The sequence below is a fragment of the Adiantum capillus-veneris genome, chromosome 20 (genome assembly GCF_014529385.1).
Source record: "Adiantum capillus-veneris isolate H3 chromosome 20, ASM1452938v2, whole genome shotgun sequence".
NCBI classification, from domain to species: domain Eukaryota; kingdom Viridiplantae; phylum Streptophyta; class Polypodiopsida; order Polypodiales; family Pteridaceae; genus Adiantum; species Adiantum capillus-veneris.
Genome location: NC_140950.1, coordinates 67,187,985 through 67,260,073, shown reverse-complemented (window position 1 = coordinate 67,260,073; position 72,089 = coordinate 67,187,985). Strand labels below are relative to the sequence as shown.

The window sequence follows — 72,089 nt, the reverse complement described above, 5'->3', positions numbered from 1 at the left end:
TGAGCAGGCTTGTCGTGGGATGTAGGAGATGGACATGCTCATGCATTGATTGTGTTGTCTATGAAACACACTAATACTCCTCACATTCTTCAGCAAAATCTACAAAACAGGCTTGGGATACTCTGGCTAGTCTTTATGCAAGTCGCACAATGAGGCTGAAATTGCATTGCTACGTAAAGAGCTAGAGTCAAAGATTATGCATGAGGAAGATGAAATGGACACTTTCCTTTGCTGGTGTCAAGGATATAAATGAGCAACTTATTTCTGCAGGCGACGTCATTTCTGACAATTCCCTTGTGCAAACTGTTATTGATGCTTTGCCAGATTCTTACCAGACTTTTGCAGTACTTGGAGAGTTATGACCCAAGGAAATCCTGAAGTTGTCAACTTTGATGCATTATGCACGTTGTTCTTGCAAGAATCACTTTCCAAAAAAACAAGGCCAAAAAAACAGGGCTAAACAACATGTATTGAACAAGCCTTTATTGTTGCTCAAAGAAAAAGTGGTAACAGTAACGCAACCACTTTTCATAGTTCTTCTGTGAGTGGAAAGGCACATGTTCTAAATGCTTCTATTGGCAACACTTCATTTGGAAATTCTAGTGAAAAGGGAAAAAAGAAGATGCATTGCCATTATTGTAAAGCTAATGATCACTTGATCAAGCAGTGTCCTAAGTTGAAGGCAAAAGAGGCTAAGAAGAAAGAGGCTGGTTCCACTACAAATGCAGCCATTGTTGAGTCTTCGGTGAAAGGATATTATGATGCTGATGTTCATGCAAAATGGGCTTTTAGTGTAGAACGCACTTATGATCCTTCTGTCCATGATGCATGTATGTGAGTTGCTATAGATGCTCATGTGCGGTACTTTGATAGTGGTGCTACAAAGCACTAATTACCTCTCATCGTGACTTTTTACCTCTCTCGACGACATCCCTCATGGGAATTCAGTCACTTGTGGCAACAATGCCTCTTATCCGGTTAAGGGAGTTGGAAAGATTGTGCTTAGTGTTGCAAATGGAAGTTCTTTTACACTTGTTGATGCATTATATATACCTAGGATCAAGAAGAATCTTTTGTCTGTATCTGCACTTACTAGACTTGGACTTATAGTCAAATTTGTGGATGACAGATGTACTAATACATGATCTCAGTTTTGGTGATGTGTCATTAAAGCTAATATCTAATTCTCCCAAATGATTTTCTCATGTTAAACTGATCGTTTAATATGGGAAAGTACCAAGGGAGTAAAAGCTAGAATATTGGTAAGGCTGCTATATCGGTCTCTAAAGGGATCCAAAGGAGGGAAAATAGGGATTCAAAGGGGGACAGTCTACAAAAGAGCAATGTGCTTCAATGGGGCTTAAAACACCTAGGGTTCAACTCCATTAAGACTTCCATAGGCTAAAGCTCCTAAATTTAATTCAATTGTCGAATGGCCAAAGTAGGAGAAAATTGGATGGTCATGGGAAGACTAAAAAGTCATCCCACATCCCTAGAAAGGAGGGGGCGAGCCCTAATGGTAGGAGATGAGAGAGAAACACACAAACACACTCCCAAGCTCTCCCCAAAGGGAAGAATGGACACATGGCAGGCTCCTAGGCCAGTTGCCCCCAATTTCCCCTCAAATCCTATTGGATGGTATAGAGGTGGACCAATGAGAATTAGGCTAGAGTAAAATTAATCTAATCAATTTGAAAATGCTTGATAAAAACATCAATAGAAATTAAGCTCCCTAGAAGACTATTGGACAGTCTACCAAGGGGTCCAATGAGGGTGTGTTTTCAAGCATAATTTGGTGCACGAAGCTTCCATCTTCATTGCACCAACGAGTTTTGTCAAGGAACACAAGTAAGTCTCCTTTGATGGGAGAAGCTATAATACAATTCCTTTATGGAGGGAGGACCGTCTCCATGTAAATCCGGTCCTGAACTGTTGTCAATTGTTCTATTTCTCTCTCTTTTTAAGTATTGTTAGCTAGGTGTAAATTGCTATGTTGCTTTCTCAAATTAAGTATTCTCTCTATGCTCATTAGGAACTTGTTCTTAATGAAATTCTCACTATGTTATCAATTTCCGCTATGCACAAGTTACTAGTGCATTAAATGTTACATTAGTATCAAAGCTGTTGGTTTCTCATTTCTTGCTCAAGAAGAGATGTCCTCAAGCTTGCTACAAATGGTTGGTGTTATTAATTGCAAAAGAGTAACTAGAATAGGGATTTTTCATCCTTGAAGCACGCCTGCTTTATGCAGTTAACGGGGATATCGTTGAGAGCTATGGCCTTAATAATGGAGTCCTACGGGGCTTGCCTATGGCTTAACCATTATTGAGCTATTAGAAGCTTGACAGGAACCGGTGCTGTCTTGGCTCTATTGAACCCTCTCTTCTATTCCTTGCAATTAATAATATTTGAGCCACATGTATAGATGCTTGAGTGCTTATCTTTGAAGGTAAAAAGGAGTAGCAACTAGGGCTTGAAGTGAAGTGCCAAAGTACAAGTAAAAATTTACACCTAAAATTTTCTAGTATGGCTGACAAGGGAAAAGAGATTTAAATGAATGTTGATAGCTTTGATTTTGCTAATGAAAGAGCAACTAATGATGCCCCTATGCTTGTCAACTATCTTGTTTCTAGGCTTCAACAAGCCTTGGGCAACCCATCCCTCCAAGGTGAAGTACCATAGCAATTGCGCACCCATGGTATTCTCCAAAATCCCCACCAAGAAGAGAGAGTACCTAGGAAAGCTTCTAGTGAGACTTCCAAAAGAGGATTCTCTCCGAGAAGGGAAAAGAGGAGGATACATACGAAGGGCTAAAAAACTTACTACTTGATGAGGCATCTCCCTCCCAACGGAGAACCCAAGTTTCTACGATAGAGCCCCCACCGAAAGAACGAGAAAGAAGCGAGTCTCCTGCCACCTCGACGGAGATGGCTCCACGAAGACAGCGGGCAAAACGCTCTCCAACACCCCCTAAACGGAGAAGACCATTGCATACTTCTCTACACCATAATTCAAAGAGGAAGAGAGAAAACAAGAGAAGAAAAAGGCGAGAAAGAGATCACCCTCTTCTCCATCTTCTTCATCCTCTTCCTCTTTTGAAGAAAGTGATGGTGCAGACGAGGAGGAACAAGGGAAGACAAAGGCGAGAAAGAGGTCACCCTCTTCTCCATCCTCCTCGTACTCTTCCTCTTCTGACGAAAGTGATGGTGTAGCTCTCGAACCACCCAAAAGAAGAGGCCATAGGAAATCCTATGCCGCCTGGAAGAGGTCTTCCAAGCTCAAAAAGTTTAAAGAGGGAGGAAAGAATATCTCTTTCCTTACCTACGATGGCACCTTTGGTGGTACGGACAAAGTCTTGGCCTTTATCTAACAATTTGATGTGGTGTTTTGTAAGACAGGGGTGACTAGAGACTGAGAGTCCACCACCCAACCACCCTTTATATAGGCATCCCCTTGGCCCTTTGCCCTAGTTGGACTCCCCGTTCCACACCGCCTAGCCCGGCCCTGCCTTATCTAGTCCAGCCCTTCTGGTGTCGTGACATTACTCCCCCCTTAAGAAGAGTTTTTGTCCTCGAAAACAAAAGTGGGAAACTTCTTCTTAAGAACACTAATGTTTTCCCAAGTGGCACCTTCTTCAAGTCGGTCTTTCCACTTGATTAAGGCTTGTTGTCATACGTGATAACATGTACGCAACTCATGATAATCAAGAACACGTTCAGGTTCATGCGGTAAGGTAGGAGGTTCAATGTAATCAACCAAAACCTGTTGGTCAATGACATTGTCGTCCCCATGTAACCGCTTTCGTAGACGGCTTACATGGAACACCGGATGAATGCGAGAATGTGAAGGTAGTAATAGTTTGTAGGCACGATCAGCTACTCGCTTGAGTATTTTGAAAGGCCCACAATATCGGGGAGATAATTTAGGTGTCGGTCCAGTTTTCAGAATTTTTGAATGTTCTGGCACACGTAAAAATACTTCCTCCCCTTCTTCGAAGGTAACTTGCCGACGTTTCTCATCAACATATTTCTTATACCGATCTTGTGCTTGCCATACATCTTGACGAGCAAGTTTCAGCATATCCATGTCATCTTGGAGAAAATCCTTAACTTGTTGGAGTTTTTCGATTGCCAACCCCACCGTAACTTGTGACCTAGGTTGAAACCCGTACATTAGCATGAAAGGACTAAAACCTCTTGTGACATGCTTAGCACTGTTGTAGGCAAACTCGAGAATAGGTAAGTATTCTTCCCACTCTGACTGTTTTTTGTTGACGTATGCTCTTAGCATATCCTCTAGCACATGGTTAACCCGTTCCGTTTGACCATCCGTTTTTGGATGATCAGCTGTACTAAGGTTTAGTTGTGTACCCAATCGTTTAAATACAGCTCTCCAAAAGTGGCTGTTAAACTTGGGATCACGGTCATTAACAATGTTACTTGACAAACCATACAATTTGTATAGATTGTCCACAAATAACTTGGCTAGTCCTGGTGTCTTAAACGTTGATTTGGTCGAAATAAACTTACATAGTTTAGTCAAACTGTCTACGACCACCCATACTGAGTCATGACCTTGTATAGTGGTTGGTAAACCTTCAATAAAATCGATAGAGATACTTTCGCATTTTCCATTGGGAATCTCCAAAGGATGTAAGAGTCCTCCTGATTTCAAGCGCTCTGCCTTGTTAACTTGACATTTTTGGCAGTGAAAAACATAAGCTTGAACAAAGCCATGTATACCTGGCCAGTAAAACTGTTGTCGTACGAGAGCATAAGTTTTTCTAATCCCCAGGTGCCCTGCACTTGGACTGTCATGACATTCATAAAGAATTTGTCATCGAATTTCGTGTCCGTCAGTACACAAACTCTCCCCTTGTGGAGTAGGTACCCATTGTCGATGGTAAAATGCTTCCATCGCTGTAGTTCATCACTTGATAAAGGAGAAGTAGGTGTGGATGTTAACTGTACACTATCGTCATTATGGTGAGAAGGATTCCTCTTTTGAACATGGCTCCACACTTTGGAATATGATTCATCATGCTCATATTTGCCCTTGAGAGAATCTAAAAATTCACTACGAACACTACAAGAGGCTATTCATATTAGCGACGCTCACACAGCGACGCTCAAAAAAAAAATCCCGGCGTCGCTATGAGCGTCGCAAATTTACAAGTAAATTTGCGACGCTTTGTAAATTTGCGACGCTCATAGCGACGCCAGCTGGGCTAAAAAAATAACAGAGAGCGCCCAAAAACTCAGATCTCAGATCTGAGTTTTTCGACGCCCTCAAGCAAGGAGCAGGTAACGCTCTCCCTCTCTCTTTCTCTCTCTCTTTCTTCTCCACACACACACACACATACACACACACGAGGAGAGGAAGGAGAGCCAGGTATGCTCCTTCCCTCTCCTCACTCTCATGTTCCCTTCCCCTCTTTCTCTCTCCCTCTCTCTCTCTCTCACACACACACACACACATAGTGTTTTTGAGAGAGAGAGAGAGAGAGAGAGAGAGAAAGAGAAAGAGTACAAACATAAACAAAAACGCACACACATACATAAACAAAGAATGCACACACACATAGAGAGAGGAAAAGAGAGAGAGAGCATGCATAAACAAAAAACGCACACATTGAGAGAGGAAAAGAGAGAGAGAGAACATGCATAAACAAAAAACGAACACATTGAGAGAGGAAAAGAGAGAGAAAACATGCATAAACAAAAAAACGCACACACATTGAGAGAGAAAGAGAGAGAAACTAATTTAACGTCGTAGAAAACTAATTAAAATTAAAAGACCTAAAGATCTAGCCGACGAGGAGTTGAACTCAAGACCTATTATTCAAGAGGGAAATGGCATAACCAATCTATCATACTTGGCATGGGTGATAGAAAGGTTATACCATTTATCTCTTTTTATTGGCACACACATCCACACACGCGCACACACACAAGAATAAGAGAGTTATAATGTCGTAGGAAACTATCCTAAAAGACATTAAAGATTAGGTTAGATGTAGACTTACTTTAAATTAGATTTAGGTTTATTTAAGTTAAATTAGATTAGATTTAGGTTTATTTTTAATTAGATTTACATTTATTTACGCTAGATTTAGATTTACGTTATATTAGATTAGATTTAGGTCTCCATAGACTGCGATGCCTGCATGAAGCGGGTGAAGAAAGCCCTCAATGGAATATAGGGTATTGCTGCCTTCACTCATGGTGGGCTCCGTCGATCCAAAAGGACTGGTGAAATGTCTTCAGAAGATAGGGAAGAAGGTGGATCTTCAGGGCGGCAAGAGTCACTACATCCCCGACAATGACCATCTAGACAACCTCTAGTCATTCAACAACAACTTCAAAGTTAGTAACAAGAGCAAGAACGGTCCAAAGGGCCAATTGCTGTCGTCGGATGTGGATGGAGATGAGGCAGCGTCACCGCCGGAAGTTAACTCTCGCATCTTTAGTGATGAGAATGCCAACTCTTGCCGAGTTATGGGAAAAATTATGTGTTAAATCAATTTTAAGGTTCTTATAATCCCTGTTAGTTTAGTTCTTTGTTTTTAATATAACATAATTTACGTTAGATTTAGATTTATGTTATATTAGATTAGACTTAGGTTTATTTAGGTTTACCCACACACACACACACACACACACACACACACACACACAAGAAGAAGAGAGTTTTAACGTCGTAGGAAACTATCCCAAAAGACGTTAAAGATTAGGTTAGATATAGACTTACGTTAAATTAGATTTAAGTTTATTTTTAGTTAGATTTACGTTTATTTAGATTTACGCTTATTTACGTTAGATCGAGTCCACGCAATAATTACTTACGGTTTAGGGTTTAGAGTTAGACGAACAGTGAAAATATCTACTGTGAAAAGATGTTAAGATGCTGTGAAGTGCTACAACTAGAGAAGAGGCAAAGGGGTTTTGTCCACTACATGCAGTATCATGTAGACGTGGGTCTGTAGATTTCTTGTACCCACAAATATAGGTATTGACCAATAAAGACGAGATTATAACCCGGTGGTTCTGATCTCCGTGCACCTCTAGACCGAGGTGTGCGGGGATTGGACATGACTAGAGGATGTGAGGTAGAGAGAGAGAGAGAGAGAGAGATAAGACGAAGAATGCCAATAGAATATTAAATTTGTTGTCCAGGTTATAAGATTTTTATCCTCATTATGAGTAGTGACGAGGATGTGGGACCGTCCAACCGAAACACCTATCTCTCAACTAGGGTCTTATGTCCTTGTAATCAATGCAAGCATGATGTGCGACGGACAAGACGTGTTTCTTTGCAGCACGTTCGCGAATTTGGCGAGTTCGATCCATCTATTATAGATCGAGTTGTTGCCAATTATAACTCGTCGGACTCTGACGCTGGCCAACAAGCAGCAATCTTGCAACCCAATAGACGTGTTCGCAGGCGCTTTGGTCAAGCAGCATATGTGAGGCCACAAGATGTAGCCTCTGACAGCTCGGGGGATGATCATGCAGAGCACATTCCCAACGAGGCAATGTTTGAGCCCGAGATTGATGAAATGATCGAGACGATCATGGATTCAGAAAGGCTTATCTATGATGATATGAAAAGTGAAGCCGATACGCCATTGTATAATGGAGCACGTATGTCTAGATTGAAAGCACTCCTGGTTCTTCTCAACATGCAGGCAAAGTTTGGATGGAGTGACACTAGCGTCACAGCGCTTTTCAGGTGATCTATTACAATTAGTTTACTTTAATAAAACTCTAAATGTATAATGATCTGATAAATTTTTACACGACTATATCGTATTTTTATGTTGTGTAGATTGCTTAAAGAGCACATACTACCAGCTGACAATGTGATGCCAGATTCCCGAGATGAAGCAAGAAAGATTTTGTGAAACTTGGGGATGGATTACAATTCTATCCACGCTTGTCCTAATGACTGCATTCTTTTCAGAGGGGAATACATAGACATGGAGAAGTGTCCGAAATGTGATTCCGAAAGATATCGAGTAGATCTCCACGGGACAAAAATTCCACAAAAGGTTTTGCGACATTTTCCTCTGCTTCCTCGCATCAAGCATTTCTTCGAATGTAAGTCCATGGCCGCCCTAGCATAATGGCATGAGGAGAATAAATCTTCGGATGGTGTGCTACGAATTCCTGCAGATTGCGCAGCCTGGAAACATATAGATGGAACATGGTCGGATTTTGCCAGGGAAGCTCGAAATTTGCGCTTAGGCATGGCTATGGATGGCGTAAATCCATTTGGTCAAAGATCAACATCTTACAGTGTATGGCCCGTTGTCATCGTCAACTACAACATTCCCCCGTGGTTGACTACGAAGAAGGGGCACCTATGGCTAAGCTTGATTGTGCCAGGGCGATATAAAGTGGAGAATATGGATGTGTATCTTCGTCCACTATTGGAAGAGCTACAACAATTGTGGATTGGCATAGAGGTGGTGGATATGAGCCGATACACAGGACGACGGAATGCTTTGATCAGAGGCATTCTAATGTGGACCATGCATGACTATCCCGGGCTAACAGAATGCTCAGGTGATCTATTGACACTCCTCACTCAGACACTGTAAATCTTGTTTTTTCCCATAGTTGATCTATTATCATGTGTATATATGCAGGGCTTCAAACAAGCGGATACAGAGCATGTGTCACATGTGGACCTAGACTGAATGCACGTAGGGCGCCCTCACTGAAGAAGCAAATCTACGAAGGTCATCAAGCGTATCTTCCAGAGAATCATGTGTTACGTGACGGCTTTTTGGGAAGAGAGCCACCAAGGATGTCTGCACAAGCATGGTTAGAGCAGAAGGAGATGTGCGATGACGGATTGCCTCCAGGGATGAAGAGACTATCTCTATGGTACGAGTTACCATACTGGCCCTGACTCATGATCAATCACTTGCTCAATCCAATGCACATATTCAAGAATGTGGGTAATCTACTATGGGACCATCTGACCGGCAAGAAAGATACTTTGGGAGCGAGAGTTGACCTTAGAAATGTGGATCGTATGGAGCAATATTGGCCGCAAACAGCATCTGATGGATCGATAAAACTCCCTAAAGCACCATGGATTTTCACAGGAGCCCAAGAACGCAAAGTAAAAGAGACCATTCGATCTTTGCAGACCCCCACTGGCGTAATGCACTCGCTCCGAACGTGTTTTACTAAAGAAGGAAAGCTTACCGGTTTGAAGTCACACGATTGGCATAAAATGTGTCAGGTACGTTCATAGTGGACTTTAATATCATTGCATAAAATGTGGATTTTAATATTATTGTTGCACATACTTTACAATTTATTTTACCGGTTGCCATTGAGGGATGTTTGTCTCTCGACATCCGTAACACAATCTACAAACTTGCAAAGCTGGTGCAATGGATCTCACAAAAGGAGATCAACGTAGACTCCATACCATTCGCCAAACTAAATGCTGCGGATCTTGTGTGCATGTTTGAGAAACATTTTCCTACTACCATGCTAACCACTCAGGTGCATCTTCTTGTTCACATAGTTGATGAGGTGGAAATAGCTGGCACAGTTCATTCCAGATGGATGTTCTTCTTAGAACGTTTCATGAAAACGCTTAAGGGATATGTGCGTCAAAAGGCATGTCCGGAGGGTAGCATGGCAGAAGGTTGGTTGGTATCAGAGTCCCTAGTGTACATTGGTGAGTGGCTAGACGGATTTGATAATGCCCGGGACACGCTATGGCGAACCATAGATGATGAGCGCATATCTGGGATTGTCATGTGCAATCTCGGTGTTGAGAAGAAGATGACGGAAGATCTAGAGGCTAAAATCAACCGATTTTGCATGCTTCACAATCCAGTGATGCAAAAGTGGATTTCACAATATGAGGATGCAAAGCAAGAGCGACAAAGGGCACGAATCGAGTGGAGACGGGGAAGACGACCACCGATCCACTATTCGACGGTTCTGGAGAGCCTACCAACATTCATGAGCTTAAGATGGTTGCACAACCAATTGAAAAGCGCACAACAATGCGGTGACGAAGTGACTGAGGAAGAGTGGGAGTACTCTCGGGGTTGCGCGACCAAGGTAAGTTTGCAATGTACAACTAGCTAGTGACTTTATTTCTAAACGTTTGAACGGCCACTCATAATCTTTGTTCGTTGTAGTATAAGTCATACACAGTAGCATGGTGTAAAGGTCGACATTTTAGGGTGGAACGGATCGACAAAAAGCGTTTTACTCAAGATTGTGGAATCATGGCAAAATTTGAACAGTCTAGTCGACGACGTTCCTCTGATGCAGATCCTGTGGTGGCGGAACTCACTTACTTCGGCACGCTACAACAGATTTTGAGGATCGATTACGGAGGATTTTTTGTCGACTTGTTCGACGTGCAATGGTTCAAGATAATCATGGAGGGTCCCAACGCTACTGTGCGTAGAGGAGAGTCTGGTTTTCTTGAGGTGGATTCTACTAAGAAATGGACTGACCTAAGAGACACTTTCGTACTACCCGAGCATTGTGAACAAGTAAGTATGTAAATAGTTAACATCCCCCTTTTACAAGTTATGTGCTTGAAAGCTCTCATGTAAGTTATGTGGCTCTGGCAGGTAATATTTCATCCTACAAAGTCTACATCAAACTGGTGGTACGTCATAGAGGTAGACCCTCGTAGTGCAAGGACGTATGAAGGCTACCATGTGCCAATCACAACGGCATCAATGGAGGAGATCAGAGAAGATGCTCAATCAGAAGCCGATGCGGTGGTGCCAGACGAGCATCAAGATGCTACTACTCTATATGGGGTGCATGCAGAAGAGCTACAAAATGAAACAAAGGATATGTGTTTAAACGGAGAGCTCTATATAGATATAGGAAGTTATGCTGAGTTATGCGAGGATGAGAGAGAGATCTCTTAAAGCCACAAATATTGTATTTGAATAATTTTGCTCCGTGTTGTAAAAGCTCTGGCTCTCTAAGTACCTTCCATGGTGTATAACGCTCTTTTCTACTCGCGCTCACATCTTTTGATTGAAAATTCTGAGTTTTCGACTTGCCTCTTCAATCACTCAATTCATTGCATCATTACGTCATTGTATTTAATGGTCTTTGCGTCATTGTCTACTCTATTCATTCAATATTAAGTTTAAATATTCGTGTGTTTAATGCAGGTATGGATGATGAGGAGTTTCTTTCTTCTTTGTCACCGCAGCAGAGACAGTGGTACATGGAGCGTCATCGCTCTGGCGCACCATCGCGCGTTCCTACTCCATCCGCATCTCCCTCTCTTTCGGAGCATTCGGCGCGCTCCGAAGCTTCGGCGTCGACGAGACGAGCTTCACACTCGTCTAGACACCGGCGCTCTAGTGGTGGCGGTGGCAGTTGTTGTGGGGATTCCGTCGCCGATGCCTCCACACCGCCTCGTGTTCGACGAGGCTCTTTACCCTCCCCTTCTTTGCCCGCCCCCACACCAGCCACAACATCGCCATCTACACCAGGTTTTGCGCAGCTGACTGTTCCTAGCAGCTACACATCTCTACCTACTCCGCCAGGAGCCACCCCACTCGACACTCCTCGCTTCGGGACCCAGACGCCGGTGGAGACACCTGACGTCCGTACCCCCATCGACACGCCGCTAGAGACCCCTGCCGGGACACCCAGGTTCACGCGTCACCGGCCAGAGGGCTTGCCTTACTCCGTCGACTTCAGCGGCGGCATCATCATGGATGATGACGGCAAGAAGGTGATCTCGCGCATGCGTGGTCTTTGCTCTCAGCTGTTTAGACACTACATACTAAACAAATGGAGTGAAGTACCAAGTGATTTAAAAAACAGAGTCATCAGCATACTTCATGATGAGTTTCCCGTTCCAACACGGGATCAGCGCTTCAATGAAGACCTGATGAAGATTCGAATGCGCGAATACTGCAAACACAAGCGTTCCGAAGTGCAAAAAGCAATCAAGCATGGGTGAAACAGGCCAGATTGGCTGCCCAAAGAAGATTGGAAGAATGCGAAGAAAGCAGCGCACAAGAATCCCGACAAGTGGAAGCAACAAAAGGATGCAGCCAGAGCGCGAGTAGAGGCAGGGAGCTCGCACCACTTGGGGAGCGGTGGATGGGCATCATTTGAGGCCGATTTTGTAAGTGTTTTCACATTGCTCTTTATGTTCGATAGTTTAGGGTTTATGAGTTTTTTAATTCTAACATAATGAAATCTTTGTATGTTTTGACAGTGGTCGATGACAGGACATGATCCCACACCGTACGAGCGCGAGTACGAAGGCAGGAAGGGCTTAAACGCCCTGATGGACATTCTCGGTTCTCGCGGCGGCATGGTTAGTATTAGGGTTTACTCTTTTCTATTTTTTGTATTGTTTTATAAATGTCGTTATATGTTTATACTTACTGAAAGCTGTCTTATTGTCTTTTTTTGCAGAATCCGACAGATACGCCGCTTGGACGCGATGAGACGTCTGACTAGACGACGTCAGTTTAGCCATAGCTAGATAGCATTAGTTTAGGGTTTCTCATAGCTTATGTATCATGAGACTGATTTTATACGTCTTTTTGAACCATGTATATTATTACATTTGTCACCGCAGTTGATTTTGCCAATCAATTCTTTATGCCTATGATGTTGTACAATTGTCATTATTACATTTGCCAATCAATTCATTTTGCCTATGATGTGTACAATTGTCAATTTTACGCTTGTCAATTTTGCAAACAATGCGTCTTGTGGGTGACTATTTTGGGTCTATTATCTACCCTTGCACTTTTTTTAAAAAGTGAATCAAGTGCAATATGCTTGATGGGTGGCAGGGCATTCAATGCCCTGTCACCAAAAAAAATTCTCTCGGGCGTCGCTATAACCGTCGCTATTTATGGCTCTGTAGCGTCGCTATGAGCGTCGCTATAGACTTCTGTGTAAACGTCGCTATAACCGTCGCTATGAGCGTCTCTATATAGCGACACTTATAGCGACGCATATAGCGACGCCTATAGCGACGCTCTCGTAGCGACGCTATTAGCGACGGTTTTAGCGACGCCGGGGGTTATAAAAACCCATTGTATTTCCGTCGCTAACAGCGTCACAAGAGCACACAACCTCTTGTAGTGGAAGTTCCGTGAACAAGAGCGAATTGATCTCTGGTATTCTACTTAGAGCGTCTGCCACTACATTGTATCGGCCTTTGCGATACCTTAGCTTGGCGTCATATTCGTAAAGGATCTCGGCCCACCTGGCTTTTCGACCCTTTAAATCTGTTTGTTGTGTAAACCATTTGATGCTTTCATGGTCAAACACAATCTTGAACTGAGCACCATACAGATAATGCCTCCATGTCTTTAAGGCAGACACTATTGCATAGAGTTTGCGTTCATAAGCAGAATAGTTCTGCTGAGCTGCATCAAGCTTCGGTCATCTGTCCTGTACAGGACTGCTCCAATAGCACGATCACTGGCATCCGTTTCCAAAATGAATGGTTTCAAAGATCTACAATAGCCAGTATAGGAGCTGTAGCTAATGCATCCTTGAGCGTATTAAAATTGTGCTGTTGAGCGGGTCCCCACTGAAAAGCTTTTCCTTTGCCTTTAAGTTGATCCATCATAGGAAAAGCAATTTGAGCATAGTTTTTAATGAACCTTCTATAAAAACCTGCAAATCCTAAGAATATCTATAATTCTTCCAGACTTTTAGGAGGAGGCCATTTTCTAATGGTATCCACTTTGGATTGATCCATGTATAGGCCATGAGCTGAAATAAAATGCCCTAAATAATGAATTTCATCTTTTAGAAAATCACATTTAGATTCCTTGGCATATAACTTGTTTGTACGTAACAACTGAAACACCTGCCTGAGATGTTGTAAGTGCTCTTCTTCAAAAGCACTATAGACTAGGATGTCATCGAGGAAAACAATAACAAATTTGCCCAACTATGGCTTCAAGACACTATCCATAAGTGTCATGAATGTTGCGGGCGCATTGGGTTAACCCAAAGGGCATCACCAAAAAATCGTAGTGTCCAAACCATGTTCGGAATGCAGTCTTAGGTATATCGGCAAGCCGAATACGGACTTGGTGATATCCTGACCGCAAGTCGATTTTCGTAAAAATGCGAGCATGAGTTAGCTTATCACATAACTCATCTACTCTTGGCAATGGGTATTTGTTCTTAACCGTAACCGCATTTAAGCCCCGATAGTCTAAGCACATGCGCATACTGCATTCCTTTTTCTTCACTAAAAGGATAGGTAAAGCCCATGGTGAAGAACTAGTTTGCATAAACCCTCTGCTAAGGTAGTTAGCAAGCTGGCGTTCCACCTCAGCAGCCTCTGAGTAACTCATACGGTAAGGTGGTTTACTAACAGGTTTACGGCCTGCAGCCACGTCAATGCTATGTTGTACTGATCGTGTCGGCGGTAATCCTGATGGCAAATCATTAGGAAATACATCTTGGAATTCCTTTAATAATTGTTGTAATTGACTAGTAATGTTTGTTTGTTTAGAATTAGCAATTGGTGGAATAGAGGAGAGAGAAGCATGCGGCGTTGAGGAATGTTCAACAGATTCAATGTTAGAAAAAAAATGAGACAGTGAGTAACACAAGAAAACCTGATCTATTTCATTATAAAAAATGAGCTGCATAAGCTCATCGGTACCAATCAGTGGTGATGAAGGTATATCCTTTTCTCCTAACAACAACACATGTGCACCATGGATTCAAACATTAAGCTGTTGTGCTCATAGCTACGCTTCAGTGATGGTCCTAGGCTATGCAACCACTCCCTACCAAGAACCACATCATCCCTTTCCATGTTCATAACCTGAAAATCCAAACAAGTAGAGTACCCTTGTACTTCCAATGGAACAGCTCAACATTGAGTATCCCATATTTCAGTATCATGTCCATTCATCATTGCTACCTTGTAGCGGTGGGTACTCGGAGTTTGAGGCAGTTTGAGCTTTTTTCACCAATCCATAATTAATGAAATTGTGAGTAGCACCATCATCTACCAAGATACACACCTTGTGCCCTTGCAGATATCCATGCATACGTACTAACTCATGTGGTCCAAAGGTTTGTTGCCACATGGAAGCTGTAAGATAGCATTCATGCACCACCTCAATGTGTGTTACTTCCACTGTGGAGAATTTCGAGGAAGACTCAAGAGGCAATAGTTGCACCGTGTGCACTGCTTTCTCCTTCCCTTGAGCAGTAGATTTCCCCTTGGGACAATCCTTTTTGCCATGACCTCTCCCTAAACATTGAAAACATAACTTCTCTTTCCTGGCTTTATCAAAATCCTCAGGAGAAAGAGGACCCCTTGGGTTTTTTAGATGCATCTGAATTAGCAACTAGAAATTATCTTTTATTGTGACCATACTGAGTGCGTGTATTACCATGTATACTAGCAGGCACGTTACTATTATGTATTTTCTTCTCATCAGGGTCATCATGAATATGTGCTTTCACTATGGCTTCCTCAAGTGTTTTAGGGTCTTGGGTCTTGACATACTTCTTAAGCTCAGGTGTCAGACCTCGTATGAACCCTCGTACTTGTTGAAAGGTATCCAAGCCTTCCAACTTGAGGATAACCTCCCGATAGTGAGAGATATAATCAAGGAGTGATGGGTATTGGTGCATGGAACATGTGTCCCAAGCCGTCCAATTCCGATCCGCCTCGTTTGTAGGCAAAAATTCCTCGCTAAACATTGCTTCAAAGGCTGCCCAACTCTGTGGTATGATGTTCTTCTCCTTGAGAGACATCCACCATTTGTAGTCCTTGCCTTCCAGAGTTAAGCTCGTCTGCAGAGCTCTGAATGCATCCGGAGTACGCCATAAGGCGTGAATTCCATCCCATTTGCTAAGAAAGATGTTCACTGCATCCTTATTGCGGTCTCGGTCTTCGCCCTTAAAGACTGGTGGTTTAAAGTTCTTTAACAAAGTCATCCACCTCTTTGGAAGTGAGAGTATGCAACGCATCATTAATTGGGCCTTGCCCTTGTGTGCCAACGTGCTCATGCATGTGGGTGTCACAAGACTCTTAGACTGCTGATGCATTAATTAAATTACTAATGTGAAAGTTTAGTAACATTTTCATTTAAACTTTAAAATTTTCATCCATGACTGTCATCCGTGTTTGAAGTGCACGAAATTCTTGAATATCGAGCAACTCATAAGTATCTTCTCCTGCCATAGCGTCACGGTTACTCTCCTTGAGAGGATCCGGCCGCGGGCCATCATTGGTAGGATCAGGAGTACTTTGCTCAAAATCGAATGTCATATTGATATCCGAATGCATGGCTACACAGTGCGGTGAAATAAGTACTCAGAAAATATACCTGATATTGGGAGCACTCGCAAAGTAGAGTAGCCGTGCTCACTCCATCAAAATCGATAGTAGTCCACCGTATACGCAAGCTCTTGATAGTTGAATCAACTATGCTTGACGATGCCGACAAAAAATTGTACTGCTTGAAACGTCGTTGACAACTGATATTCTTCCGAAACTTCAACTCTGTCAAACGTTAACTTCTATCGACTTCTGCAATTTCTTTAATTCTGATAGTTTCCCTAGAATTCGGTGGCCCCTTGCCTATGCTTGTGTCAGATCTCCGCCGACAACTATCGAACACCCTAGCTTGTGTATGGGGTGTGTGCCCGGGTGGGAACGCACCCTAGCTTGAGATTTTTTGATGAAATGCCCAAGGCCAAAGGCCTTTGGGTGCCTTGTGTGTGAAAAAAAACCTCTATAGTCAGCTATGGTGACCACGACAGTGCCGCGAGGGCGAGGGAGAGAGAGAACTGCCCGTCAGTTGCGTTCTGGGCGTCGCTCCAGTGACGTAAACCCCTCCCCTCCGCAGCACGCATCCGTCGGGCTAAGCCACACAGCATATGGCGGAGGTCGAGGTCACCTCCCTCCCGGCACAAGCGGCACTTCTCACACAGTGGGACTTCCTCGTCCCCCTTAGCAAGCGGCTCTTCACGCCCTCAAAGAGAGGAGCATGCAAAAAGCTCCACGCCCTCTTGCCCAAAATAGACCATGCTCTGATACCAATGTAAGACAGGGGTGACTAGAGACTGAGAGTCCACCACCCAACCACCCTTTATATAGGCATGCCCTTGGCCCTTTGCCCTAGTTGGACTCCCCGTTCCACACCGCCTAGCCCGGCCCTACCTTATCTAGTCCGGCCTTGCCGGTGTCCTGACATGTTTGGAGATGAGGGCTTCACGGAGTCCTCTAAGCTACATCATGTAGCTGTGCATTTTCAAACGTCTGCCAGGAAATGGTGGTCTAGCCTACAAGAAAACAGTGAAGCTCCACGAACATGGAAAGCTTTAAGAGCTTCCATCATGAAGCAGTTTTTTGCTACCAATGCCAAAGACAAAGTACTCACCGAATGGCGAAGCTTGAAGCTCTCTCCCTATGGATCTATTCACAAATATGTAGACAAAATTGGGATTTACACCTCAAAGCCACTATCTTCAAAAATAGTTGGAGAGCAAAAACAACAATTTTGTGTGGGTTTAAATGAGGATATGGCGGAGTATGTTAACTCCCAAAGGCCACGCACAATATATGCGGTCATAAACCATACTATGGTGGCTTCAAGAATCAATTCTCAACAAGGGGCTAAGAGAAATCTTAAGCCCATGGAAAATAAGGACCGTAATGAGCCTAAGGGGAAGGACAACGTCCAAAAGTCTCCCAAAAGCAACGCCAACAACAACAATGCCAAGGAGAAAAGAGTTTATAAAGGCAAAAATAAACTCTCTCCTGAAGAGCTAGAGCGCTATCAAAAAGATAACCGTTGTTTCAAGTGCAGGAGCAAGGGCATGCCTATTGTGCTTGTCCCCACAAGAATACACGTAATGAGCCTCATAGAGCTTCCTTGGTCGAAATTCAAGAAGACGATGCTCATCACAAAGGATCTCCTCTATGCCATGCTTGGGGAAAGGTAAGAGAACATGATGCTTTCATTCTCTTTGACCCTGGTTCTACTCACAATTATTGGGATTTGGGCCAACTGACCGGACATCCCACTTACTACTAACCCATCTACTAACTTAACCTATATACACTTATTCTTTAATACACAAAAGAATAAGGAGCTGCAACAGGATAGCGTTGATGTGCGCTCCACCCAAAGCAGGTCTCTCTCTCACTGTGCTCTTGCACTTGCACTCGCACACGCTTCCCATGGCACCTCCAACTGGTATCAGAGCAAGTTTTGTGCTTGCCGTTTTCGCGTCCGCGCATGCACACTTTCAAAACTGCAAACAGGTTTTTGATTTTGGCATCGGCAAATTCAGCATTCCGAGAGCGTTTCCATCACGTGTCCTGGAGTTTTACCCCCCTTTCGAAGCTGTTCGTGCAGTCGAAAGCTTCATCCAAGCTACGCTTTAGGAGTTGTATTTTTCAACTCCATTTTTGCTACAGCTACAGGTACAGGTACAGGACACATGTGCAGGTTGTTCGGAGACTATTTTGGGATGGTGTTATTGAGATAGTGTTTATGGGCTGATTAGGAGCACTTTTCAGCATCGACATTGTCTCGGATTTTTCAGGCATCCATCTCCTCGCAGGTTCTTGCATACATACAAAACATCCAGGTTTCTTACAGGTTGTAGTGATTTGCATCAACACATTTTTCAGTGGGAGTACTTGATGCGCATATGCATTGTTTTGGCACTTTTGATAGTGCTTCAGCTCTTTTGAGAGCGGTTTTACTCCCCGCAGGGATTTGTTTATTGCCTGCATATTTTGTTTGGCGTCTGTTTGAGCGCGTATACTACACCTTGCAATATTGTTGATAGTGGATGTACGTTGAGTTGCGAAAAGTGCCATATGTACCTTTTGTGGAGCCGATTTGGCTTGTTTCTGGCAGTGTCGACCGTTTCTGATACTTGGTTCGGAGGCCCTTTCTGAGACTGGGCTGGTTTCTTGTCTACTTAACCTTTTGTGAGGGTCGATAGCGTGAGGTTTTCTTGAGCTGGGGGATTCTCAAATGTTGACATCTTTTCGGTGATACAGGTTGCTGGAGTAGCCCTTTTTCGTGCCTCGCCATAGGACATGTATAGAGAGGGTTATGTGCATTTGATGTCGTGTTGGCAATCTTGGGTCAGCCTTTGACTTTTTATGCACAATTAGTGGTTGATGCGCATGTCTTATGATCTGAGAGCATTACTTTCGATGCATTACTGATCTCTTGTGATAGTTTTGGAATGAGATTCTGTCAGTTTTTATGGGGAAACTCTGTCGAATTTTTCCCAGAATTACCAATGTTTATCACCATATTATCTTTAGCTTGCAGCCATGTCATCTAGTGGTGAAAAGGATAATTACAATATCCAAAAATTTGATGGAACAAATTTTGCTATCTGGAAAGAGCAAATTCAAGATGTTCTTATACAAAAAGGCCAGTTAGATCCTATCATGGAGCACCTAGAGGGCGAGTATACAAATGTTGAGTGGGAGAGACTTGATGCTAAGGCCAGATCTACTCTCCATTTGCATTTGGCCGAATCTGTGTACTTTACTATAGTTGGAGAAAGGACTGCTAGAGATGTATGGGATAAGTTGTGTTCGAGTTATGAGAACAAAAGTGCGACTAATAAGGTTTTCTTTATGAAGAAGCTGTTTTACCTTCGTATGAAGGAAGAGGGCACTATTTCTACTCACATTAATGAGTTCAATATCATTTTCACTCAGTTGACCACTCAAGGTTTGGTCTTCGATGAGGAAATCAAATGTATCTTCTTGCTATGCAGTTTACCCTCATCTTAGGATACGTTCTGTACTGCGATTAGCAACTCAGCACTTGGTACCGATCTAGTGTACAATGACATCCTTGGGAGTCTATTTACCGAGGAGATCCATAGGAAATCTCTCAAAGGCAAGAAGGATGGTGATGGTATGTTGCTAGTGATAGACAAAGGGGTCGCACTGAAAGTCGTGCCAAAAGCAAGGAACGTGGGGGCTCACGCAGTAAGTCTTGGGGTTCTATGTGTAATGTCGAGTGCTATCATTGCCATCAAAAAGGGCATGTGAAGAAGGATTGTAGGAAAAAAGGGCATGTGAAGAAGGATTGTAGGAAATGGTAGCAAAGCAAGAAGGATAAACAATCCGGTGACACTTCTAAGTCTGATGATTCAAATAAGGGCAAAGCAAAGTTAGAGGAGATCAATGTGCTAGAGTATTCAAATGCTCCTATTGTAGACACTCTTCCAGCGGTTATTATGCCACTTACCTCTGACGTATTGATCTTCACAACAGATCTACCTGTCGAGGCTCTTGTTACAGAAGATGCGTAGTATGCACAGAATTGTATAGTAGATTCTGGTGCCAGTTTCCATGTGACACCACATAGAGAGTTGTTCTCTACTTATTCTCACTCTTGTGGCAAAGTGAGACTTGGTGATGCTTATGAACTAGACATTAAGGGTGTCAAAAATGTCAAATGCATCTAAGGAATGGCATGCACTTTACTTTATGTAATGTCATACATGTGCCCAAGTTTAAAAGATTTCTGTTGGTCAGCTTGATGATTTGGGCTACAACACCACATTTGGCAATGGTTCGTGGATAGTACGCAAAGGTAATCTTGTTGTACTCAGAGGTCAGAAGCATGGTACCTTGTATTCCATGCATGTGTCAGATGTTGGTCATGATTACATATCTATAGTCGAGCTACCGTCTACTGAGTTGTGGCATTGTCGGCTAGGTCATATTAGCCAAAAAGGAATGAGAACTCTAACTCATTTTGGCTACTTACCTGTCTTGTCTTATGTTGACTTTCCTGTTTGTGAGCACTATATCTATGGAAAACAGACTAGGTTCGTGCACTTACCATCAGGTCAAAAGCGCGCTGAACCTCTAGATTTAGTACATAGTGATGTTTGTGGTCCTATGTCAACCAAATCTCTAGGGGGGGGCAGCTATTTTGTGACATTCATAGATGACTCTACTCAAAAGGTGTGGGCATATCCTTTGAAACATAAGGATCAAGTTCATCCTGTGTTCCATAAATTTTTGGCACTTGTTAAGAATCAGTCTGGCAAGAAACTCAAAAGGTTGCGGACTAACAACGGTGGAGAGTATGTCTCCAAGGAGTTTGACAATTTCCTGTGCTAAAAGGGGGATTAAAAGGCAGTTTACTGCACCATACACACAAGCTCTGAATGGAGTTGCTGAGTACGATTCAGAAAAGAGTCACAACCATGCTTTCTAGGGCAAATCTCACACAAGGCTTTTGGGCAGAAGCCGTCTTGACCGCAGTGCACATTATAAATCGTTCACCTAGTACACCATTGAATTATGAGATTCTAGAGAGTTACGGTCTAAACATGAGCCCCACTATGACCATGTACGTGTTTTTGGTTGTGAAGCTTATGCTCACATGCCTAAACAACTTTGATAGAGGTTAGAGCCAAAGTCACACAAATGTATTTTCATTGGATATGGTGCAGATGGAGAGATGGGATATCGTCTTTGGCACTCGGAATCTTGTCGAGTCATCCATAGTTCAAATGTGATCTTCAATGAGTCAAAGATGCATAAACAATCTATCAAGGAAATAGAGGTTTGAAGAGTCACTTTTGAGGATGTTGCCTCAGAGACAGTGAAATCAACTGAGCGGGCTAGTGATGTACCTTCCACTAGCAATGCTCCAGAGGGAGTGGATAGTAATGGTCAAGGAGCAAGACGGTCTACTAGAGTCTCTCGTTCACTTGCGTGTTCCGAGCCAGGTCTTGATTACATCATGTTGACCAATTGTGGTCAGCCAAGCTGCTACCAAGAAGCCATGATGACGGATGATGGGGTGAAGTGGGAGCAGGCTATGGAATCTGAGTATAGCTCGATTTTGGCTAATGACACTTGGGACTTGGTAGAATTGCCAAATGATGCGAAATCTTTACCTTGCAAATGGGTTTACAATAAGAAATTTATCTCAGGTGATCCAAATCCAAAGTACAAGGCTAGACTTGTAGCCAAGGGGTTCAAACAACAAAAGGAGACAATTTTGATGAAATCTTCTTGCCTGTGGTCAAGATGACAACGCTTAGAACCGTACTTGGTCTTGTAGCGATTGAGGACATGGAACTTGTCCAAATGGATGTGAAGACAACATTTCTTCACGGGGATCTCGATGAGGATGCTTACATGTTGCAGCTTGAAGGGTTTGTTCAGGAGAACGCATCTCATGAGGAGCTAGTATGTAAGCTCAAAAAGGCACTTTATGGCTTAAAGCAGGGTTCAAGGCAGTGGTATCATAAATTTGATGCATGTATGAGGTCTCGAGGGTATAAAAGGAGCAAAGAGGATCACTCCTTGTACACAAGAAAGCTAGATGATGGCTCGATGATCATTCTAGTTTTGTATGTTGATGACATGCTTATAGCTGAGAAATCCATTGTGAAAATTGCCAACTTGAAGAAAACACTTAGCAATAATTTTGCAATGAAAGATTTGGGGGATGCTACACACTTTCTTGGCATGTGAATCAAAAGAGATCACAAACGTCGTATTCTTGAGTTATCTCAAGAAACATACATTGAGAAAGTTTTGCAGCGTTTCAATATGCAGGGGGGGAAAGCATTGAGTACCCCAATGCAGGCATTCTTGAAATTCAACAAGGAAGATGCACCTAAATATGATGCTGAGCGAGCTGAAATGGCTAAGGTACCTTATTCTTCGGTAGTGGGCAGTCTCATGTATGCTATGGTAGCCACAAGGCTAGACATTGCTTTTGCAGTGGGAGTGGTGAGCCGATATATGGCAAATCTCGGCCGCAAGCATTGGGAAGCAGTGAAGCACATTCTTATGAACTTCAAAGGTACGGTTCGTAGGTGTTTACGCTTCGGAAACAGTGATGCATCCATCGTGGGTTTTGCGGATGCGGACTATGCGGGTTGTGTCGACAATAAGAGATCGACATCTGGCTATGTCTTCATATTTGCTGGAGCAACAGTCATGTCTTCAAGATTGTACGTCGTCTTCCACTACGGAAGCAGAGTACGTTGCATTGTCGGATGCAAGTAAAGAGGTTGTATGGTTATCTCGCTTGGTCAGAAATCTTGGCATTGATGAGACTCCAGTGATATATTGTGATAGTCAGAGTGCTCTTGCATTGGCAAAGAATCCCGTGTTTCACTCCAAATCAAAACACATTGAAGTCAGGTATCATCTCGTGAGAGATTTCTTGGCCAAAAAGCTCATTGATTTGGTCAACGTACACACTAATGACAACCCAGCAGATGCTTTGACGAAAGGCTTACGGTTTACACATTGCAGTGAGTTGATGGGTATAGGTTGAAGCCACTAGATTGCTTCACGGTTGTACATACCAGGTCACTTGGGCTGTGTTGGCCTTCAAGTGGGAGTTTGTTGGGATTTAGGCCAACTGGCCAGACATCCCACTTACTACTAACCCATCTACTAACTTAATCTATATACACTTTTTCTTTAATACACAAAAGAATAAGGAGTTGCAACAGGACAACGTTGCTGTGCACTCCACCCAAAAGCAGGTCTCTCTCTCTCTCTACTCTTGCACTTGCACTTGCACTCGCACACGCTTCCCGCGGCACCTTCCACAATTTCATATCCACAGAGTTGGCCACCAAGCTAGGCATACAAGCCTATGAGATGGGAGATTTCCTACCTGCCGATGGTGCTTTCATGGGGCAAGAAGCCTCAGTCACTCCCTTAATTGGGAAATTGAGGCTCCATGTCCAAAGCTATGTGGACAAGGAGGATTTCTTCATCTCTCCTCTGAAGCATGAAGATGTAATCCTAGGGGCACCATGGTTTGATCGCATGGCTGCCAATGTTAAATTCCCTGAAAGGCAAATCTACTTTGCAAAACTACTTTAGGTTCATGAAAAAAGATAGGTACATAGATGCTAAGGAGTTGAGTAGTACCATATCCACTGTACATAAGAAAGCTTTCAATAAGTCAATAATGAGTTCTATTTCTATGTAAATGATTTTGGTTAAAGATTCTTAAAGTGAAGCTAATGTTTTAGCAAAAGAAGATAGAAACAATCAAAAGGAATTAGAGTTATCTAATTTCCTCAAGGGATTCCAAGATGTTTTTATTGACGACATCCCTTGTGAGCTACCTCCCAAACGAGGGGATGACGACCATGCAATTGAACTTCTTCTTGGAAGCTCACCGCCTAATAAACCTCCTTATCGAGTTTCTCAAGCTCAAGAAGAGGAGATTATGCGGCAAGTGCATGAGTTGGTTGAGAAAGGTATGGTTAGTAGGCCTATCTCATCTCCATTTTGTTCACCATTGTTATTAGTAGCTTTATAGATATGTGTGCATACTATAGACGCTTCATAGAAAAGTTCTCACAAATCGCGGGACCATTACATGACCTAACAAAGAAAAACGTTAAGTATACATGGTCTACCAAGGAGAACAATGATTTTGTGAAAATGTTAAAGAGAAACTTATCACTCAACCTGTGCTTACACTGCCGGATCTCTCAAAGGCATTTGAGGTTCAATGCGACGCCTGTGGTGATTGCCTTGGAGCTATTTTGCTTCAAGAAGGGCATGCCATAGCCTACAAAAGTTGAAGGCTTGACCCTATTGAGCAAGCTCTAGGGATATAAGAGAAGGAACTCTTAGTAGTTATACATGCTCTAGACTCGTGGAAGCACTGTTTATTGGGAACTCCTTTCATTCTGCGAACGGATCACCAAAGCCTTAAGTACTTCATGATGCAGACCAAGCTCTCCGACAAAAAAATGAGGTGGAAAATTTTTCTTTCGTAATTTCATTTTTATATGCTCACATTGCTGGCAAGCATAATCAAGTGGCCGGTGCACTCTCAAGACGACCGAGAGTGAATGTGGTATCCATAGCAACTCACAATGATCTATCTTCTATGATAGATGAGTACGCTATCGATCTCGACTTCAGAGATGAGATTTTAGCCCTTGCACTAGGGAAGAAGGAAGAACCATTTACCCTACAAAATGGTTATCTTCTCTATGGCAATAGACTATGTGTAACTCACTACGTGAGAAAGTAATGTATGAATCTCATGCTCCTCCTTATGCGAGGCATAGAGGGATTCAGTCTACCCTTAAAGGGATAGAAACATACTTCTATTGGCCTGCCATGAAAGCAAACATACAAGAGTATGTTTCAAAATGTGTCGTATGCCAAAAGACGAAGTTTGATAGAGGGAAGCAACATGGATTTCTTCAACCTTTGCCAATCCCTAATTCACCGAGCATATCCATGGATTTTATCTTTGGATTACCCAAGTCTATCCATGGGAATACAGGAACATGGATGATAGTAGACATGTTTAGCAAACAAGCACATTTCATACCTGTCAAAAAGACTATCAAGGCCCATCAAATGGCAACCCTCTTTATATCACAACTCTTCAAGTACCACGGCTTGCCAATGTCCTTAGTGTCAGATAGAGATCCTAGAATGACCAGTAATTTCTGGAAGGGTCTCTTTGAGGATTTAGGTACAAGGCTAATTTCTCTTTGGCCTATCACCCGCAAAAGAACGGATGGCCAAAGTGAAATAGCTAACCTAACAATTTTCGATCTACTAAAAGCTTATGTCACAAAAGTAGATCAAAAGTCCCAATGGGAGAATTACTTACCTTTAGTGGAGTATGCCTACAATAACACTGTACATACTTCCACAGGAAAAGCACCCTTTGAGGTGATAGAGGGAAGATTAAAAAAGTCCCCTGATCCTCAAGGTACATCTGAAGATATTTGCTGCAGATGAATATAGCCGAGACCTGCAAGAATCTTTTTTAAAGATTAAGGATGTTGTATCCATCTCTCAGCAAAGGCAAAAGGCTGTTGTTGATAAGCACGGAAGAGCCCTAGCCTTTAAACAAAATGATTGGGTCTTGCTAAGTTTCCCAAGGCTCGATTAAGGCACATGACAAGCAAGAATCCTACGGGACACCAAAAGTACTATGCTAAGCTAGCAAAAAGGTACTATGACCCCTTTGAGATTCTTAGGCCAATCAATGAGATGACCTATCAACTTAAGTTGCCCAACCATTCGCTCATACACAATGCTTTCCACGTGAGCCTACTAAAGCCTTACAAAGGAGAGCCACCTCAAGAAGCAACCATTGAAGACCCACCGGAGATCGAGGACCAAGAAGAGGTGCTGCAACCCGAGTCCATTCTCGGCATGACGACAAGGTATTGAGAGGCGGTAAGACTATTCGACGATATCTTATCAAGTTAAAAAATTAATCTTTTGAAGATGCTAGATGGATGCAAGGCATACAATTAAAGGATAACCTAAACCTTGTGAATGCTTACAATGATTCCCTAGAGTAAGCAAATGTAAATACGTATAAATGAACACAGTTTTTGTCTTATAAGACTCTCTTTTCTTTATTGTGCACTTATGTTAATAAGTATGCATGTTTAGGATCATGTTTGTGAAGATGACGTCTCTAGAACACAAAGTAGAGTTTGTCATTCTACTATGGAAGATTGATATGGACTAATGTGCAGACATGCTTGCGATAGCTAAGGCTGTCAAGCACCAAATGGACTAGTCATCCATTCTGGAACTGTGTCGTAAGGTAAAATAGGGATCTTCTACCCGCTAGCAAACGAACTAATGACTAGGCTTTATCTTCTGTACCTCATAGCCGAGGACGACTATGATTTCAAGAGAGAGGCAATGTCATTAAAACTAATATCTAATTCTCCCAAATGATTTTCTCATGTTAAACTGATCATTTAATATGGGGAAGTACCAGGGGAGTAAAAGCTAGAATATTGGTAAGGCTGCCAGACCGGTCTCTGCAGGGATCCAAAGGAGGGAAAATAGGGATCCAAAGGGGGACAATCTGCAAAAGAGCAATGTGCTTCAATGGGGCTTAAAAGACCTAGGGTTCAGCTCCATTAAGACTTCCATAGGCTAAAGTTCCTAAATTTAATTCAATTGTCCAATGGCCAAAGTAGGGGAAAATTGGATGGTCACAAGAAGGCTAAAAAGTCTTTCCACATCCCTAGGAAGGAGGGGGCAAGCCCTAATGGTAGGAGATGAGAGAGAAATTCATACACACACACATACACACTCCCAAGCTCTCCCCAAAGGGAAGAATGGAAACATGGCAGGCTCCTAGGCCAACTGCCCCCAATTTCCCCTCAAATCCTATTGGGTGGCCATAGAGGTGGACCAATGAGAATTAGACTAGAGTAAAATTAATCTAATCAATTTAAAAATACTTGATAAAAGAATCATTAGAAATTAAGCTCTCTAGAAGACTATTAGACAGTCTACCAAGGGAACCAATGAGCATCCAGCAGCCCAATGGCTTGCCTGATTCCTATTGGTCAGAAGACTAAAAGGTCCAATGAGAGTTTAAATGAATCATTTAATTACTTAAAGCTCACACAAAAAGGGAAAGGGGGGACACATGTCACAAGGCTATCAGTTATGCTTCTAATTTGTGGTTGGCTAAGCTTTGCAGGAGCCAATGGGAAGCCATCAAGAGAAAAAAGCAAGAGGGATCGACCAAGTAGAGAGACAGAGTGGGCATTTTTAGTCTAACAGATTTCTACACACACACACACAACTCATGTGTGCAAGAATAATTCCATCTCCTTCTCCAAGCATTGAGAAGTAGAGGCCTACACCAACAACTCTTGGCTATGGAATGCAAATCCAACCAAGAGCCAAGCTTCAATGGCGTGCTCATCTCCTCTACCATGCTAATTACTAAGCTAAGCTATGCTATTAGAGCGATTATGTGAGGAGAATACTTCTTTCTCGTAAGATACATCTTCTTCCTCTCAATCATCCTCATTCCCTGCTAGCTCTCACCATTTTTGAAGGTGTATGAGGTCTTGGGACTGAGGCTAGGGGCACTAGGTGTGTTTTCCAAGCATAATTTGGTGCATGAAGCTTCCATCTTTATTGCACCAACAAGTTTTGTCAAGGAACACACGAATTGTATTGTACAAAAGTCTCCTTTGATGGGAGAAGCTATAATACAAAGCCTTTATGGAGGGGGAACCGGCTCCATGTAAATCCGGTTCTCAACTATTGTCAATTGTTCCATTTCTCTCTCTTTTCAAGTATTGTCAATGCCAAATTAGCTAGGTGTAAATTGCTATGTTGCTTTCTCAAATTAAGTACTCTCTCTATGCTCATTAGGAACTTGTTCTTAATGAAATGCTCACTATATTATCAATTTCCACTACTCACAAGTTACGAGTGCATTAGATGTTACATGATGAAATTGTTGCATCTGGCGTTTTATGCCATGGGCTGTATAAGCTTACTTTGTATGACAAGTGTGGGCAGAATTTTGCAAATGCAGTTGTGGATTCAAGGGTTGTTTCAGATGCTAAACTTTGGCATGCACATTTTGGGCATATGAATTTTACTAGTTTACTGCGTTTGCAGAAATCTGATATGGCTGCTTCTTTGCTGCCTCTTCAAGCACCTATCAAACTTGTTTGTGAAGGCTTTATTTTGGGTACGATGCAGACTTGGAGATATAAGGGTCAAAATAGAGGATCATCGCATTCTCATGTGATACTATGGGTGTTTGAAGAAGAGAGAGAGAGAAATTATATAATGAAATAGCTGCATATATCTCCATAGGAACAAACTCCTTGATTTTGCTAGAAATAGCCCAGCTTCGAGATCTCGTACTCAAGAAGCAACTCGACAAGTGCTGTACCAGCTGTTGTTACCAAAGGTCAAAGATGGAGTCTGCAAGCACGGATTCCCGTTTCATGTACAACCAAACCCAAACCTAGTCTTCAATGAAAACAACCACAGATGGCACTACTTCAAGGCCCACCATGAAGACAAAAATGTTGTACCTTACCACCCTACATTACTCTTGCTATGGGGTGCACATTTGAATACACAACGGGTTAGCAACTCATCAACTCATTGCTATCCTACTAGCTCTTGAAGTATGCACTAAAAACTGAACTAATGGGCCGTCTCAACTTTCGCTTAGAAGATGTGGAGCGCTTAGGCCTGCATAGCCTCGCTACTATGAAGTTGAAGCTGATCTTTGCTCCTATGCACTATAGGGTAAAGGCCCCAACTTAAGGACAATGAACTTGCGCGTTGCCGTGTTGGGGCCATTCTTCTGTGATTTCGGCTTTGGTAGACGCAGAAGATACGCTGCATCATGTGCTTCCAAACAAGCTTGGCGATGTTCATTCTGGCAACGCGTGCAGGTTTTTCGACACAATTCCCGATGCAAAAAACTTACTTAGGACAGTCATGCCTTCAAAGAAGGATTGTATTGTTCCATACTCAAACTCAAATCTCAACAAATGGGAGAACCCCAGGTCAAATGGGCTAGTCCATCTTCTCAAATGGCGTTGTGTGTTTGTGGGGGGAGGTGAGTCCTCTCAAAAGGTAATGTCCTTTTATTGGGACGTTTACCCTAGAGAAGCCTCAAACAATTTTGAGAAGATCGTTCTAGGCCAACCAAGTAAATAAAAAAGTGAGTGTGTTAAAAGCTAGAAATAAAGCAGGCTACTTAACTATGGATCTTTTTACACGGGGTTAGTCAAAGGCGTAGCCCCCCAACTGGTTTTCTTCTGCTCGTGCTCCATGGCGGGCACAGCTCGAGTGAACCCTCGCAGCGCCCCCATTCTCCCTTCCCCTAATCTTCCGCGCGATGGAAATTTTCAGAGTCCAGCCATGGGGATGGGAACCTTTCCCCCTATCGAACAACCTAGAGCTCTGCAGGAGCCGCGACGACGCCCGCAACATCAACAGCAGCAGCAACAGAGGAGCTCTGGTGTTAAGCGTGGTCGAGGATTTCGAGATGAGGCAGCCGAGCGTGAGAGGGCCGCTCGTGAGCGTGCAGAGCGGTTGGTGATGATGGAGCGTGAACATGCGCCAACCATGATGATGATGCCGCCTCCCCACATGAGGATGGTTGCAGGACCTAGTGGGAGAGGTATGGGTCTTGATCCTACCACAAACTCACCTGCAGGTCTGCATTCAATGTACAAGCCTTTGGGGCGTGCAGGCCCTGGACATACAATGTATGGTCATCCATACGATGGACCTTCGGGGCGTTCAGCTACTGACGCAATGTATGGGCATAACCTTGATGGTCCCCCTGGTCATGCCCATTCTTTGTATAGTCACTCTGGTCATTTGATGGATGGGATTTCAGGGCCAGCACCTGATGCTGGTCATTCTGTCTATGCACATCCTGGCCATGCCTTTGACAGTCTTTCAGTTCAACCAATGGATGGTAGCCATTTACTGTATCCTCGGCCAGGGCATCCTCTTGATGTTATACCTGGCGGTATGGACCCAAACAATGGCCGCCCATTTGCTGCGCCTTCAGGGATCAGTAATAGCTTTGCAATGGATGCTGGAAGAAGGGCAGATGGTTCTGGGAACATTGGCAAGGTTAATGTATTTACTGGTTTAGGAAGAGGCAGCAGGTTAGGTGCTCCTCTTGCCTTCGATACCCCCCCTGTAGGCATGTCCCGCATAGGCGGTACCAGCCCTTCCCTCCTTGGTTATGATTATAAAGGTGATGGTGAATCGCTAGGCTATGAAAACACAGTTGACCGAGGTTTGGAAAATTTCAGCTTGGTTGACATACAGCCTGAATTTAACGTCGACAGAAGGCCATCAAGGTTGGAAACTATAGTAGAGTGGCCTCCTCAAAATTCCAAGAGAATGAGTGCAAAGCTAGAAGATCGAGAGAGAAAGCTGGAAGACTCAGGGAGCGCAAACAAGAGGTCAGATAAATATGTGGGAACGGAAAAATCTCTTGAAAAGCCCACCTCAATGAGCAAAAGCATAGAGAGAAGGGCAGAAATTTCTGACGTGGCAGGGGGGCGGATAGATTCTAAAGTTGGAAATTTTAGGCAATCAGGTAGGGCGTCAGCTGATTTTAAACGGACATTATCAACTGGAGGTTTAGGGGTAGAAAGAAGGTCAGATATGTCGAATCAAAGAATTGTTGAGGGTCAAATGGAGGCAGAGAGGACATCAGAAAAGAGGTCAGATGCTGGATCCGCCAAAGTTGATGACAGGTCTGGACCCAAGCTTTCCTCTGTGCAACATGCAAGCTTTGGTAAGAATCGTGTAGTCGAATCTGATCACAAAAACAGCGAAATTTCATGGGACAGGTCAGAAGAAGATGACAAGCAGATGGAGGATGTAGGAATGCAAGAACTTGTTGCTCAATACAAGACAGCTCTAGCGGAGCTTACTTTCAACTCGAAACCTATCATTACTAACCTCACCATCATTGCTGGGGAAAATGTGCATGCTGCTCGTTTGATCACCTCGGCAATTTGTGCTCACATTTTAGAGGTAAATTATGTGAATCAAGCACATAATTTTCTCATTTTCCAGTGCCTGTGGTTGAAGTTGATTAAATTCTTTGGCCTGTTGCCCAGGTGCCTGTTGAGCAAAAGCTTCCTTCGCTATATTTGCTGGATAGTATAGTGAAAAATATCGGGAGTGAGTATGTCAAGCACTTCTCAGCCAGGCTTGCAGAGGTTATCTTATTCACCTTAAATATTTTACTGTTTCTTTGTTGGGGGGTTGTTTTGAGTTCTTTGGTTGGTTTCATCCATTGGATCTAGTTCAGTGTTATTATGTGAGGCATAAAGGTTTTGGTTCTAGATGTCTCAAAAAGCAATAAGTACTTGACACTGAATATACATACATACAGGTATATTTTTCTCAATTTTTAGTGAAGATGGATAGTGCCCTCTATGGCTATATGGAGGTGAGTTAGTGAGTGGGTTTGCATATGTGTGTAGAATCCACACACACACACACACACACACACACACACACACACACAGTGATGAGGCTATGGGCTGATCTGCAGTTGCCGATGTCGGCGATGGGCTGATCTGTAGTTGCCGATGTCGGCGATGGGCTGAAAACTGAAAAATGCTGGCTGATCTGAGGGTTGAATCTGAAAACATTGGCTGATCTTCGGTCTTGGGCTGAAAACTGAAAATGCTAGTACTAATGGCTGGATCTACGACGGTGTGGCGAGGTTATGGCTGAAAACTGAAAATGTTGGTGCTGATGGGTTGATCTAGTGCAAAGACGCAAGCGATGCTTAGGTACTGCGGGTACTTGGTGCTGGTACTGAGGGTACTGACTCATGCTTGAGAAGTGGACCCCTAGGGTCACTTATATATATGGGATTAAAGTTGGGTCGGGCAATGCCAATAAAAATACTACAATTTTTAACCATGTCACTAATTAATGAGTTAATAAACTCACTTATAAGAGGTGCTTCACATGCAGATAAATACCTAGGCTGGCTACTAATGCAACTGTATGGGAACACTCCCGAGTGCGTACACGTAGCAGACATTGGCTATGCTCATGTGCAATCGGAAGGTATGTGTCACAAACTGCTGACGTGTCAAGCCACTGAAGAACAAAGCCAACTTGTACATCCCGGCCGAGGGCCTAAACTCTAGAAGCATCAAAAGAAGTTCTACCAACTTGCGAAGTCTTGCCGAGTGGCCTGTTTTGAAAGAAGTTCCCACCAACTTATGGGACCCTGTCCAATGGGGCCCAAGTGCTTAGAGATAAAGATAAAATAAAGCAAGCCACAAACACTCGATTACGTAGCAGCTGATGACGTGGTAGACAATACAAAATCCCACAATTTATGTTGACATGTTGACTTGGCACTTGTATGGGATTTCCGTGATTTACGCTAGCTGATTTTTAGCGCCAGATTTTGGGTGAGATGCTTTTGAGTTTACAGCTTTTCAGCTTTTCATAGGCCAAGGGCCTTTAAATATGTGCAGAGGGCTCATTCTCTGGCACTCTTTCGGGTGAAGGTGCAGAGCGCGAGTACCGGCATTGTACTAAGTTCAAGCAATATAAAGAAATAGCGAAAGGGGCGCCAAGGTTTGGGGCCAGTGTTCTCTCGGAGTGGAATTTGCCACTCCCTGTCTCGTATGTCGTGCACATTTTGGTATCATAGCTCATCTTGGTCTTTTGAAGACGTTAATATAACATTTCATTTCATTTCATTTCTCTTTCAATTTAGTGTTATTTGAAGTGGCCCTTAAGATAGAGCGATGAAGACGGGAGCGCGCCCGATGTGCAATGGACTAAGGGAGGGAGTGGCTTATAAAGTCTGGGGCAGAGCTATGGACCTTCTTTGACAAAAAAAATATGAGTGAGGTTCTTTAGGTTCTTTTGGGAGTGATAATACCGAACACTACCAAAGAGCTCTAATACCAATGTAATGTGTAGCGAAAGTGATTGATGGTGAATGGTCAGGATGAGTGCTCAATGCGTACTCAAGGTTCCTTTTACTTCATGAGAGATGTGCAAAGACTAGAGAGAAACGAGAGTGATACTGTGAATGAAGGTTTTGTGAGTGAAAAGAGAGAGAGAGAAAGGAAACTATCACCAGATGGGGTTCCAAACCCCCCATCAAGGGCCCCCCTCTGTATCGCTAGAGAGTTATTTGCGTTAGATTGCACAAATGCTAACACAATGGTCCTAGATGCTGAGATGCTGATGGGATATTGCTATAGATGCTTGGTTTTGCGAGGCTAAGGACTGAAAATGCAGAACGCTAGGGATTCTAATTGGGATTTGCAACTGCGATGAGGCTATGGGCTGATCTCTTGTCGCTGATGTCAGTGATGGGCTGAAATTTGAAAAACGCTGGCGGATCAGCTGTCTTAGGCTGAAAATTTAAAACGCCAGTATTGATGGTTGGATTTGTGACGGTGCGGCAAGGGTTATGGCTGAAAACTGAAAATGTTGGCATTGATGGGCTTATCTGGTGCAAAAATGCCAGAGATGCTTACTGACTTATGCTTGAGAAGTGACCCCTAGGGTCACTTATATATGAGATCAAAGCTGGGTCGGGCAATGCCAAAAAAAATCCCACGATTTGTGAAAATGTCACTTATTAATGAGTTAATAAATTCACTTAGTTAATAATACACCCACTATTGGGCATTGACGACGTCAGTGGGGATGTCGTGGTATTTAGTCAATACTATGCATGATGGAGCTGATGGTTATATTGTCTTGTGGGTGACTACCATGGGTCTGGGTGAATACCAAGGGTCTATACCTTGCACTTTCCTTCAAGGGTGAATCTGGGCTTATCTTGGATTCATCTAGGTATATACAAGAGGTGCTTCACATGTAGATAAATACCTAGGTTGGGTACTAATGCAACTGTATGGGAGCACTTCCGAGTGCCTACACGTAGCAGGCATTGGCTATGCTCATGTGCAATTAGAGGGTATGCAACTAATCTAAAGTGCCTCGCCATGCAGGTCGTGCATACTAGCTCACACGGGTGCCATAACACTTCCTAGGTTGTCCTAAACCCTAGAATTAGGAGTTATAGCTTATCCACATGCACATAGGGTTAGATGTGCACGTGACATATTCGAGTGGGAGCTCACACAAGCCCAGAGAGAGAGAGAGAGAGAGAGAGAGAGAGAGAGAGAGAGAGAGAGAGAGAGGTCTATGTGAGAGAACCTCACCATTTTCACCTCTCTGCTAACATCTTGTACGTGTAGTTCCTCCTAGTAAGACAAATTGTGGGTGTTCAAATAGGCCAAAAATGTGAGTGCTTCTCCTAAGTTGGAATGGAGTTGAGGTGTGCAAGAGAAGGGGGATGAGAGAGAGCAAGGATCAATCTAGCCACCCACGTAAGTGTTCGCGAAAGGCTCATGCTAGAAAAAGAGTTAGTTTATTCCAAATTTTCTTTAGTGGGGGTTTTCAATTTTGGTCTCTTTCACATTTACTCGGCCACTTTTTACTTTAAGGTTGTCGAACCTTTTGTTAGATTCTTCATCTCAGATGTTTTGCACTTTGCCTATAGTCTTTGCACATATCACATGCACTGTCCTTGGTTTGTGGGTTGGCCACCCGTAGTACGTACACCCGTTGGACACGGATCTTCAGGCACATTTAAGGTTTTGCTCAGCACTTTGCCCGGCCGGACCTATTCTGGTCCTTTTCCATTTTTTTTCCATATTCATGGGTTCTTGTACATGGTCGTTGGGTTCCTTGGTCTGCGCTACCACCCCCTATTCTCCTAGGTTGCACTCTCCCATTCATCTTGTCTTATACACAACAGATTTGCCATCTGGAGTTATTAGGGCTTGCTAGCCTTTTCCATCTCTCTCTGTGTTGATCGCCATTGTCTCTCATTCTCTCTCTCCACCTTCCGCTACTTACTCTGACATGGTATCAGAGCTCTAGGCCTGAGGATCTACCATCGCCTACCCTTGGGAGGACTCTGCGGAGAATTTCATCGCAAAGAATCATCTCAGCTCCACTAGCGTTTTTTGGGGCCTGCGTTTTTCACAACTAGTCTAGCGTTTTTGGTGGCGAGCACCCTCTTCTGCATATCTCTGTTCTCACCCTCCCTCCCTCTACCTCATCGCCACTTGCTGCCCTCCTTTGCATCAGCGTTTTTCAGCCATCTGACTTGGCGTTTTTTATAGGAGAGCAGTTTGCATCAGCGTTTTTTATTCAGCCAGCACTTTGCCTAGCGTTCTTGTTGCAGGAAGGTAGCCCTTTGGCCTTGCGTTTTGGGCAGGACATAGCTTTTGACCAGCGTTTTTACCCTCTGCTTCAGCCTTTCCTTCTTGCGATCTTGGGCAACTGGAGCCCCGCTCTTTGCCCTTTGATCTCCCCACTTTGAATCTGATCAGCCCCGTGACCTTTCCGGCATCTTCCCGATCACGTACTTGTTGTTCTGCAGCTTGTTTTGATGCATTTACAGCCCTCACCTTACCTTCTAGGCATCCGGTGTTCATCACCTGGCGTTTTGCTCAAACCCCGATGTTTCTTGCGGAGTTTCCAGCTCCCTTTTGCTGCGATTTCAGGTTTGGACAGCACCTCGACTTTGTTTCATTGGCATCCCTTCCGGTTTCCCTTGCGTCTCCCGTCACTAACCCTCTACTTCACGGTCTTTTGGCGCTCTATCCGGCGTGGTTTTCTGATCCTATCCTCACCTTTGCTGTTGATTTCACATGAGACTTCTCTGCTGATTTTTTGTCTGTACCTATGGCAACACTCGCAGCCATGCCCATCCTTCCTCTCTGCGAAAAGCTTGATGGCTCCAACTTTGTCGTTTGGAAGATGAAGTTCATGGTGATGCTTATGCAGTTTGACCTTTGGGACTGGCTTACCGATCCTGCCAATGCTGTGTGTCCCGGCCTTGCTCCTGCAGCTGGTGCTTCTACAATCATCAACTACCACTTTGTCTGTTGTTACATGTGCGGACTCCCCATCTACTTCTTCTCATGGTACTGCTTCTGGCGGATTAGGTACTGTGGTCACACAGGCTATGGTTGATCAATGGAATCTGAACCATCGCAGAGTTTACTCTTTCTTACTCATCAATTGTGCGGATAGCGTGTTGACGTCTTTACGCTCTCACACCATTGCACATGAGGTATGAGGTTTCCGTTGCAACATGTACGAGGCGAAGACACCCCGAAGGATCCTCGCCTTGGAAAAGACTTTGATGGACTTACGGGTCTCGTCATTTTCGACTATCCAAGACCATATCCCGCATGCTTCCGCTCCGTGATGAGCTCGCAGCTTGCGGTCACCAAATCTCTTCTGAGGGCATGGCAACTTGGTCGCTGCTCAAGCTTCTTGACACTTATGATTCCTTGTTCCAGTCACTTACTACCTCTACGCGCCATCCTGCTATAACTTGGGAGGAGCTCTTACCTGCTGTGCAGTAGATAGCTTCTTGCATTTAGGACAAAGCCACCTCAGACATCTTTGTGGTTGCTACTTCATTGGTTTCTACATTCAATGGGGGTGGTAGTACTCCCGGACAGTCCGGATGTCACGAGGACGTGGCAATTGCTAACCTTAGTTGTTGGTTTCTTTCCGATGATTTTTATTTAATTTTTGGGACCCTCTTTTTGAAGTTGCAAATGGGTGGACATTGTATGGCTAGTGTGAAATTGCTGACGGCCAAGAGTTTCACCCGCAGACGGGAAGGCCTTGTCGCCATGAGTTGGTCGGGCCGACCGGCACTAGAATCCGTACATTAAAAATATGTCTAGGCTCTACTCAAAGTTTGAAGAGATCACCCGATAACTGGGCTACATTGCATTTTTGGATCTAGTCCCAGTGGTGATAGATGGTCAGATGACCAGTGGAAGTGCCATGGAAGCATCTCCTAAAATTTAGGGAATTGCTATTTTGGGCCATGAAATCTGTTCGCGTCATTAGCTCCAGAATGCCAAGAGGGAACATTTTATTACTCTGCCGCTAAGTCAAGTGAGCCACCGGTTGAGATATTTTTAGACCGGAAGATACAAAATGGGAAAACATGCATGAGTGTCATTTGGCACATTTTTGGGCACTTTCCGAAATTTACGTGGGGCTACGTATTCAGCCGTACGGTGGATTGTTGTAGGTACCAAAGCTACTGTGTGCTTGCCTACCCTCTATGTATAGTGAAGTGCAAGAACTGAAGCCTTGCACAATATTCACTGCTCTCTAAGGTCAGGAAAGCTGCCACTTTCTTGAAAGACAATGCGCTTACATGGTGGACGACATTGTTGATGCAAGGATAGACACCCGCCACATAGGTATACTTCAAGCAAATGTTTGCATCTGCGTGGCTGACAGCTGTCAAATGAATTTGAAGCCAATGTCATGACGGATTGGCACCAACTCACTGCGGCTACTTGCAAGAGCCTAGAGGAGTACAATCGGAGGGTTTGCAAAGCGTTGCTCTCAGTAACGTCCTACAGGTTTGTGCCACTGACAGAGCAGGTTGAGAAGTATTGTTGTGGGCCGTCTAAAGGGATTCGAGATTACTGTACAAAGAACAAAGTGGCTACCCTCACTCAGCTTATGGAAGTTGCCAACATTGGTCTTGCCTTGATGAAGGGAGAGGACAGCGGGTTTCTGGGCAACGTGAAAGGGGGGCAGCAAAAGAAAAATTCAGCAAAGAAGCTCTTTGTGAAAACGGCTCTTGAAGCGTCACAAGGGTCGGAAAAGGTCAACAAGGACAAGGACTCAGCTGGGACTTCTGGAGCGCAGGCAAAGAAACAGAAAAGGAAGCCTTTTGTGCGTAAATCGCTCGAGGAAAAGAAGGTTGATGGCTGAGAATAAGTGCTTTATATGCGAGCAGCCTGGTCACTTTGCTACAGATTGTCCACAAAGAGACCAACCGACTCGGATGATAAAGAAAACAAGAAAGGAAAGAAGCCTAAGCCCACAATAAGTTTGGTGCTAGATATGGTGGGTGACAGGCAAAGTACAGATGCCAACGAGTTATGCAGAGCATGGGGTAAAGTCAGAGATTAGACGACACTCATCTTCTTTGATCCAGGTACCAAAGCAAACTTTATCTCACCAGAGTTAGCTATGAAGCTGGGCATTAGAGCTGAAGAGATGGGGTACACGGCAGAGACAAGGTTGGCATGTCCTGGCCACTCATAGTGTGTTACTCCCATTATTGGAAAACTGTGTTTGCATATTCAATCATATGTTAACACTGAAGAGTTCTATACCATGCCATTGGAAGGGTGTGATGTGCTACTGGGAATCCCGTGGATGTTTAGAGTACATGGTGTGTTGGATGTCTTCGGCAAAATGATCACCCTTAAGCATAGGGACAAAACTCATGTTTTGGATGTAAAGCTCAAAGGGGAGTCTATTCCTATCGTATCTGCTTTGGCTGTCACTTCTGTAATAAAAAATCATCTTTCTACGTACTTGATTTTTTCACGTGATGTTTCAGATAATTGTGAGTCAAATTTATCTGTGTTAGATAAAGAAAGGTCAGCATTTTTGAAAGAGTTTAATGACTGTTTTTCTCATTCATTACCGTCACGACTGCCGCTGGAGAGGTCTGAGGACCATACGATAGATTTGGTGCCAGGGTGTAGCCCACCAAACAGACCTCCCTAGAGGGTTAGTGCAGCTCACTAGAAAGAGATAACGGGCCAAGTTGAGGAGCTTTCAGAGAAGTGGCTGATTCAGCCTAGTTCTTCACCTTTCTGCTTCCTAGTGCTTTTAGTGCAGAAGAAGCCTGGCTCTTGGCGCATGTGTATTGACTACTGTGCGTTGAATAAGAATACCATCAAGAACAGGTCACCTATTTCAAGGATTCATGATATTCTTGACCGTTAGGAGGGTGCTGCAATTTTCAAAAGGATAGACCTTAAGAGTGGGTACCATCAGATTCATATAAGGCCAGAGGATGTGCACAAGACCGTGTTTAGAACGACGTTTGGTCTCTATGAGTTTTTAGTGATGCCATTTGGTTTACAAATGCTCTTGCTATGTTCAATAGGATGATGGACCGTATTTTCCGCTCGCACCAAAAGTTTGTTGACACATTCTTTGATGACACGTAGTCTATTCGAAGAATGAAGAGGAGCATAGGCGTCACTTGACCATTGTGTTCGAAGAGCTGTGCAGTCACAGGTACTTGTCAATCTTAAGAAAAGTAAATTCTTCTCGGAAGAGATCCACTTTCTTGGCCACATAGTGTCAAAGGATGGTGTCCGAATGGATTCCGCAAAGGTTGAAGCTATTAAGACATGGCCAAACATAAAGACGTATGATGTCTGTCACGTGACACATCCAACCCTATGTATCCGTGGACAAGCTACAACATGACCACGGTTCAATTCAGTCAAGTCAGTCTAGAATAGGAAGTGATCTGGCACTTTTGTGAGTCTGTTCGCAGACCGTGCATGTCCAAACACTTAGAATAGATGCATATCCTCTGGTTGCACATAGCATGACCATCAGATTCTAGTCATATCCCATCAGTATCATTTTTACAGTGCATAGACCTATTTTCCCTATTTTTGACATTTTTTCACTTATTATTTTTAAGTGACTTTTGTTGGAAAGTAGGTGGGGCAAATTTACAAACTGTAGAAAGGTAGCTCTAGCACTTTCTGGCAGAAGAGGCAGCAGGAGCTTCGGTTCAACAGGCACCTTTTCAACAAGACTCCCCAAGCAGTTGACCTAGCATTTTCTGCAAGGAGATCCAAATTCAGCCTTGGCGTTTTTGCATGCAATTCAGCCCTTGGCGATTTTGCATTGCAAATCAGCAGATCCACAGTAAGGCACATCAAATCCACAGCAAGACACAACAGACTCCCTAGCGTTAGCAGATTTCTACAGCAGAGCCCAAATCAGCCAAGCATTTTGCATCAGCCTGACACCCTCAACGTTTTTGCAGATCTTCGCGACAGAATCAGCCCCTAGACTAGCGTTTTCAGTTTTCAGCAGTTAGAACCTGCAGAAGAAGTCTCAAACCTCGCAAATCTCACCTTCCCGCAGGAGATCCTCACCGCACGGTCAAATCCTGCAAAGTTGGCAGTTTCAGCCCGAAAAACGCAGATTTCAGCATCTGCGTTTTCAGTGCGTGGTCGTCGCATCACCGCCATCGAATCGTCATCGACATAGAGTCAGAATTCAGCATATAAAGATTTGCAGATTTCAGCCATTAGCGTTTTCTGATTTCAGCCCGTCTCGTCGTCGTCCTCATTGTCGTCGACATCGTGGGCAAGTCCAAAGCATTGTAGAGATTTGTGCAATCAATAGTAGACCGCTCTCACCATAGAGAGTGGGGCCTTCGGAGGAGGGTTTGACAACATTCTGGTGTCGTATTCTCTTCTCTCTCTATCTCTCAGTCTCAGCACCTTCATTCATAGTGTTCATCCACTTTGTTTGTGTCCATTGCACTCTCTCACTAAAGGAACGGAAGGCTCTCCCTTCCGTAAGTAAAAGGAACCTTGAGCACAGTTCGGAGCACTCATCTTGAGCAAAGTTCAACATTCACTTTTGCTGCACCTTACAATGTTCGAAGCTTCTTCGGATTGTGCTCATGCTGTAGAAGGTTTATCAGGAATTTTGCAAAGATAGCTTCACCTCTTCACGCTTTGCAAAAGAAAGAGGTTACTTTTAGATGGACCCAAAAACAGATTTCAGCTCTCCGTCTCTTAAAGGAAAAGTTGTCTTCAAATCCCGTGATTGTTTTACTAGATCTCAGGAAGCCATTTGTGGTCTAGTTTGACGCGTGTGGCAATAGCATCGGAGCAGTGCTAATGCAAGATGGCCGGGTAGTAGCTTACGAGAGCTGAACCTTGCAAGGGACTATGCAAATCTATGAGAAAGAGCTACTAGCCGTCATTCATTCGCTCTCTAGCTGGAAGCACTACCTGTTAGATGCTGATTTTGTTGTCTAGACAGATCATAAGACTTTGCGATACTTCTTGACACAATCAAAGTTATTTGAAAAGCATTTGCGATGGGCAAACATTTTTTCTATGTTCCACTTCCAGATTATGCATGTCGAAGGCAAGAAGAATGTTGTGGCTAATGGTTTAATAAGGAAGCCACAAATTTCAGCTGTGTCAATTTCTTATTAGCATGAGCTTGATGGCATGAAGGAACAATATGCTATTGATGAAGTTTTTGCAAGGATCTTTGAACAGTTGCAAGATGGGCAACGCCATGAATGAGCACTACCTCCTCAGAGACGGTTTTATGATGATGCATGGCAGACTTTGTGTCACTAGTCCATTGCGACATAAGGTCATGGTAGAAAGTCATGTCCCACCGTATGCAAGGCATCGAGGTATTGATGCGAGAGTTACAGCGGTAGAGTGTCACGTGCACATCTAACCCTATGTGCATGTGGACAAGCTATCTCAGATCTAGGGTTCAAGTCAACCTAGGAAGTGTTCTGGCACCTTTGTGAGACTGTGCGCAGGCTGTGCATATCCAGGCACTTAAATTAGCTGCATATCCTATGAGTGCACACAGCATGATCATGAGCATGGCATTCAGTACCCATCGTAAGCATTTTATTAGGCATTTTAGGTCATTTATTTATAAGTGACTTTTTGTAAGTTTGTTGGGAAATTTGCCCGACCCAACTATTGGTTCCTATATAAGAAACCTAGCGCTAGCAGAAGAAGGCAGAAGACAGAGCAAAACAACAATTCTGTAGCGTTTTCTCACAGAACCCAAGAACCTTGAAGACCTTCAGCGTTTTCAGCAAGTACCAGAATCAGCCAGCGTTTTCCCTTCTCTTCCAGAAGTGCATCGCGGCGCATCAGCCCTAGCGTTTGTAGATCAGCCATTTCTGCTACCGTTTTCATTTTCAGCAGTTGCCATCGGCATCAGATCCTCGCCGGAAAACATTGGATCAGCCTGGCGTTTCCATTTTCAGCCCGACAGCCCCAGCGTTTTCAGCCACACAGCATCAGCCCGAGCGTTTTCAGCCACACAGCGTTTCCATTTTCAGCCCAACAGCCCCAGCGTTTTCAGCCACACAGCATCAGCGTTTTCAGCCCAAGATCATCAAAAATTTCAGCCAGGAGCACTAGCGTTTTCAGTCTCAGATTTTAGCCCTAGTCGTCACTGCCTTCATCGCCTTCGTCGTCGTCGTCATCATCAACTCAGCCTTCCCTTGCATCATAGCATCAAGTTCATTGCATCAACACCATTGTACCAGACTTGTGCAATCAATAGCATAGACCTCTCTTGCCATTGAGAGAGGGGCCCTTGGAGGAGGGTTTGAGAACCGTCTGGTGTCGTATATTTCTCTCTCTTTCTTTTAGTCTCAGCACCTTCATTCACAGCAGCATTCACTTTGTTTGTGATCACCGCACTCTCTCTCTAAAGAACGGAAGGCTTTCCCTTTTGTAAGTAAAAGGAACTCTTGAGCACTGTTCAGAGCACTCATCTTGAGCAATATCAACATTCACTTCCACTGCACCTGACCTACTTTGAGGAGAGATGTGGATGCCTTTGTGCGGGCATGCCTGATTTGCCAAAAGGTCAAGTTTGACAAGCAAAGGGCACTAGGGTTATTACAACCATTTTATTCGTGTCAGGAAGAAGATTGACCAGATGACACGGTTGTTCATGTACAATTTGTTTAAGTACCATGGTATGACACAATCTATTGTCAGTGATCGTGATCCTCGCATGCCAAGTTTGTTTTGGAGAGGATTATTTGAGAACATGGGCACTACTCTCAAGTTCTCGTCTTCGTTTCATCCACAAACTGATGGACAATCAGAAGAGGCTAATTCTACTGTCTTGGATCTGCTGAAATGTTATGTGTCAGATAATAAGGGCAAGTGGGAACAATATCTGCCTATGCTTGAGTATGCGTACAACAATACGGTGCATTCGTCCACAGGCAAGGCACCTTTTGAGATTATTGAAGGAGGCAAAAAGGTTCCTCCCATTTTGCATACAAAGGACAAAGATCTTTGAGGCAGATTGATGTGTTGAGAACATGGATGAAATGTATAAGAAAATCAAAGTTGCTCAAAGGAGGGTTAATGATGGAGCTAGTGTGCTCACTTTTATCATAGATGAAAATGACAAAAGTATGAAGGTCTCATTAAGTCATTTGTATCTATGTGTTATGACCTTTCTTGCAGGTACATGCGATGATAAAAGCGTGCTAACAACACAAGATCATCAATGGCATGTATATATGGCATGCAATCGAGGACGTTTGCGATTGCAAGAGAGGGGTATGTCACGAACACGTGGCAATTGCTAACCTTAGTTGTTGGTTTGTCTCCGATGATTTTTAATTGAATTTTTGGGGCCCTCTTTTTGAAGTTGCAAATGGTCGGACATTGTATGGCTAGTGTGAAACGATCGACGGCCGTGAGTTTCATCCACACACGGGAAGGCCTTGTTGCCACGAGTTGGTCGGGTCGACCGGTACTGGAATCCGAGCAGTAAAAGTATGTCTACGCTCTAGTCAAAGTGTGAAGAGAAGATCACCCGATAATTGGGCTACATCGCATTTTTGGATGTGGTCCCAGTGGTGATAGATGGTCAAATGACCAGTGGAAGTGCCGTGGAAGCATCTTCTAAAATTTAGGAAATTGCTATTTTGGGCCATGAAATCTTGTTCCCGTCATTAGCTCCGGAATGTGTTACAAACTTGGACACTCCAAGTCAAGATTCTACCGCGACACGACTGGATTTTCACTTCAAAACAGTTCACAGTTCACAATTGTTTCGACACGGCCTGGCGGAGTTCTTGCCTAGAGATATTGGCCCCAAAGATTGGCGTCCCTTTCGGTATTTCTTTCTGTATTAATCTGTTGCACAAAGTACACGGGAGTGGTTGGGTCACACTCTCAGACTCTGCGTCCAGATGCTCTGAGAAGTGAGAGCCCAAACCACACTTATAAAGAGTTACAAGGGTGCCAAAAGCAGAGCCCCAAAAAAAGCTGTCCCAAAAGCTTTCAAAAGTAAAGCAAGTTTTTCTCACAAGCCCTCTTGGCAAACAAAGCAAATAATTTCCCAAAAGTTGCTTTACTTTTTGCATAGGATTTCAGCCCTGCATTGCGTAGCCAAAAAGCAAGAATTTTCGTACGCTGCTGCCACGTCAGCATTCCGCAAATCGCGTCGTAATTTTCGGGACTGTCCGTACGGTAGTGCCATGTCATCAGTCCAGTTGGTTTTCCTCGGGACTGTCCATGCCAAGGGAGAAGGTGTGTGTGTACAAGGGCTGCCACGTCACTGGGTTGTGACATACACTCCTCTTGAAAGCATTGTAATCGCCCTCGATTATGCTTGCAAAACAGATAGAGGCCATAAACTGTCTTAGCACACACTGACTGTTAGTACCGACGCACTAGGAACACACATCTAGCACATGTACCAATCGACAGTCACATCACATGACATCACAGGACATCACTTGACATCACAAGACCTCACATGACAAATCACATTCAAAATTCATTTGGACCTCAGACCATGATTTATCGGCAACGTATTTAGTAATCGCATCTAGATCCTCTCGGGACCTCACAGATTCCCGATTGACTAATCCTTATTGCAACCATGTCTATCGAGATCGTTCAAACCAAAATGCTGCAGTCATTTTGTCTATCAGTTCTTGCACTTAAACAAGTCAAGAACAAATCAGTATCATATTATCGGGAATTCCAGTTCATTAAGTCATTACAACAGAATATTGTCAGCTCACAATATCCTTGAAACTCAAAGAGACATCAATGACTTTAGTATCAAAAATCGAGGCAATCTGTTGACAAAGGAGGAGAGCTACTATCTTCCCATTGCGTATTCGAGTGAAAATATCTGCAAAATCTGTATCTGTGGCATACTGATTGACCATATCCTCGAAGCTCCTATGATGTATCGCGGAAATAGCCAGAACCAACGGCCTTCTGGACAAAGCATCTGCCACCAAATTTTTCTATCCCTGCACATGGAGAATGTGGAAGTGAAATTGTGACAAGATGTTCGCCCACCGCATCTGCTTTTCCGATAGCTGCTTTTGTGACAAGAAGTAGCATAAACTCTGATGGTCAGTAAAATCCACTCCGAGTAGGTAATGTCGCCATTGATTAAGAGCATGGATAACCGCCAAAAGCTCTCTCTCATAAATCTGTGCTGTCAATTCGGGCCTTGATCGGCTTTCGTAGGCAATGACACGGCCTTCTTGCATAAAGACCACACCTAGACTACGACCACAAGCATCACAATATACTTCAAATGACTTCTGCAAGTCCGGCAAAGTCAAAACTGGTCTTGTAGTCAATTTCTCTTTCAATGTCTGATAGGCAGTCACCTCTGTGGGTCCCCAGGAGAAAGGGGAAGCAAAATATGCAAAGGGGAAGCAACCTCTGCAAACTTTCTAATGAACCGCCTGTAGTACGAACACAAGCCCAAGAAGCTTCTAACTTCATGGACATTCTTCAAATCGGGCCAATCATGGATAGTCTCTATCTTGGCCGGGTCCATTTGCACTAGTGCTGCTGAGACAACGTGTCCTAAAAAGTGTATCTTCGGTAGGAAAAATTCACTTTTCTTCGCATTAATCACCAACTTCTGATCTCGTAATGCCTGAAAGACGTGTAGCAGATGTTCTCTATGTTCTGCCTCATCCTTGGAGAAAACAATGATGTCGCCAAAGAAAGTGCCAACAAATAGTCTATACTCTCGAAAAGTCGTGTCCATCATGCTGTTAAATGTCACAAGAGCATTGGTTAGCCCAAAAGGCATCACCAAAAACTCAAATAACCCAAAAGCCGTCCGAAAAGCTGTCTTATAGACATCTCCCGACGCGATTCGGATCTGATGATATCCACTCTTCAAATCGATCCTGCTAAAAGGATCCCTGTAGTCGGTCAAGAATATCATCGATCCTAGGAATCGGAAATCTGTTCTTGATGGTGAATTTATTGAGAGCTCTATAATCGATGCACATTCTCCAAGATCCGTCTTACTTCAAAACCAACAACATTGGAGAGCAGTACGGTGAAGTATTAGGCTTGACAAGACCCTTTTCCAAGAGGTCTTTCACTTGGTTCATAATTTCTTCGTTCTGGGCTTGGCTCACACGGTAAGGTACCCGGTTCGGTGGTGTGCTTTCAAGTATCAGATCAATGGTATGATCCTCAGGATGAGTTGGTGGTAACTCGCTTGGCAGGCCTTCTGAAAAGCAATTGGCATGAGTGTGGAGAAAATCTTGGCGTTCTTTATCAAGTTCAGACATATTTGTCCTATTCTCATCGTTCCACTCTTTCAAAAAGATCGAGTAGACAAATAGACTGGATTTTTATTTTGAAACGGCCGAAGCCGATACAATAGGGACAGACTCGCCCTTAAGTTTCACATCAAGTACAACAGTTTGCCCCTTCTCTGTAGTCAAAGTCGCTTTTCTCGCCTGATAGTCGACCACGGCGTTGTTCTTATGGTACCAGGGAATTCCTAGGAGGACATCAAAACCTTCCAAGGGCATTATGCAGAAGTCCTCGTGCCCCAAATACCCCGGACAATGCAACCGAAGTTTGCCAATGACAGGTGTAATGGCTACGTCCCTTTTGGGTGCCGCTAGAACTGCCTCTGCTAGTGGTCCCATCTGATCGGGTGTGATCTCGAGGCGCGCCGCCAATTCAGGTGAAATGAAGTTGGCCTTGGCTCCTCCATCAAAGAAAATCAAGGCTTCTTGGTCTTTCACTGTGCCCCAAGCTCGGCAAAGTTCTGTACTCTCGTCAATCGTGCTTGGGTCAATACCCATGCAATCTTGAACCAGTCCTGCTTTCATCTTGCCTTTTCGTCGACGTTTCTCAGCTGCTTTCGAACCCTCATGCCTGTCTTCTTCTTTGTTGTTCTGTTCTTTCGGTGCCTTTCTAGGGCACTTCGCGAAGATATGCCCAGTTTCCCCGCATCCAAAGCACTTCCCTCTTTGATGCAGAGAGCTCTCTCTCGAAGAGTAAGCTTGGGTCGTGCATCCTTTTCTTTCTTTTCTTGGTTGCTCTTCCTCTTTCTACTTTCATTGTTCGAAGTTTGTTCGGTCCTTTGCGTCATGATTTCATCTGTGAGGTGGATCAAACTACCTGAATGAATGGCAAAACCCCGTTTTGCATGACTCATCAATTCTTGAAAGGAATCTGACTTTTGCTCTAAGCAGTGATCTCGAATCTCTGTAGGAAGTCCCAAGGTAAACCTCTCAATCTGTTCTTTGAACGAGATCTTCTTAAATGAAGAGGCTGGTAGAAAAGAGCTCCAGAATCCCTTGCAATATGCGTCCGATGAATCTCTCTTGGTCATCCGAAGTTCCAAGCAGTTCGTATGTCACGTTCGTACTCCTGAGTCAACAAGGAAGAAATAAAAAGCCTTTTAAATTTCAGCCATTTAATTGGCGTTGTCTTGTTCAATAGAAGCATGGACCACCAAGTTTGAGCATTTCCCCTGAAGTAAGAGGTAGCCCTCCGGATCTTGGAGTGCTCTGAGTAACGCCCTCCAGAGAAAGCTATGTCAAATTGTTGTATGAAGGCCAAAGTCTTCGAAGCATCTCGAAATCTAGAAAGCGTGTCAAATTTAATTGATTGTCCACCTTCTTTAAACTCTCGGACTTTCTTGCTTTTATCTTCCAGAAAGTCATACTGGTTGGCTTTGTAAAAATTCTTCTTCCTTGCATAAAATCTGTTGTCATTGGAGTCCGAACCATCCGAAGACGAGTCCTCTATAGAACTGTCCGAAACTGGGCGAGATTTAGACTTTCCAAAGCGTCGTTTTTTGCTTCGCTTTTTCCCTTTTCTGTCTTCTTCGCTCGAGTTAGAAGAGCTAGAAGAACCTTCAGAAGAAGGAGAAGAATTGGATACTCCTTCAAATCGGACATGCTTTTTCTGCTTTCTTGCCAAATCAAAAGTAGATTGACGACCCAAATAACCCGGGAACTCAGTTCCTTTCTTCTGCTTTTTGTCGTGCTTTTCAGTTTTGTCCTGCGCGTCAAAAAGCTGAGAAATCCGTGCATCAACCACCTCTTCTAATTCTTGCTCAGTAAACATCCTTGGAGTAGGAGGTTTCTTGAGCACCGGTTTGAGGGGTGGTTCTGTGGTTTGCTACCACTGTGCATACACCTCGTCGAAGGAGGTCTGGCCCCTGGGTCATAACTTTTGCAAATTTCGGGTCCTTCGCAAAATTTTGTTGGGTCTAAAGGCCCTCTTTATAGCCTCTCTTACTCATTTTATTCTTTCTTTTATACTTGGGTGTGTTCACACCCAAAGGCCATTTAAATGGTCACAAGTTTGTACCCTTAATAATAAAACATAGGGCTTTTAGTTGTGTGCCCAAGAAACATAGTTGTCTGCAACAGCTTTCGCACTCTCTCTCTCTCTCTCTCTCTGCTCGTGTGGTCTTCTACACCCATCGCCAGCCCCTCTATCACTTCAAACTGGTATTAGAGCCAAGTTCTCTACTTCCGCGCGCATTCCCTCGCGAGAAATCTTCATTTTCTCTCTCCTGCGTAGTTTTCTCTCTCTAAAAACAACAAGCGCAGGTGTTCTCTCTCTCCTCCCCGGACTCAGGGAAGACAATACCTCAGTAACTTTTGGGGCTTTTGCAAATGTGATGCAATTCTGGACATTTTGTGTCATGTATTGCAATTTGTGGTACAATTGAGCAGAGTTATTGCACAATTTGCTGAAATTTTTGAAAAATCAGCAAAAGCCCTCAATTTCTCAACTCGAATCCCCGAGAATTCGAGTTGAGAAATTGAGGGCTTTTGATGATTTTTCAGAAATTTCAGCAAATTGTGCAGAAACCTTTGGGGCTTTTGCAAATGTGATGCAATTCTGGACATTTTGCACTTCTATAGGGTTCTTTGAGCCTGTAGGAGGCTAAAATTGCAACTTTCAGCCTGCTGTTATAAAATTACAGCAGTGAATTTTTGGTCTATTTTGCATCGAAATGGCTTCCAATGCATCTACAAGTAGCAGCGAGTCAAAGTCTTTGATGGAAATCAAAAGATTTGATGGCATTGGCTTTGATTTGTGGAAGGAAAGAATGCAAGGCATTCTATTGCTTAAAGATTGTGAAGATGCATTGCTCGCAGCAAAACCTGAAAACTTGTCAGATGCAGATTGGGCAAAGCTGAACAAAAAGGCTATTGCTTATATCAAAATGGCCGTGTCAGATGATGTGCTTACTGATATTAAGCGTCTTGACAGTGCACATGCTATTTGGCAGAAGTTGACTAGTACGTATGAGAATAAAACTCCTGTGAATCAAGTTCATCTCATGCGGAAACTTGTAAACATGGAATTGGATGAGGCAAAGCCTGCATCTGAGCATTTGAATGCGTTTACAGGTGTTTTGAGTCAACTTCAGGATTCAGGGCTGCAACCATTTGATGACAAGTTGAAAGCTATCTTTCTTTTGATGACTTTGCCCGACAGCTGGGAAGCGCTTGTTGTGTCATTGTCAAACAATGCTGCTTTAACCTATGATGGTGTAAGAGGCTCCATTCTCAATGAGGAGATAAGGAGGAAAGCCAGTGGTGAAGGCAGTGGCACAACTTATCATGTAAGGGGCAGGTCAGAGAAAAGGAACAATGTAGCTAACAGGGGCAAGAGTAGAAGTAAGAGCAAGGGAAAATCTCAAGACATAACTTGCTATCAATGTGGACGCAAAGGGCATACAAAGCCTGACTGCAGATTTTACAAGCAAGAGCTTGAGAGGAAGAAGCAGCAGCAGGGTAAGAAGAAGAAGGATGTAAAAGATGCTAAAGGTGATGATGACACCTCCTCTTCTCCCAAGGATGTTGGCAAGGCAAATGTGGCCTCTAGTGTGGTCATAGAGGAAATTGTTGATGTGGACGAAGCACTTGTCGTAGCTTCGAGTGTCTTTGATGATGTTGTGGCTATGGCAAGTGATATGTATATCACGAAGCCAGATCTTATTGACGCTTTGCTTTCAATACATGATGGGCTGTCCCAGTCTTGGATAGTAGTCAGTGGTGCCTTATTTCATGTAACTCCTTCTTTGGAGTCTTTTGCCACATACACTGCAGGTAACCTGGGTAAAGTTTACTTGGGTAATAACTATGCATGTGACATCGAGGGTGTTGGCACCATTCACTTGGCTTTGGAAAATGGTCAAGAACTTGTTTTGCATGATGTTAGGTATGTGCCTGGCATTAAGAAGAGTCTGCTATCAGTTGGGTAGCTGGATGTAAAGGGCTACTTCACTACTTTTGGTGGTGGCTCTTGGAAAATACAAAAGGGTTCTATGTTGATTGTGAAGGGCAGCAAAAGGGGGACTTTATACTATTTGCATTGCAAGGCCTTACCTGGCAAGTTTGTTGCTATGGCTGAAGTTCATTGTCCAATGGAACTTTGGCATAAGAGACTTGGCCATATGAGTGAGAAAGGACTACAGGTTCTCTCCTCTCTTGGGAGATTTGATGTAAAAGGTCCTTGCCTTGAATTTTGTAAAGATTGTATCTATGGTAAACAAGTGAAGTTCTCTTATTCGTCTGGTGTCTCTAAAAAGTTGCATGCTCTTGATTTAGTACATTCAAATGTTTGCACTATGCCTGTGAGCTCACATGGTGCATGCTATTTTGTATCTTTCATTGATGATTTCAGTAGAAAGACTTGGGTGTATGTACTTAAAAACAAGATTGATGTTTTTGACGCTTTTAAAAGATTTCATGCTTTTGTGACCACACAAAAGGGTCTCAAGTTAAAGGCCATAAGAACAGATAATGGGGGAGAGTATGTATCACGTGAATTTAATGGTTTTTGTGAGATGCATGGTATTAAAAGGGAATTAACAGCCCCTTATAATCCATCATCTAATGGCATGGCTGAGAGATATAACCGCACAATTTGTGAGAGGATACGTTGCATGTTGTCCACAACTAATCTTCCGCAAGAATTTAGGCTTTGAAAACTATAGTTCATGTATGCAACCGTTCTCCAAATCGTGCTTTGGACAATGGCATCCCCGAAGAGGTTTGGTCTGGCAAACCTGCTTCATATGACCATTTGCGTGTTTTTCGCTGCGAGGCATTTGTACATGTGCCTGTAGATCAGAGGACTAAGCTAGACATGAAATCCATCAGAGGCATCTTCATGGGTTATGGAGATGAGGGTGAGATGGGTTACAGAGTATGGCTACCTGATTACAGGAAGGTTGTACGCAGCCGAGATGTAGTATTTAATGAGGCTAAATTGCTCCAAAATGCTACACATGTAGACCATGATAAAAAGAGGGTCAAATTTCATAATGACCAGCCAGCCGTAAAGCCTTCCCTGGCTGAAAATATGGTGCCTATTGATGCTGAAAATGAGCAGCAACCATTTGTGCAACAGCCAGAAGAGAATGGACAACAAATAGATGCACAAAATGGGGTAGAACACAATGACCAGCAGGCTGAAAATGATTTACAGCAGGGTATAAATGTTGAAAATCAGACGCTAAATGATAACAGAATCATTCCTGAGGATGTAGACCCTTTACCGGCAAATGTAGATCATTGGGTGAGGAGATCTACACGTCAGAGACGTCAACTAGAGAGGTTTCAGCCATCTTTGGATTGTGTTTTGTTGACTGATGAGGGAGAGCCTCTTACATACAAAGAGGCCCAGTCTTGTGACGACAAAAGTAAGTGGGAGCTTGCTATGAAATCTGAGATGCAATCACTGTATGCAAATAATACATGGGAGCTTGTGCATTTGCCCAAAGGTAGGAAAGCTATTCCTAACAAGTGGGTTTATAAGATCAAATGTATTGATGACAAACCCAAATACAAAGCGTGTTTAGTTGCCAAGGGCTATGCACAGAAGGAAGGCATTGACTTCCAGGAAATCTTCTCACCTGTAGTGAAGATGTCTACTCTCCGTGTGTTGTTTGCTCTATGTGCTATCTTGGATTTGGAGCTTGATCAAATGGATATGATCATTGCTTTCTTACATGGTGACTTGGATGAGGAACTGTATACGCTGCAGCCTGAGGGCTTTGTCATTCCAGGGAAAGAGCATTTGGTATGCAAACTAAAACGCAGCTTCTATGGGCTGAAACAAGCTCCTAGACAGTGGTACAAAAAGTTTGATACTTTTATGCTCAATCATGGTTTCAAACGCAGTCAAGCAGATCACTGTCTTTACACTAAAAAGGCTCCTGATGGTAGTCTTATTGTGCTAGTCCTATATGTGGATGACATGTTGATTGCTGGCAAGCATAAGGAGACTTTGAATGCTTTGAAAAAGGAGCCGAATTCAGCTTTCTCGATGAAAGATTTGGGTGCAGCTGAACATATTTTGGGTATGCATATTAGGAGGGATAGAAAGAAGCGTCTTTTATTCCTTTCTCAAGACAAGTACATCAAGAAAGTACTTGAGAGATTTAATATGGTTGATGCTAAGCCTCTTGGTGTGCCCTTACCTACGCACACAAAGCTTAGCAAGCTAGATTGCCCAAAAGATGATATAGCTGCTCATGCTATGAAAGACATTCCTTATGCTTCAGCTTGTGGTTCATTGATGTATGCCATGGTTGCTACACGACCAGACATTGCTTATGCAGTGGGAGTTGTTAGCAGGTTCATGTCTAATCCTGGCAAACCACATTGGGAGGCAGTGAAGAGCATATTCAAGTACTTAAAAGGTACACTGGACACATGTATATGTTATGGCAAGGGTACACTATCATTGCGGGGATTCTGTGATTCGGACATGGCAAGTGATCTTGACACTAGAAAGTCTACCAGTGGGTATGTATTCACACTTGCTGGAGGTGCTATTTTGTGGTGTTCAAGGTTATAGAAGATTGTGGCACTGAGTACTACAGAGGCTGAATATATTTCAGCCACAGAGGCTTCTAAGGAAGCTATTTGGCTCGGCAGGTGGGTCAGAGACTTGGTCTTCCTGCGTATGCTCCATTGCTTGGTTGTGATAGTCAGAGTGCTGTTTGCTTGGCTAAGAATGCCATGTTCCATGCTCGTACCAAACACATTGATGTGCGGTACCATTTTATACGACAGGTATTGGATGATGGCCTTGTCACACTGACAAAGGTCAAGACACAGGATAACCCTGCAGATGTTCTCACTAAGTGTCTTGCTAAGACACAACATCAGCATTGCTTACACTTAGTGGGAGTTACTTAAAGGTACCGCATCGGGCCTTTAAGTGGGAGGTTGTTGGGTCTAAAGGCCCTCTTATAGCCTCTCTTACTCATTTTATTCATTCTTTTATACTTGGGTTTGTTCACACCCAAAGGCCATTTAAATGGTCACAAGTTTGTACCCTTAATAATAAAACATAGGGCTTTTAGTTGTGTGCCCAAGAAACACAATTGAAATCGTACGCTCTCTCTCCCTCTCTCTCTGCAATAGCGCTCGCACTCTCTCTCTGCTCGTGTGGTCTGCTACACCCATCGCCAGCCCCTCTATCACTTCAAACTTAACATCATCTTTTCTGCATTGTCGATCAATCGTCGACGCTCCATCTCTTCAAGCTCCGCTTGAGTAGGCCGAGGCGGGCCATACTCCTCGCGTGAATCTTATTCGTTATCTCTTTCCGCATCTTTGGATGCAGAGGAAGTCGACTGATCTCTGTTTGAATGCATAAGTGCCGTGTAAAAAGGATCAGATTTCCCGATAGAAGAGAATACGGCCGCGCTTTGATACCACTGTAACAAACTTGGACACTCCAAGTCAAGATTCTACCGGGACACAACAAGAATTTCACTTCAAAACAGTTCACAATTGATTTGACACGGCCCGGCCTAGAGATATTGGCCCCAAAGATTGACGCCTCTTTCGGTATTTCTTTTTGTATTAATCTGTTGCACAAAGTACACGGGAGTGGTTGGGTCACACTCTCAGACTCTGTGTCCAGATGTTCTGAGAAGTGAGAGCCCAAACCACACGTATAAAGAGTTACAAGGGATGCCAAAAGCAGAGCCCCAAAAGCTGTCCCAAAAGCTTAAAAAAATAAAGCAAGGTCCTCTCACAAGCCCTCTTGGCAAATAAAGCAAATAATTTCCCAAAAGCTGCTTTACTTTTTGCGTAGGATTTCAGCCCTGCATTGCGTAGCCAAAAAATAGGAATTTCAGTATGCTACTGCCACGTCAACATTACGCAAATCGTGCCGTAATTTCCAGGATTGTCCGTACGACAGTGCCACATCATCATTTCAGCCGGTTTTCCCTGGGACTGTCCATGCCAAGGGGGATGTGTGTGTGTACAAGGGCTGCCATGTCGCTGGGTTGTGACAAAATGACAAGAGGAACATTTTATTACTCTGCCGCTAAGTCAACCGAGCAACCGGTTGAGATATTTTTAGACGGGAAGGTACAAACGGAAAAACCATGCATGAGTGCCATTTTACATTTTTGGGCACTTTCCAGTTTGAGAGAGAGAGAGAGAGAGAGGCGTTGAAATCAAACGTGGGGTTACATTTTCAGCCGTATGGTGGATTGTTGTAGTATCAAAGCTAATGTGTGCTTGCCTACCCTCTATGTACAGTAAAGTACAAGAACTGAAGCCTTGCACAACATTCACTGCTCTCTCTCTCCCCCTTCGTGTAGTTATGTGATGCCCCACAAGAGGGCTTTTCATTTGATCTATGTACCATCGTGTGGGTTCATGAGCGATTGCCGAGGCAAGAGCCTCTTGCACAGTACTAGATTAGCTAGTTGCTAATCCCCCGCAGGTACAAGTGAATTCAGAGAGATTTTAGGCGAGAAATCTTGTCCGATTCAAAGGGCAAGTAACCCTACAAGTGTGGGAGCTCGAGGACTTGCTACAGATGCGAGCGGCTTGCGAAACGGATCCCAAAACAAAGAAATACAACTTGCTGTTTATTTTTGCAGGTTTAGGGTTTATGTCACGAGGACGTGGCAGTTATTAACCATGTCACAGAGATGTGGCAACTGCTAACCTTGGTTGTTGGTTTCTTTTCAATGGGGTTTATTTTATTTGTTTTGAGACCCTCTTTTTGAAGTAGCAAACGGTCGGACATTGTATGGCCAATGTGAACGGTAGATTCAACCGCAGACGGGAAGTGGTCGGCACTGGAATTCGTATGGTAAGAGGATGTCAGAAAAAATTCAGACTTCTTAGCTGCAATGTACAACTGACACTCATCCAAACGGGTTAGTACCCTTTCGACATCCCTTTCATGTTGTTCCCACGATGCAAAAAAAATGAGAATATCATCCAAAAAGATGAACACACATACAACGACCATATCGTCGAAACGACCTACCATGAGACGATTAAATGTACCCATGACACCTGTCAATCCAAAAGGCATAACAATATACTTCCATTGTCCTCGCTCGGTGCGTAAAGCGGTCTTGAAGATGTCGCCTTTGAATACCCGTACCTGATGGTATCCACTCTTGAGATCGACCTTGCTGAAAACCTTTGCCCCATTGAGCCTCGCTAGGATATACTCAATGCGAGGCATCGTAAACTTGTTCTTGACGGTCATCTTGTTCAATGCCTTGTAATCAACACACAAACGAGACGAACCATCCTTCTTGCGAACAAACAAAATAGGAGCAACAAAAGGACTTACACTAGGACGTATCAATCCTCTAGCCACCAACTCCGTGAGTTGTCGCTCTAACTCTTCCTCCTGTGTCTTGTTCAAACAATAGGGAGCCTTACTGATAGGCTGGGCCCCTTCCATAAGCTCGATGCGATGGTCCTTCGGCTGCTCGGGTGGGAGACGAGGTGGATGGTCATCCTGCAAAAAGAGATGTTTAAACTTGGTAAACAAATTTGAATACTTAGCTGGAGCCTGAATGCTCTGGAAAACTGGAGCAGCATAGATGAATGCCACGTTGTGCTTTTCGTCGTAATTCACGTTTAACCTGCACATGAGAGATGAGAGGCAAAGAATGCGAGCCCTCCTCAGCACGAATAATGAGGGGGCAGTCAGTCTTGGCATTTAAAGTGAGAGTGTTAGCCTCCCAATCAATGAGAGGGTTATGCTCACGAAACCATCTTATGCCCAAAAGCATATCACATCCTGAAAGAGGAGACACAAGAAATTTCCTACGGAAAGCAGCTTGTTGAACTGTAAACATCACATCAAGGCACTCTTTCGTGATGAGAGAGTCCATACTAGGAGCGAAGCTAGAAACCTCGAGAGGAGATTTCTGACTAACCTCTAGGCGAGCTCTCTCAACAAGAGAGGCACTAATCACATCATTCATACTGCCTGGATCAAACAATATGATAAAACGCTGACCCTTTACATGACCATAACACTTCATGAGAGACTCATCAATGTGTGTGTCAGAGACATGAGAAGATTTAGCTTGGTTCATTAAAGTGCTTGTGGTTGGTGTGGGTGCCTTTGGTTCTTTTGGTGGGGCTGTCTTAGGACAAGCCTTCTTAATGTGACCCTTGACGTGACATTGATAACATCTACCTTCCTTAGCATAAATCACTTGTTCTTCAGCCGTGATGTATCCTCCTATAATTCCTTGTGCAACTTTTTCATCCGGGATTAGCTTAGGTTTTGAGGTGCTTTAGCTTTACCCTTAGATTCATTTTGAGAGTTCTTTTCCGAAGCATTAGAGGAAGATGGGCTAGAAGAGTTCGGTAACCCCCCTGTTGTCTGGAATGAGCGTCTCGATGAGAGCTTTCAGACACTAAAGCTTTGTGGTTGAAACGGATGCTAGCGATTATGCCATTGGTGCGGCGTGATACTAGGATGGGCGTCCTGTTGCGTTTGAGAGTAAGAAACTTTCTGACGCTGAGATGCGTTATCCAACGTATGAGCAGGATCTTTACGTCGTAGTCCACGCCTTGAGAAATGGCAGCACTACTTGTATGGCTCTAGGTTTTTTGCATGGACAGATCATCACTCCTAGCGCTATGTCTGTGATGAGGGTGATCTCAGAGGTCGGAAGGCTAGGTGGATTGAACTTATGCAAGAGTTTGACTTTGAGATCCGTTATAGAAAAGGATCCAGCAATCGAGTTGCTGATGTACTTAACAAGATTCCTGAGGTTAATGCCTTGTCTATGGCTGAAACCTCGACGGATTTCTATCTCTCTCTCCGACAGCTATGTCGATCCGATAACTATTTTGGCAAGATATGGATTCTGGAACGAGGTCGAAGCGGGGCATGACTTGTGTATAGGCTTTGGGTGGTCTGGAGACCCAAGTGAGTCGTGCTAGAGAGACGAGACAGTGATAATATTCGAGATGCCAAGTGGCAGAGTATATGGACTTCGTCGTTGGTTTGCCAAATACTGCCATTTGGGTTGTGGTTGTCAGAAGACGGACACCCTGTGCCGATAGAAAAGAACAGACTGAACTTTTAGCACTTCAATAACAACTGAACTGAAAGAGAGAGACAATTCGCGACATGGAGTGGCGGAATTCCACCCCTGAGAGTATTGGCCCCAAACCTTGGCCCCCCTTTTGGTATTTCTTTATATTGCATCAACACAGTACAAGCTGGTACTCCAGACTCTGCACCTTCTCCAGGAAGCATGCCAGAGAATGAGCCTTAGCCTCATATTTAAAGGCCCTTGGCCTGAAAAGCAGTTACACACAAACGCCTTCAAACTCAAAAGCTTCTGGTCCAAAAGCAATGCCAAAAAGTTGCCAACGTAAATCACGGAATTCCGTACAACTGCCACGTCAGCAGTCAACGCAAAGCGCGGAAATCCGTACAGCTTTCCACGTCATCATGTCAACACAATTTTCGGAAATCTGCCACGTCATCAGTTCATGCGCAAGTCTTTGAGTGTAGGTCCTGCTTTGTTTTAATCCTTTATGTCACTTGGGGCCCCATCGGACGGGGTCCCCATAAGTTGGTAGTACTTCTTCTTCTGTTACTTGTTCTTCTTAGGGTTTAGGCCCATCGGCCGGCATCTGCAAGTTGGCTCCATTCTTTAGGGCTTTGACATGTCATCAGTTTGTGACAGTGGTCGATAGACTTACAAAAATGGCAAAATTTATACCAATGAAGGCGACAGTAAAAACCATGAGTTGGCAGTTTTATTTGTCGATCAGCTTTACAAGCTGTATGGTCTGCCAGAGGATACAGTCAGTGATGGGATACTAAGTTCACTGGGCGATTTTGGCGAGATGTGATTGCTCATCTTCAGACGAAGTTGAGTATGTCATCTTCTGACCATCCTGAGTCCGACGGACAAACTGAGAGGATGAATCAGACGTTAGAGGACATGTTGAGGGCTTACGTCTCTCATCGGCAGTTTGATTGGGAAAGGTATCTTCCATAATTAGAGTTTGCCTACAATAGTAGCAAGCATTTTGCTACTGGATTTAGTTCATTCATGCTGATGTATGGATTTGAGCCTAAATCCCCGATTGCTATTGACTTCGAGAAAGCCGAGGAACGCCAAGCTTGTGATTTCTTGTATGACATGCAAGAAATGCTCGAATTGGCTAAGGATAGTATAAGAATGGCTTGTGATCGAGTCACCACTTATGCTTATCAAAAGAGATCTCCAAGGACTCTAGATGTGGGACAATGGGTCTATCTGAGGATACCCAAGGATTCCAAGACTATGTGAATGGGAAAGCATTATAAGCTTTCAGCTAGATATTGTGGTTCGTTTTTGATCACAAAGAAACTTGGCCAAGTTGCCTATAAACTGGCTCTTCCTTCTGATGTTAGTGTACATCTAGTATTTCATGTCAGCCGCCTTAAAGAAAAACTAGGTGAGGCCGACGTTGTTGTGCCTATCGAGGAAAATTTATGGAAAGATATGCAAACTGAGTATATTCCTCGAGAACCAGAGGCGGTTTTAGATCATTGTAGGCGTCATTTGCGCCAAAAGGCTTATGACAAGTACTTAATTAAATGGGAAGGTCAATCTAAAAGGTTTGCTACGTGGGAATCAGTTAGAGCTGTGAAAGCTCAGTATCCCCACTTCATTGATGAGGACGTCAATGGTTCTCAAGGGGGGAAATATGTTATGTCCCGCTTACAGGAGAGAGGATCTAGCCTACACGTCGTCAAGATGGGTGTCCAATGTCCGGGCGGACGTAGTGTGAACTCGGCCAGTGTGGCCGGCTATTATTATAAAAGGGAGGCCAAGGCCTCATTTGCAGTTATCGATCCCCAGTGGCAGAGTGCTAATGGTTAGCCTGTGAGGCTAGGAGTGTGCGAGGTAGCTGAGGCCGGGTGGTATGGGACGCTCGGTCTTACAGGTGCACGCCTACGTCCTCGGACGTTGGCCCCAGCACGGGGGAGCTGTCGGATGGTGGCTATGGTCCAGTGGTTTGTCCGATGTGTGCCTGTAGGCGGTCTGTGAAGCTGGGAATCCACTCCGCGCGTTCGTTTTAGTCGCCCTGCTTCTAATTTGTCAATTCCTCTCTCTTAGGCGCCTTGCAACAGTGTAAGCACCATCAAGAAGTAGAGGCTCTTGCAACAGCTCAAGCACCTGCAAGTAGCAGAAGCTCTTGCAAAAATCATGGCTTGTTGTAACAAATTTGGACACTCCAAGCGAGAAATCAATATCAACACACGAACAGAAACTTCACAGTCACTGAACTTTAGGGGAGAGAGAGAGAGAGAGAGAGAGAGAGAGAGAGAGAGTCGACACGGTCGGGCGTAGTTCCGTGCCCAAAGGTATTGGCCCCAAAGTTTGGCGCCCCTTTCAGTATTTCTTTTCCATTAATCATTGCAAAGTACAACTCCCGAGGGGTCCTCTGCTCTCAATCTCTGCGTCTCGATGCCCTCCAGAGTGAGGCCTTAAGGGCTTATTTATTCTTACAAGGGATGCCCAAAAAGCAGAGCCCCAAAAGCTTCTAACTCAAAAGCAATTAGCCCCAAAAGCAACTGATCAAAAATCTGCCAGAAAAAGCAGCTAGCGCAATTTGCGGAAATCCGTACAAGCTGCCACGTCAAAACCTATCAGCGCAAATCGCAGGGGTCCGTACCGTCTGCCACGGCAGCATGCCGTACTGTGCCACGTCAGCATGTCGTACTGTCTGCCACGTCAGCATGTCCGTCTCCGGGTGGTCATGCCACATCATCGTTTTGTGACATACCCCCCTCTTGAAAGAATGGTAATCGCCCTTGATTACGCCTGCAAAACAGACAAAGCGATGAAGACGGGAGCGTGCCCGGTGGGAGTCGCTAATAAGTCCGGGGCCGGGACATGAAGATTCTTTCACAAAAACCTACGTGTGTTGCAAAGAGGATAGGATCCTCCGTAGAAGAAGAATCTTTCTGAGCAGAGAGAGAGAGAGTTGACATGGCCCGGCGAAGTTCCATGCCCAGAGGTATTGGCCCCAAAGTCTGGCGCCCCTTTCCGTATATTTCTTTTTCATTAATCATTGCAAAGTAGAACTCCTGAGGGGTCCTCTGCTCTCAAGCAGAGCCCCAAAAGCTTCTAAACTCGAAAGCAATTAGCCCCAGAAGCAACTGGTCAAAAATCTGCCAGAAAAAGCAGCTAGCACAATTTGCGGAAATCCGTAGGCTGCCACATCAGCACCTGTCAGCGCAAATCGCAGGGGTTTGTACTGTCTGCCACATCAGCATGCCGTACTGTCTGCCATGTCAGCATGTCCGTCCATTGGTGGTCATGCCACTTCATCGTTTTGTGACACTTGTGCATACAACAATCGCAGATTAGCCCTGCAATGGCCAAATCGGTGACATCAATTGCAACCACATTCTTCTTGTCCTCAAGATGGATAATTTGGAAAGGAAACTCTGACAAAATATCTGCCCATCTCATCTGCTTGTTGGACAACGTTGGTTGAGACAAGAAATACCATAGACTCTGATGATTTGTGTGCACTGTAAAGTCAGCATCAAGCAAGTAATGCTTCTGTTGACTAAAAGCGGGATCATTGGGAATTTCTAAGAGCTCCTGATAATAAATTTGTGCAACCCCCTCTCACTTCAGGAGAAACACGACTTTCATGCTCTTGCGTCTTATTGAGTGCATTGTAGTCTATGCACAGACTCCAAGATCTTTCTTTCTTTTGCACAAGAAGCTTTGGTGAACAAAAGGGAGATGAACTCGGTTGATTCAAACCCTTGGCTAGAAGCTCATTCTCGGCCAACTCTATGGGAGTTTATCCATTGTGTGGTCTTCAAGTCGCTTAGGAGGAAGCTCGCAGGGAAGGCTTTCCAAAAACAATTTTTGTGAGACTCAAGAAAGTCTAGACGTTTTCACTAAGAAAAATTAGAAGAACGCTCAGATGCACTCCTCTTTGTAATGAAGATGGTGCAAGCAGAAACGTGGGTTCTCATTAATTTAAAAATGGCTGATGCCAATACAATTGGGATAGACTTCCCTTTGAGTTCTACATCAATGACTAGGTCCTTGCCCCGATTTTTCAACTGTAGTTTTTGAAGTTTGAACCCGAGACACTACATGACGCTATAGTGCCAGGGCATCCCCACGGGAACATCACACACCTTGAGTGGCACCTTGAAAGCCCATAAAGTTTTTTTATTGTACATGTAAATGAGTTGCCTTATCTTCCTGGAATACATTGGCATAGAAATGAGCAATGTTTCCTTTGCCTCTAACATAGGGCACTGAGTAATGTATTTTGTTGCCTTAAGATAATGGAGGCTTTTTTTGTCAGAGGCTGTGGGCCAGTGTCAAAATCTGGAAATTCTTTTAGGATCAGCTGTAGGGAATTTCATGATTCAAAAATAGGGAAGAAGTAAGCTGTGTTGTCTAGTAACCGATGTTGCAATCTGACTGAGTTTGATGTGGTGGGTGCTAAATTTCAGGTGTTCATAAAATCGTACAAAGAAGTGGACTCTACCTTGCATCCAGCCATGCAACATCTTTTCAGGACATGGCGGGTTGTATTCAACATGGACTTGCTGCGAGACATAGAGGCAAAGCTTCAAATAACTGTTATTGGAGCTGGAACGTCATCAACTGCAGCTGCAACATCAAGCTCAGTGAGGCTGGATTCTTTATCACAGCAAGCCAGCCAGAGCATTCATGTAAACCCGAAGTACCTGGAGGCACAAAGACATAAGTTACAGCAGTCTGCTAATGGCCCTGTAGGTGATATTGGCACTAGTGATCAAGAAAAGAGGGTGACAAGCGATGATAGAGAAAATATACGGGACAACAGGGATTGGTCAAGAGGAGGCTCATCAAGAGTAGAAAGTGTCCCTGCCAGAAGTGGGCCTTCTAATGGGTTCGATCTGCCAGAGCTTCCTGCTCAGGCCCTTGTGGATGGCTATGGGAATATTAGAGGAATGCGCAGCTCAAGGGTACCACCAGCTGCCATGCAGCCCAATGAAGGCTCAGACAAGGCTGCAAGAAATTGGCCAAGCTCGGAGCAAGTAGAGGATTTAAATCGAAGAGAGGGAAATTTACGATTGGCTGAATCAAACCTTCCTGAGTATGATGTCTTACAGATGTCAAAGATCGATCGATCTCATCAAGGTAACCAGTCTTCCACTCTGTTGAATGGAGGCAAACTTTCTGGCTTCAATCAGTCAAAAGATCTTCCTGTCTGGCACAGACATGGGCCTCCTTTATCAGAGATCTCTGTGTCCAGTTCAAAGGACCAATTTTCAATCGGAAATACATCTCATGCATTCTCGAGCTCTGTTTTGGAGCCCAAGTTTCTAGATCCTCGGTCGAAGTATCAAGATGCACAGGCTGGCACCAATAGTTCTGCCTCATCAAGAGATTTTCAGGTCTTTCCTCCTGCCGCTTTCTCTGGTTTAGGTCAGTCAAACACCCATGTGGCAGCCCCTCAAAGCTTGGTCTCTCATGCATCACCAGATCGGGCTTCAAACTTGGGTTCTTCACCTTCTGTGCCTTATGTTCCAAGTCTAAAGCATCTTCAAAAGCCTCCATCGTTAATGCCATTCTCTGGGACGGCTCTTCAGCCAGTAATGCCAACACTTGGATCCCCTGCCTGGCAGCCAGATATTTCATCCACAGAAGCTTCTGAATGGCAGGGCCAGCCTCAGACTGTGACTTCTCGGCAGGCCTTGCCAATGACTCTATCATTCTTGAATCAGAAGATGCCTCAGAAACAACCAGCTCATGCATACTCGTCTGCATCTCAAAGCCTGATGCCTCTCCCCCAGAATTCTGTATCACAAGCTTCAGGAGATGAGAAGGTATCTGACCACCAGCCTGCTCGAGGTGTGCCTCCAATACCAGCACATTTATTAGAATCACTTCAGAGTTTGCATCAGCATTTGCCACCTATTTTAGGAGGTCCTGCCAAATCTTTGCAATTCCAAGTTCCATCTTCACAACAAGGAGCACTGCAGGAAAATGTGACAGATTTCTCTACTCAAAATACCTCAATGTTAGCACCGTTATCATATTCACCTATGAATTCTATGGCCTACTTTCCAAATAATGAAAGTCACAATGATGCCAACAAGCATGTGCCCACTTATTTGCCAAGTGGTGCAGAGGTTTTGCCACCATTACCCAGCGGTCCTCCACCCCTGCCCAATCCTTCATCAAGCCCATATCTTTTTCAAGGGCAACCAGCTCCATCGGCCATCTCCGTGTCCAATCCAAATCTTCCTGCCAGCTCATTAAGTTTGCCACCAGTGTATGCCTCATCAAGTCTTCAGCAACCCCCTCTTCCTCCTCTTCCTCCTGGGCCACCTCCTTCCACATCGCCACCTGTTAGCACCGCGCCGGCAGGAGCTCCAGCACTTTTGGGAAATAACTACAATTCTTTGTTGTCATCTCTGATGGCAAAGGGAATTATTTCAGCTCCTGTATCTGCGTCACCTCAAACAGGATTGCCTCCTTGTGGGCCAGGTTCGGCAAGTATCCCATCTACTATTGTGGCACCCTCGACATCAGTGAATGTAGTCAGGAATTTAGAGCCATTATCCACTTCTTTGACAGCTGATCGAAGTTTTCTTGAATTCAGACAGGAAACGTTGCGAAATAGGGATGATGCTGTAATTATGTCCCTGTACGCTGCTCTCCCAAGGCAATGTACTCTTTGTGGATGGAGATGTTTGCAGCAGGAAGATTATAGTAAGCACATGGATTGGCATGCTGCTAAGAAGCAGCAGCAGAGTCCCTTTAAGAAGGTTTCAAGAAGATGGTTTGTGAGTGCAAATCAGTGGGTTGATGGTAAGGAAGCTCCTGTTTCCGAGGTTATTCCAGCCTTCTTTTCCGAAGAAGTTGCAGTGGCTCCAGAGGACCAAGATGAGTTAGAGGCCGTCCCTGCAGATGAGAACCAGATAACTTGCTTCCTATGCGGGGAACCGTTTGAAGACTTTTTCAGCGAGGACACAGAGGAATGGATGTACAAAGGAGCTGTCTACATGAAATCTTCTTCTGATGGCTCATCGCAAGGTCCCATTGTTCATGCCAAGTGCCAATCAAAAGCTGCTGCTGGCCTCGAGGAAGAGGTGGATCTGGTCGGTATGGATTGCAAATAATGGGTGCACTTTAAACTTAGTCTGAGAGTAGCATGTGCACGCATTTCGACCTATATCTACTTGAAGGATGACAGTAATCCTCTTCTTTGGCAGTTTGATGATGACTATCCAGATGACAAAAGGAAAAGACTGCTCTTGACATAATCACAGCCTGTAATCGAGCCTTCTGCTGTACATGTTTGGTTCAACTCTTGAGGAATGCTGCATCTCTACATCTTAGAAGAGTATTCTCATGTAAATCTGTGCATGCAATTCCCTTCTCGCATTGACACCTTGGTTTTCTTGTTGTCTTGTCATTTGAATATTACTTTTCTAATTCTGATAATGCATTGCTGTAGCTTGGATAGAGAACTTTTGATTTGGAGGTTTGCTAGTTTCATTCAGCGATCAAATTTCCTCATTTTACCCAACCAGGATCTCCTTTAGTGTGTTTAAATGTTTCATTCTACAGAGCTTCCAGGAAATGCAGAAGAATGCTAACTCTCTCAAATTTATGGTTTACAACAGTTTCTGCAATCAAGTAAAGAGGTGGGCTTTGTTTAGATTAACGGGTGGGCTGCATTTCCTTGCTTGGAGATCTTATTGTAGCTTTAATGCACCTCTTTCATTGTGGTTTGATTTACTTGTAGCTTTTGAGTTTTTGTTCAAGCAAGCAGGCATCTAACCAGCCAGGTGCAGCCGGAAACTGCCGAGGGTCAAATTTGTCGAACTTTTTTAGTAGACTTGGGTCATAGAAGTGTTCAATCTTTTCAATGCTGGTCTCGTAACTTTGTATATAGAGAATGTTCTGTTGTGTCGATGTGTTAAAGTCGTACAGGGAAGCTATGCCTCTAGCGAAGGGTTTCAAAACACAAAGCTTGCACTTGGTGTCTGACACAAGTAAATGAAGTATATTCACTTTAAGGCGAATGTTCTGTTGTATCAGTGGGCTAAAGTTCTTCTGCAGGGAAGCTATGCTTTTAGCAAAGGGTTTCAAGATACAATACTTGTGCTTAATGTCGGGAAGTCGATTCTTTCTGACACAAGTTAATGAAGTGTTTTCGCAGGTGATGGAGATGAGCTTTGAATCTGTGTTGATTCTACATAAGCCGGCATATGAGGTAATGTAAAACCTACACTCGGTGCATTTCTGGTTGTCACAAAGGACGGATTTATAAGCCGGTCTTTATATGATGTCTGGCTCAGTGTAGCTGAAGACTGAAATTTCCCTATATTTATCTGTATATTGTCGTTTTAGTAAATGTGTGCTGCCATGGTCATGAAGTCCCCAAACAATAGTTGTATTGGACGCAAAAGTTTGTAGTTAATCTGGTTCCATGATCAAACTCTTTGTTTAAAGTGATCAAGAAATGTCATAAATTTCCTATGGTTCTCTTCTCAGATTGTGCTTGGAGAGTGCCAAGTGTTGGCATATTTATTGACCTCTTCCGAAGTCTCTTATTGCTGGGTTAATCATCTTTGTGATTCATTGGTGAGTCTTACTTAATATTAATGAGATTGAACGGAAGTTTCTCCCCTATTGTGGCATAAAATGCCTTGAATTTAGATGCAATGAGAAAATAGTATGTTTGTTCATCCTGATGCCTGACATTGCTTTGAAGGACAATTTTTCTATCTCATTGATAACATTTCAACAAGTATTTCTTTGCGTCTGCCAGCGGTGTGATGGTTTAGCTCAAAACCTGTCTCATAATATTATGGCAATTATTGGTCTAGTTTAACATTCATGTGCAGTGTGAAAGCTCTAGCGTGCAAGCACGTTAAGGATGCCTACGTCTGTGATATTCAAGTGCTTTATTGTGTCGTCATTCATCGGGGTGGTCTTTTAAATGATGACGATGAGGTTTTCGAAGTGGGTAGCTTTAGAAAAATATTCATGACATTTAGAGGACATTATCTACCAAGCAAGTGAACAATTGTGCCTTTGACCTACATGCTTAAAGTATTCTTACACTCTTTAAGGGCACCTTTTTGTGATGCAGTTATTCTATCTTTTGTGGAGAATGTTTTATTTTCAACTCTATTAGTGTGAGTTGGGGTTGGGGTTTGTAATATCTAGTTAATGTAAGAGTTAAATTTTCAGGATACATTCACTCCTAATATCTAGTTAATGTTGCTTTCGAGAAAAATTTCAGCTACATATAGGTGTGAGTAGGAGCCAATGTGTGATTTTAAACACCGCCTGGAGAGAGAGAGAGAGAGAGAGAGAGAGAGAGAGAGAGAGAGAGAGAGAGAGAGAGAGTTACTTCATTGATGGTTCATCCTGGCCAAAGAGAACTGGCCTATGAGGCAAAACCATTAACAAAGATTAGTGTATGTAACCAACAAAAAAGAGTCTAAGCTATGTTGTAGTTGCTATAGACTATGGACGTTATATAGACCATGAAAGCGGTGTCGGTGGAATACATGAGGGCATGGAGCTCTACTACCTATGGGGCTCACTCTGGATGTGTGTGTGTGTGTGTGTGTGTGTGTGTGTGTGTGTGTGTGTGTGTGTGAGAGAGAGAGAGAGAGAGAGAGAGAGAGAGAGAGAGAGAGAGCATTCTATTATAACGACAATGTCCTACCACAGGTTTTTTATGTACCAAGGGTATTTGGTTTTAAAGGATGATCTAAAAATAAAGAGGCTTTGTTGTGAAGACCTTGTACGATATCAAAAATGTGTTACGACTTTTGAGATAGCTAGACTCACTTTCAAAAGGCTACATGAAGAAAGGAACATATCTAAAGTTTCTTACACGTGGATTCTGTCAAGGGAAGGAATTGGACAATCAAATTCCTATTTTCAAGAACACGTTGTTTGGGTCCCTTCGATTATCAGCGAATGTATTGCATGCAACAATTTTCTCTCTCCACGCGAAATATTTCTTACATTACTTAACGTAGGGTTTTATTCTATGCACTACATTAAGTGGTTAATTGTGTCAAACTAGTAAAAGATTCAAAACTTAGCAAATCCAGTATAATTGTCATATCCTTTCTAGTCGAAAAGGGATGAAAACTTATGGCTTCACTAGGCATCTAGCAGTAAAACCACCTTAGATGGTGGCAAGAAACAAGTGATATAGAGAAGGTTGATAATCAACTTGGTGGCATACATCATTCACTAGAGCATGATATTCAATAGAGACCGCCCTTCACAAGGGAAGATGACAAAGGAGTGGAACCTCTCTGCTAGGGTTTGCGTTTTTTTTTTTTTTTTTGGGGGGGGGGGGGGGGGGGGGGGGGGGGGGGGGGGGGCATTCTTCGATGTAGCCCAATGGACCACGATGTTAATTTCATTCTATTTTGTATATATATCGTGTGGCTATTTTGAACTTCATGTTCAAAATTGTATACACGTGAAGCTCTATCTAGAAAGTTGAGTTTTATGCTATTTGGTGCATGTTATTTTGTATACCACTATTACTTTTCATTGTCTTTAGTTAGCTTCCAAGGCTTCTTTCAAAAGCACATGACCAAGAAGTTGTTGGTAAACCCTATTGTGATCTCTTTTGATAATCTAGGTTGATCTCACATAACCTTTTTGTATTGCTTATTTACCACAATTCTTGCCTTTGATGTCTCTATAATTCTTACATGGTATAGAAGCTTTAGGCTTTGGGCAAGCAATGTTTTGATTTGTGAAGATGACGCAACGTGCAACAAACAAACAATTGCATTTTTTACGCCCAACTTGGGGGTATTGAAGGAAAACTTTACGGAACCAACTGATGTTATGGAGTCTTATGACCTTTTGGACACTGATTTGTGTGGATACAAAGTACTCATGTTAAAAAAACTTCGATCTCAAATTGATACAAAGGGTCATCTAAATGTAGAAGCGTGGAATATTAAGATGTAATTGAAAGAAGCAACCATAAAAAGAAACTACCCAATAAGACATTGTGTGAATCATAACTTTATAAAAGTTCATTGTAAGAGTGAATTTTTTTTGAGATCAGATGGCTACTAATAGTATCTCTGCACTAAGTGATCATCTTGATTGAAGATTTTCACAAATTCTTCCACCAAATTATGACAAGTTGGTCACTATTTTTTTTAATACATAGCTAAGTGTTTCCCCTAACCTTTGAAATTTTTTGCCTATGCTACTTGAGGAAGAATTAGGACATGGAGAAAGGGAAGAACAACAAATAGAGGATGTAACTTCCTTTGCAACCATAAATAAGGCCTATGGTGGCAAACCCTCAACCTTTAAGGATAAAAGGAAAAAGAAGATCCATTGGTTTTATTACAACAAAGCTAGAAAAATTTAAGTGAATGTGAAAAGAGGGGTTGCAAATGAGAAAAATGACATAACTTCTTCAATAATAGCCAAGAAGGAGTTTAATAAGGCTGACAAAGTAGAATTGGATCCGTGACTTGTTTTTCTTTTGAAGCAACTCACTTATCTTGCACAAATCACCACACTTAGCCTGGTATTCCTTGCCACAACAACTAGGGGATGATATTGTGTGTTGCTATTGAAAATATTGGTTTTTGGAGCAATATTTGTGATGCAAGGTTTTAGAACTTTGAAAGGAAAGGCATGCATGTTTTGATTGGTGTGGATGTGGATGATCTTATTATCATGAGAGATCATGAAGAAAAGTTTTCTCAAATGAACGAGGCAGTTCACGCAAAGTTGAGATGAATAATCTTGTACCTCGACATTATTAGTTGGGAGCAAAATTCTCAAAAGTGCTAGATTACACCTTTATTTTGTAAATTAAGTAGGGTACAAAGTTGCTTAAAGCATTTGATATGTTTAAATGTAAAGTCGTCATCGCTCCTATAGGAAGTATATGGCACGTTGTTAACTATTTCTTGGTTCAACTTTAATCCCATGGGATAGCAAGAAGCAACCAAAAACTTATTTTATCTACAATAGTTAAGTACAAGGATACATGTCTTGGAATATGTGAGGCATTATGGATTTACAAGCTTTTGAGAGACATGGGAGCAGTGCAAAGGAAGCCTACAATGTTATTTATGACATTTGGAGTTCTGTGGATGTTGCTTGCTTTCTCCTGTTTCATGCTTATCAAGCACATGGAGGTTCAATATCAGCTTCTGTAAGCTTATTTTGAATGGAGACATAGACTTGTAGTCTTTTTCTACAAGTGAAAATTGAGTAAATATTTCTACCAAATAGGAATCACCAAGCCTCAATGGTTGCACTCTTGTGTTCAATTCTACAAGTGACAATTGAGTAGATATTTCTACCAAATAGGAATTGCCAAGCCCCATTGCTTGCACTCTTGTGTTCAATGCTACAAGTGACGGTTGAGTAAATATTTCTACCAAATCAGAATTGCCAAGCCCCATTGCTCACACTCTTGTGCTCAATGCTACAAGTGCCGATTGAGTAGATATTTCTACCAAATCAGAATTGCCAAGCCCCATTGCTTGCACTCTTGTGTTCAATGCTTGCAAAGCACGTGGACGTTCAATATCACTTTGTGTGAGATTATTTTGTATGGAGAGATGGACTTAAAAGTATTCTTCTACAAATGATAATAGACTAGATATTTATTCCAAAGTTCTTGAAAATAAGATCTTGGAGTGGTAGCCTAATGAACTTTGCATCAAACCATTGTCCAACTTGGGGTTCAACATTTAGGGGAGGTGTTGGATAAGTGATGCACTCTCAGATAATTATGCATGTATCAACTGATTGTATTTTGTATGCCACAAAAACAAGGACAAAGCTTATGAGAAGCACAATTGCATTATACACCCAAGTGATACACTTTGTATAGTGGTCAATTGTGACTAGATAAATAGAGTCAATTCTCAAGAAGGTTGATACACAATCACTCTAGCTACATGCGTGCGCAACTTATTCATTACAGCATGAGTTGTAATGTGGTCGTGTTTTAAGGTGTATACACCAACCTTCTTTAAGGGGAGATTTGGTGGGTGGAGAAGCCTCCCTGCTTGGTTTGGTTTGGAGGATTGCTATGCTAAATTTCATGCTAGTTTTATGCATCAATTGTATGCCTATCATGAACTACATTTCAAAGGTAACATTCACATATGTATCCATGTATTTTGTGTTTGATGATGGAAAGGTGTTATCCCACTACATGATAATCCTGTCATGTGTAGCATTTGTGAGGTTAACTGAGCTTTACTTAATAAGAATAAGCTAAGCAATGTAGGTTTGGGATGTTGCATGCCCATGAGTTGCCTTGCTCTAGAGATATCATATGTTGTTTCTACCTATTAGATGTATGACATATGGAAACAAGATAGAGCATGATTGCATTTACTGATGATTAGCTCTTATGGACTAGATGAAAATTGTGTATATGTTTGTGGAGAAAGTTGCTGCCCAAGGATAATCAATGACTTACACTTCTGATATGAATTCTCTTGTGTATTCTTCAAACCAAGCTTCTCTTAAGCTCACAAACCTTCTCTTTGACTTTCTCAAAATAACCAGTTAGTTGTTGCATGGAAATGACTTCATAAAGATCCAATGTAACAATGTAGTCTTAACCTGCATTTGGACAAGCTCCATGTCCCTTTTTACAACCAAAGCAAGAGTTTCCCATAGAGTAAATGAGATAGAAGACCTCAATTTTTCTTGAAACCTTCGGAAACCAATCTAGCCTTGTACTTAGACTTCCCATCACCTGTTGCGAAATTTACTTGTAGACTCAATTACACGGCAAAGTGTTCTCCCCTTTTCAGAAAGGTACTAAAGCCGAAGTTTGATTCTTTTTAAAAGAATCAGTGTTTCATAGCATAACAAGTGCCCATGTAATATTTCCATCCCTTATCATACCATCCCTTATCATAGCCACATCATAGTAGAAAGGGATTTCTGCAATCTACAAGCATAACATGGTCTAGGGTCAACATAAATTATCGTCAAGTAGGCTAGCAACTCAAGCCTGCCGTCTCAATGAAGCACTATCCACATTATGATTTGCTATGTTATTGGCATTTCTTGCAGTACTCAATGAGCGGTCACTTCTTCGTGCATAGTCAAGCTACTAGGAACCCTATGGCACATGGCGGGTGACCATTTCCCCAGCTAAAACCCATGAGCTAACAAGTTGGGAGTCAAAATATATGTGTAATTTACTTGATATTTGTAAAAACTATAAAAGGTGGCAAGCCAGATTTCAAAGAGAAAATATCTTTGGAAATTTTTTTCTTATTATTTATAGTTGATCTAGTATGGTTGGACGATTAGAAGGAATTGAAATTTGAATGTCTTCAACAAAGCATGGTTTAACAAAGGAATTAAAACTTGAATTTCTTCAATAAAGCATGGTTTAGAGACTACATTTTTGAAGAAAAATATGTGTTTATGCTCAACTCCAAGATACTGTCCCTAGCAAAATGTGACTGTGTTGAAAGCTAATT

The 72,089-nt window shown here is 43.3% G+C and overlaps 2 protein-coding genes across 4 annotated transcripts; both read left to right on the top strand.

Annotated features, from left to right (window-relative positions):
• The first annotated feature begins 29,554 nt into the window (after nt 1-29,554).
• On the top strand, nt 29,555-65,052 carry LOC147432654 (uncharacterized). Of its 3 annotated transcripts, XM_086492504.1 has the most exons (5): nt 29,555-31,073; nt 31,170-31,356; nt 31,443-31,544; nt 62,067-64,706; nt 64,821-65,052. In XM_086492504.1, exons 1-5 carry the CDS (start codon nt 29,623-29,625, stop codon nt 64,869-64,871), a joined length of 4,431 nt encoding a protein of 1,476 aa, XP_086348630.1. In that variant the 5' UTR covers nt 29,555-29,622; the 3' UTR covers nt 64,872-65,052. The 3 variants fall into 3 exon arrangements, with proteins under 3 accessions (XP_086348630.1, XP_086348628.1, XP_086348629.1); XM_086492502.1 differs by having other exon boundaries at nt 29,555-31,356; XM_086492503.1 differs by having other exon boundaries at nt 29,555-31,356; nt 62,067-64,710.
• A 139-nt stretch (nt 65,053-65,191) lies between these two features.
• On the top strand, nt 65,192-66,333 carry LOC147432653 (uncharacterized). The gene is made up of 2 exons (XM_086492505.1): nt 65,192-65,827; nt 66,109-66,333. Exons 1-2 carry the CDS (start codon nt 65,636-65,638, stop codon nt 66,211-66,213), a joined length of 297 nt encoding a protein of 98 aa, XP_086348631.1. The 5' UTR covers nt 65,192-65,635; the 3' UTR covers nt 66,214-66,333.
• The last annotated feature ends 5,756 nt before the right edge of the window (nt 66,334-72,089 follow it).

Bases quoted from the DNA above. Each gene is read 5' to 3' on its own strand.
- LOC147432653 (XM_086492505.1), top strand. From the start codon at position 65,636: ATGTTCTGTTGTATCAGTGGGCTAAAGTTCTTCTGCAGGGAAGCTATG. The intron at 65,828-66,108 runs GTAATGTAAAAC...TTCTCTTCTCAG, and splicing joins TACATAAGCCGGCATATGAG to ATTGTGCTTGGAGAGTGCCA.
- LOC147432654 (XM_086492502.1), top strand. From the start codon at position 29,623: ATGGCGGGCACAGCTCGAGTGAACCCTCGCAGCGCCCCCATTCTCCCT. The intron at 31,545-62,066 runs GTTATCTTATTC...GCTAAATTTCAG, and splicing joins TCTCAGCCAGGCTTGCAGAG to GTGTTCATAAAATCGTACAA. The intron at 64,707-64,820 runs GTCGGTATGGAT...CTTCTTTGGCAG, and splicing joins TCGAGGAAGAGGTGGATCTG to TTTGATGATGACTATCCAGA.